This window comes from Coptis chinensis, chromosome 2, assembly GCF_015680905.1.
Source record: "Coptis chinensis isolate HL-2020 chromosome 2, ASM1568090v1, whole genome shotgun sequence".
NCBI lineage: Eukaryota > Viridiplantae > Streptophyta > Magnoliopsida > Ranunculales > Ranunculaceae > Coptis > Coptis chinensis.
Genome location: NC_141457.1, coordinates 58788065 through 58860153, shown reverse-complemented (window position 1 = coordinate 58860153; position 72089 = coordinate 58788065). Strand labels below are relative to the sequence as shown.

Below are 72089 nucleotides of genomic sequence, written 5' to 3'. Positions count from 1 at the left end.
GTCGGATTGTCGTCTCGGGAAAAAAGGTTGTGTGCATTACAAACGGTAGCTTACGGAACCACAACTGATTTTCTGGATTAGTATTTCTATATTGCTAAATCAACTATACTCTCATATGTAAAATTGTTCTGCTAACATATAGTGGAGGCATTTGGACCCGAATATTTGAGAGAACCAAACTAGGATGACATTGCAAGGTTGTTTAACATTGCTAAGCTAAGGGGATTTCTAGGAATGCTTGGTAGTCTTGATTGTATGCATTGGACTTGGGAAGCATGCCTAACAGAGTGGGTAGGACAGTACATTGGAAGACATAGAGCTGCAACCATCGTTCTTGAGGCAGTTGCTTCTTACAACATGTGGATATGGCATGCTTACTTCGGTCTACTAGGTATTAATAATGACGTTAATGTTTTGTGGCGCTCTACTCTTTTCAATAATATCATGTTTGGTTTTACCCCTTTTGCAAACTACACTCTCATGGGTAGAAACTACATCATTGGTTACTATTTGACGGATGGTATATATCCTAAATGATCTACACTAGTGAAAGCGATTATAAAACCTAGAGGTGAAAGAGACAATTTTTTACACAGATGCAAGAGTGTTACAGGAAAGATGTTGAACGAGCATTTGGAGTTCTTCAAAAAAGATTTCCCATTATTAGAGGTCGAGCTCGCCTACGAGACAAAAATATATGTTGCATGATGTTATGTCAACATGCATAATTATGCATAACATGATTGTGAAAGAAGAAAGACATACATATGTGCATACAGAAGAGTTTGGAGATTTACTACCTACTAGGAACTATAATTATGAAGAGGTTGATGTCCCACATATTGTTGTTGAACGAGACACTAGTAATGTTGAATTTATAAGAGTCTTGCAACGTTTAGCTCACATGCACAATCGAGCTTAGCATAGAGAATTAGAACAACACTTAATTAATCACTTGTGGGAATGGGGTGCAAACCAATAAATAAAGTTGTTTGTTGTCTTATTATTTCCAAGTTCCAATATTCATGTTTCAATGTGGTATGTTGTGTTGTATGTAAGTTTTAAGTTTTATATTTCAAATGTTATGTGTTCGAAGTTACATGTTATAAACTATCTTTTGAATTAATTTAAAGTATAAAAAAAAAAAAAAAAAAAAAAAAAAGAACCTCCTTTGTATTTTCAATACTTTTCCATAATATTAATCATGTCTTACCTATAATGTATCATAAACTACATTATTATAACTACAAAGTAAAAAAAACCCGACAATCTCCTTGTCTTTTCAATACTTTCCTATAATATTAATACGGATGTCACGGAGCAATGCTAACAGTCAAATCAACATGAGATCAAATAGATACACCAATGGAGGAAATTAAATATTTCTTACAAACAAAATAAATAAGGTTTAAGACTTAACAAGTCCCCCAGTTATTACAACTTGAAAGGAAAATGATTTTAAGAACTACCTAACTTATACGTTACTTGTCACTCCATATTAAGTTGTCACTCCATACTCGTCACTCGTCAACTCCATATTAGCCTACAACACACTAAAAAAAATCCAATCACATATTAACCTCGCTTTGCTCGATGTAGAGTATGACTCACAATGAATCAAAATTAAAAAAATAAATAAATAAATAAGAAGACAGTACCATATTACCATGCACCATCAAGCCACCAAGGGAGCTATTAAAGTACCATGCTACCACCACCCTCCATTTCCACTACTATCCCCCTGAAAAGTACTTCTAACACCATGAAAGCTAGAGTCACCATGAAAGTTGGAGTGGCGCCTAGATGTATGTCGAAGCTCAAACTGAGGATAGTATACACCTCCCGGTGTGGTCATATGAGTCTCAAATACTTGGGAATGAGTATGTTGATCCTCTGGACTACTATGACCAACAGTGTCGTTAAAAGCTCGAAGAACATCACCTGAAGTACTATACATCCCATTTGAGATAGGAGATATAACACTGGCCATTGAAGCATTTGCATGTAGAACATCCTCTAACATTGCCTTCATCTTAGCCTGCATATATTCAAAGATAACAATTACTTATCATAACCAACACTAACAAGTACGGTAATAAATACAAATAAAAACAATAAAACAAATTATGTTACTTACACGAGACATCTGATCAGAAATAGGAAGTTGGGGCATTGATTCTCGACCCACTGGTTCAATATGGTGATGAATGATCTGCCCATTCTGTAAAGTGATAGGGACAGTCCAGTTGCTTGTAGTGTCGAGTGCATCGACCTCATGCTCTCTATGTGGGTTAGATTCCAGTAACTTAAATAACATGTTCAGGTCTTAAGGTTTAGGACGATACCCTTGCTCAAATTATACGTCAACGTACACATGAATAATGCATATTGTATAAGTGTAATTTAATGTGTGCGAGATCTACATTTTACATACCAAAAATTGCACTTATCAAGGACCACTTGTACTAAAGTACAATAAAGATGCCCAATATGCTACCATTGTGAAAAGCCTAGTCATTGAAAGCGGAACTGTAGGGAGTATCTATTTTTAAAACAAAAAGATAAAGAATGTATGCAATCCTTTATTCTTGAAACCAATTTGTTGGCTTTTCCTTCTGACACCTGGTGTGTGGACTCAGGGGTCACTAACCACGTCTGTAACATCTTACATAGGTTTCAGGAAACAAGAAGGATGAATGAAGGAGAGGTGTACTTGACACTAGGTACAGAGTCAAAGGTTGTCGCAGTATTGGTAGGGGTTTATTGTTTAGCATTAGGTGAGAAAGTGTTGGTTTTAGAAGATTGTTACTATGTTCCAGAGATAAGGATAAATTTGGTTTCTATTTTTGTACTTAATAATTTAGGATATTCTATTTCGTTTGATTCAAAGGTTGTAATCCGACTAAATGGAAAGTTTATTGCCTCTGGTATTTTAGAAAATGGTCTATTTACTTTCTCCTATATATGCTAGAAATAAACGATACTGTTATTAGTAATTCATCAAATGTCTTACCTCAAAAGCAGATGTCATATTTTTTTTAATCCAACGTACTTATGATATTTAAGACTTGGTCATATCAATCTAAACAGGTTTGACAGGTTGGTGAAAGATGGAGTTTTAAGTTCACTCTCTTTATAACCTTTCCCAACTTGTGAGTCTTGCTTAGAAGGAAAGATGACTAAGAGATCCTTTAAAGCTAATGGGTCAAAAGCCACAGAGTTATTAGAGTTAGTACATACCGATGTATGTGGACCCATTAATGTGAAAGCAAGAGGAAATATTGAATACTTTATCACTTTTATTGATGACTATTCAAGGTATGGTTATGTGTATTTGATGCACAAAAATTCTGAATCTTTTGAACAGTTCAAAGAATTCAAAGTAGAAGCTGAAAAGCAAGTTGGCCGATAAACCAATTAAAACACTTCGATCGGATTGAGGTGGTGAATACCTCTCTGATGAGTTCAAAGAGTACTTAATGCAAAATGGGATTTTGTCTCAATCAAGTGCACCAAGAACTCCATAACATAATGGGGTTGCTGAAAGAAGGAATAGAACCTTATTGGATATGGTTCAGTCCATGATGAGTTATTCAACTCTACCTATATCTTTTTGAGGATACGCCTTAGAAACAACGATATATAATTTGAACTTGGTTCCTTCTAAGTCAGTTCCTAAAACTCCTAGGGGGTTATGGTCTGGGCGAAAGCCTACTAGTTTCCACCACAAACATGTATAAGGTTGTCCTGTATGCTCATGTACTCAAAGGAAAGACTGACAAGTTGGAATCAAGAATTGAAGTATGTAAGTTTATTGGGTATCCAAAAGGTACTCAAGGTGGTTTATTTTATAATCTAAGAGAACAAACAATGTTTGTGAGTACAAATTTTAAGTATCTCGAGGAAGATTATATTGTGAAATGAAAACCTCGTAGTGAAATGGTCATTGAAGAAATGACGACATATATTCTTGGTAATGTTCAATCTGAATTAACTCCTACTTTAGATGAACACCTTCCAAATGAAGTTTCGAGTTTACCTGAACCTACTCCAGTACTTCATCGTAGTGGGAGGGCAATTAGACCTCTAGTAAAGTTAACCCTATTAGGGGAAACTTTCTATGTTATATCAGATGATCATGATGTAGATCATATGAACTACATATGAAGAAGCAATTTCTGACATTAATTCAAGAAAATGGCTTGAAGCAATGAGATCGGAAATGGAGTCCATGTATTCCAACAATGTCTGGGAACTTGTTGATCTAATGTCAAATATTAAGCCTATTAAGAATAAATGATTATTCAAAAGGAAAATATGAGTCGATAGAAAGATAAAGACTTTTAAAGTGAGACTGGTGGCGAAAGGGTTTAATAAAAAAAAAGATATCGATTATGGGGAAACTTTTTCACCAATGGCCATGCTTAAGTCCATTAGAGTCCTTCTTTCAATTGTTGCTCATTATGATTGAGAATTGGCAGATGGATGTAAAGACCGCCTTTTTTAATAGTACTATCAAGGAGGACATTTATATGGTCTAACCTGAAGGCTTTATAGTTCCTCGACAAGAACATAAAGTATGCAAGCTAAAAAAGTCCATTTATGGACTTAAACAAGCTTCAAAGAGTTGAAATGTATGCTTTGATCAAGAAATCAAATCGTTTGGTTTTGATCAATGTGAGGAAGAACCTTGTATTTTACAAGAAGGTTGAAGGTAAGATGGCTATGTTTTTTGTCTCATATGTATATGATATACTATTCATTAGGAATGATATAGTCTATGATCGATGACCAAACACTATATATTAGTATTATGTTTATGCAAACCTTTATATAGATTATATGGGTCTTAGAATAGTTGTTAAATGGCTTTGAAGGCCAGTTGGAGATTGTTGGGATATTTGGCATTTACAAAGCCAATGAACATTTATTGTTTATACATGATGATTAAATACACAAATTTTATTATTATGCACTAGCAAGATGCACGTGCTATGCACGCGATGTCAAACAAAACTTAAGAAAGAGTGTAAACATAATTTGGGTAAGCACACTTACAATTGACATTATGCCTGAGCAGACACACTGGCAGCCGTTTAAACTGGCAGTCATTTAAAATTTGAATTGAATGGAACTCCATGCCTATTTGATTTCTAGAAATACGTAAGCAATAAACTTCTAAGTATAGCTCTAAATCACATGTACTTTGAGCCTCTCATCCTAGCAAGGGCACGTTGCAAACGACAAAGATAAAAGGTATGCATTGAAACCAATATCCAAACCTTAGGTAAATAGGTAATATGCAACCGTAGGTATTGAATTGGAAGAATGGGACATACCCTCCAAAAGCTGAGTCATTTGGTGTGTTAATCAATCATCCAAAATGGAGCTACAATGGCATAATATTTAATATGGAGTTACTCACAGTCTCTTTTTCGCTTGACTGCATACTGGACAATAAATTGAAAGCCTTTTGAGCACGCACACTCGTTGAGCGTGAACTGGTGAGGTGGTTTTGAGTAATTGCTTCTATTTGACTAAGGGCGTTGCCTCTGGTATTTCGCAACATTTGTTGACATGATGACATGTGCTGGAGAACGTAGACATAACCAAAAATTTGAATATTTAAAGAAAATCTTCCTTGTGTATCTAAAATACATGGCAACAAATTAAAGAAAATGGCGATATACATGGTAAGAGAAAAAATGACAAAGATATGTTGGCCAGAAGAGAAGGGAAGAAGCCGCATGAACTATACCACTTCAAGCTGGCAAATGCTCCCAGGAAGTAATATGGCACTTGGAGTTGTGTTCTGCAGTAGAAGCACAAATTTATATATTTGATCACCATGATCCAATATGTTAACTATTTTATTTGTCAAAGCAATGGCACCAATCCCAAATAGAAAAAGCACTAAGTGCCTTGCAACTGATATACAAATTGTAGTTTTTATTCCAAGTTTACAATCATTTGGCCATTCAGCAAGCATGCCTACAAGAATTAGGATCATTGAAGGTACGATGCACCACTCAAAATTTCTAGACTACATGTGATGAAGGATAGAGGAGCATCATATCCGAAAAATAGATCCTTCAGCGGTAACAGAGATGCTATAGTTGGGGGTTGAAGGATATGTTGTATAGTCCAAACACGTTTTATGCTTAATTCAACCCTTCTGAAAGAGCTCACCAATGTTTTACACTATACCTTTTGTACGTGTTAAAAAGACAGTGAGTAGGTGTGAAATAACGAAATGAAAGAAATACAGAAGAATATGGTCCTTAAAAAGCCCTTATTCCACAAAACACGGATACCACACACGCATTGGTACACCTTAAAATGAGCCGTTAGAGTAAACTGGTGGTTTTAGACTGCACCTGCATTGAAATAGCAAAGGTATATAAAGAGAGCAAAACCATAATTAAAGATCAAGGTCGAAATAATAACAAAAAGTTGATTGATTATATATACCAAAAAAATAGTTATGCTTACTTGCTGCTGTTTTATCACATAGAAGTTGATCATCGTGAGCTGAAGTCGAAGTGGTCCTTGTTGTACTTGTACCATCCATATGAACATTTGTATGGGAATAGATGTGAACTTGTGTTGTACTACTACCTATTCTTTGCCTTATCTGTTTGCACAGATTCGAAAAGTGAAGACTCATAGCATCCACATGCCTTTTTTGCTGCAACTTTCATTTTCGCTCAATCTTTTTTATGCAGATGCTAGTTGTTCTTTGCTTAAGATCATTGCTTCTAGATAGACAACACACGACAAAAGAACAGTATGAAAAGTACCTATTCCGTTAGTTAGGCGATGCTAGATATGTTGCGTAATCACATTAATGAATGAAAGAGCCAACAATGAACGATAAGGAATGAAATAATAGGTGGTTTTGGAACAAAAATAACAATGATACCGCTGTATACTATCAGTATGCATACCTATATAGGTGAGCTCGAAGTTTGCTCTTCAGACGATCATATATGAAATACAACCATCTGGAAAGAGTGAAATGAGGTTCTTCTACCATGGGATCTGCAAAAATAGATCATCATATGAAAGTAATACCTCAATCGACATGGATACTATGCATAAGTCAAGATGAAAAAAAAAATCACAATCATATAACCTAAGCACAAGGCCGCTAAGGAATCATTTTTAGGCACGAACGCACTAGTTTATCTAGATCTACAGGATTCCTAGTCAGATTCACACCGTGCAAACATGTTTTGTGCATATTGGCATGTCTCCAGCTCACCTCGTGTATTACATGGAACTTTGGCCATTGCCTGTACCTCCAGCCTGATCTGTGCCAAGCAACTCTGAAAATTAATTCTTATGGGGTATAGGGTAGCTTTGTTGCAGAAAAATTATCATTTTTCTTTCATTCCACATGATAGCCAAGTGATAATCATCCGAAGTTACTTTACACAGTGAGGGCTGAGACTTCTCCAAGATTATATTTAATTCGAGATATTGCCATCATTTGTTAATCAAATACCAAAAGTGCAATAAAGATATCCCGAATCTCTTTCAAGCAGTCACCTTCTATGCTGTATTCCCTCTTTTCTCCTATAGTTTTTGTATTTTTTATTCTCTTTGTGTGCCACTATCTCAGAACAAAATACTCTACCAATATAGATTCTAATAGATATGCGTCAGCCTTTACATATACGCAATCTAGGAAAGCACTGCCCTGCCTAGTAGAAGTCCTCTTGGGATAAAAGTATAAAACACAAGTAGATTGAAACATCTAGTAAATTTTAGTTTTTAACCATAGACTATCAGTGAGGCTCTATGCTTTCAATATAAAGTAAGATGCAAGTAGATCAGGTCAAATTTTGACATGATTTCCTTCACCACACGCATTTGATTGCCTAAGAAACCCTCTATCAGAACTCTGCACCCTTAATATCCACAACACTCTGCTGGGAGCAAACATCCAAGTCACACAAGGTTCAAAGACAGATGTCGACTTTCAATTTAGAAAACTCTGGAAAATAGGATAACATGGACTGAAACATAGTTTAATAACTTAGAATTAAGTAACCTTTTTCATGTAATACGGTGCATAACTGAAGTTACATAACTATGGGAAAACATCAAATGGAAGGATTAGAATAAATGATAAGATCATGTAGAAATAAATATGCTCAATCAGAGCATGTAGAAAACCAGAGCCATATGTACATATAAAATAAGTGATTTACCCATTTTGAAGAATCCATTTAACTTCCCACATGACTGGGAACATATAATTAACAGAATTCCAGATGTTACATTGAGTTTGAGTAATACTTGATAGTTTATTCCCTTTACATCTTGACTATTTAGCAGGAACTCATCATAACGTATCAATTACTGCTAAATATCTTGACTACAGTATACTTGATAATTAATCAACTGCAGAGAAAAACGAAAGATAACTTAGGACTTACCAGAATTGGGAATAATGTGGAGGAGATCTTGTTATGCACGGAACTGTATTTATGAGCATCCAACATTAGGAATGCAAACACAGCACTGAAAAGGCTAATGCATAATATCCCGAGAAAGAGAATAACATCTCCAATTACATTTACCATCCCTATCCGAATAATGTTATTTATGATCAATGTTGTTGCAAGTGCAGAAGCTTTTACACGTTATCTGCAAGTAAAATGATGAAAATTCAGTACCGTAGTTAGTGATCAAATAAGAAATAGAGGGACTTTAAAAGTAACTCTGAATTAGGTTGGGCGGATGTAAAAAAATCAACACTACAGCCCATGATGTTTCTACATACTATAAGACAGTGACCAAATGGTGGTTCCCATCCAAACTTTTGTATGAAGACTACCGATTGAATTTCTGATTTGGTATTTAATAAAAAGCTGGAGTAGTTCTTTTCCAGTTTCCATTTCTTTTCTCTCCTGACTAAAGAGATTAATCAAAACGACCAGAATATTCTCAAAATCTAAAAGTTACAACTAATAGCTAGTGGAACATTTGTAGTAAATTAGCAGGTGACCTATCAAATGGTGGATTGCTACTAAGACAGTCTATGAGCTGTGCACAAAGCATAGACAGAGAGGATATCATTTTCTATCTTGCCATCCTTACCCAGCATGGGTCAGATACTTGATCCAAAAACATTTATTATTTTTGTTACTTAATATCTATAGTTAAAGAATTGTTGCATAAGATTACCATTATATAAGCATTGTGATTTGCTGATTTTCCTGTCCAACTAACATAACCAAGACAGCACCGAGAAGAACCAGATGCCAGCTTCCCTATCCTACTTTCAGATGTAATATTAGCACCTTTCAACCTGGGGCAAATTGAGTCAAGTGGAGATCATAGGAATTTGACAAATGGTACAATCAGGGAACCAAGTGCAATAGAGCCAAGGATGTACAGCGCATGAGCTGCTTCAGTGACAAAACCACTGGAAGATACGTAATTTCCTTCTTTAAAAAAAAATCCAAAACATATCAGACTCACAGAGTACCCAAGGACTATTAAAATCAATTTAGTTCAACCAACAAAACAATTCTTCAAAGGGGCTTTTGTATTTGAGAAGACAAACAATTTTTTTTCCAAACAAATTTTGAGTGAATAGTAAAGTTTGTGACCATATGTTAGGACATTCATTAGAGACAAACATGCAAAGGTAATAAGAGATATCTCTCCCAAAATGATCTTTCGTATTACCCTAAATGACCAAATGGATGATGTAGAGCTTCGGTGGTGACCTTGAGCGAGCACCTAGGTGAATGACACTCTTTTGCGCACCTAAAAAGGTAATGGTATTTGGTGCCAACATTTAATATTCTGAAAAATATAGATTATCATATCTGCCTTCATGCATAGCTTTAATATCCACCTTTACTATATACAAAAAGGCTACTTGGCAGTGGGATCGTCACATCCGATGCATTTAGGATAGAGATAGAAAAAATGCTATATAACGAACAAATGTTGTCACAGATGAGTGGAGAGTAGGACGTCAAATCCTGGGATGAGCATGACCTAACTCGAAGAGAAAGAGAGATAGCCAGAGAGGTCATGAAGAAAACACTATCACCAGCCTAGAACACTAAGGTATTGGTTCGGGGACCTACATAAGTGTGCATAGAAAAGACATTAAAAAGCTTGACTTATCTTTCAGCCTCAAACAGGTGGGATAAGGACTTAAGGCCTTTGACGGGAAAGCTTTGGTACACCAATTCAGTAGATATAGATGTTTTCAAAAAAAATATCCCCATAAAACAAAAGACAATACTAGGATAGGCTATAACATGGGTGCAACATAATGTAACTTACAAGTTTATTGGATCTTGCTTCTCAGCATCCATGTAGGCATTGCTGTAGTAGCGTTGAAGTGTTCTGAAGAGCTCTTGGGACTGGATTGCCGGTTTCCAATGACCTATTCTCTCGGAAAATACCTGAAGGGTAGAAATAGCGAAGACTTCATACCATAACAAATATTTTCAAGGTAACAGTGCAACACGCAGAAATTAAAAAACCAAAAATGGAACTGAGTAAGGAAAGAACTCGAACATACACAAACTCTATGCTATCACATATAATATTATCAAGAGTAGGGGTATATCACCGCCACACCTGATTGCACAAAAGCAAATCCAGTGAAATATTTTGGATATGGACACAAATTTGTTTTAGGTTAAAGCTAAACCATCCATTCCCACTGGACCAGGAGACAAATAAATTTGACTAACTCAAAAGCACAAGTCTGTTAATATTTACTAACACAAGTTTGTTATTGTGTTAGTAGGTCACACGCATGTTTAGTATGGGAATGGAGAAAAAATGACCTCGCATGACTATTGTGGATCCAATCATGTGCAAAAAAGAATTTAGAAACCGGTGTAAAGCGACACCATTTGGTTCTGCTAGTATGCATACCACAAGTTGTTTTACAGGTGATGCTACAGACAATATTGTGTTCATTTGAAATGAAATATAAGGAAGTCGGGGAAGCTGGGATGATTGATAATGCTATCTACTCCTTCCATGTAGAGTGACATATGAAACCTTATTAAAATTTTGATAACGGTGCATAAAAATAGATAGAAAGACATATGAATGCCAAATTCATAGGACAGTACATTATAATACAAAATCCATGGTACTATCCTCAAAATGTAGACCTAATACAACGATTATAGAACAAAATATTAAAGTAGAACAAACATAAACATCAAATAAGCATTTAATCAAACAGTTTGTGATTACCAACATAAATTCCAAAAAAACCATATACAGAAGGATACGCAACAATTTGGTGTGTGAAAATTTATTTTTGCCTAAAGTGAACAGTAAAAGTTAAATTGCTGATTACAAAAAAAAAAAAAAAAAAAAAAAAAAAAAAAAAAAAAAAAAAACTAATGCATTTAACAAACTGAAATGGTCAGTAGTATCTCAACAGCATATGTTGAAAGGCCAAAAATTCAATAAAAAAATAGAAAAAATTTAGGCAGAAGACCATACATTTGCATTTGAAATGAGAAGTTGCAAATTGCACTTGATGAGACAGCAGTACCTTGAAATTGGAACAATCCTTGAAATGAATATTCGAAGTGTAGACTGTAAAAAAGGATAAATCAAAACATAAATTATATGATTATTTAGAACACAATTAAAGTTAACCAGAAAAAAAAAGACAATTAATATTTAAGAAAAAAAAGGTAGAACCAATGACATCTACACTGAGCTAAGTGAATGATAATTGAACCTGTTTCCTGAAAATCAGTCCTTTCCATATCAGAATCTGACAAAGGCACCACATAAAATGCCAATTTCGAGTTTGCAAAATAGTTATGGGCGAAATAATACATATTTTTCATATAAATACTGTAAAAGAAACCAATCATTCGTTAACAGATGATGGAAATACCTATAATTTTGTCTACGATTTCCAAAGGCGCATTACAAACAAAGAAAAAGATGTACTTTGCAGACACCGAGTAAATTTTCTTCCTTGCTTCCTCCTCACTGTAAAACCAAAGAAGGGCAAATAAAATTGACTCAGACTACAAATCTATCAAAGAAAAGAAATTTATTTACAGATGCACTACAACTATTACCAAGACATGTCATATCAAGTGCAAAACACACACTCTTGGAGCTAAAAACTCTTAGAAATGGGGGTCATATCCATGCGAAAAAACCTCCTTTTTTTAGAGACCCACAGGATAGCAATTGTGGATTTACTTTGAAAGAACCAACCTGCATCTTTGAGTCTTTTAGCAGGTGGCATTGTTTGATTTTATGTTTGACATACGTTAACACTTGTTTAAATATTTTGTGCAAACCCAACACCTCTCTACAATGTCACCAATTCCAAGCAAATGATTTTTAGATAATTGCACTAAATAAGGTTAAAAAGAAATGATACCTTTTGAGAACCGTTGTGAGGGTTTTGACGTAGATATTTATAGGCTCGTCCCTGGGAGTATCCTTCTTCAGCCGCATATGAACCCTCCAGAAGTTGCAACCATATCCTTCAAAATCCACCTCATCAAGATTGAACCTTATTTTGTGTATAGCGTTTGTCTCTCTCGAAAATCTTAAATCAACTCGCCGAGGTGAATAATCAGTTGCATTAACGAAATAAAAACTAAATAATCATATGGAATATTGAAAAGAGGAGAGCAACCATTCGTTGGTGAGAGAGAAGTCTAAGGACTTTTCATTTTTTTTTTAATGGCTAATAAATTAAATTGCTTAATTAAATGCCTAATTAAATGCATTGATGGTGGGTACAATTGAAATGATGGCGTGGTTTTGATTTTTTTGATTCACCAGCACATGAAATGAACAATTACTCCTAATTAAAGCACTAACCAATAGTTTCATTTAATAACAATATGGGTATCATATATTTACAAAAGCAGAAAAAGACGAAGTTATCCTTGTAAATGGTATTTTGATTTAATGATTTATTCAGGGGCATTATGCGTCAGAAAAAGACCCGGATGAATTTAAGAGGCCAAGATCATTATAGGATATACTACTAGTAAAGATATGGGTGAATTAATATCATATGATGAAACCATAAGTTCCACAGGTAATAGAATTAGAACAATCAAGCATATGAAGAGTCATATGCAGGAGATTTGATTGTATCTATTTGCCTAGAATGCTCACAGTTAGGGGTGAAATCGGATGCTCCACTTATACGACTGTAATATACATAACTGCTATATGATAGGATGATGATATCTCAATCATTTGAGTATGACTCTAAGTTTGTATATTGGTATAATCACATGACTAACACTGAGGGGATCAAAGTGAGAACACACTATAAATTCGTTGTTAAGGTTAGTGTGCAAATCTCACTCTACCAATTATTCCCTAGACTTGAGGAATTGTGAAATTCATTGTGTCTTAAATTTATTGCTTTAAGACGTTAAAAAGTAATGTCTATTCATAGACTAGACTTGACGTTTTGGGTAATGAATGTAGGATGTTTTGAATCACAAATTCTAATAAAGGATCCACCACTCTACGGAGTTATGTATTAGAAAATTATGACATAAAAAATTGAGCTCAAACCCGGCCGGTATAAGAAATAGTTTCTTAATGCTCAATTAATATTGAATGTCACATTGGGTCAATTAGACATGGGTGTGACAGTGAATAACATATTCCCAATGGTCTAATTGTGAATACAAGTGAGGTGGAGGGACTTAGATTTAAATAATGGTAGGAAATGACTTTCTTGATAGTTTCATGGGCCTTATTGTAAATATAGATTATTTGTTAATGGGCACTTTCCATATTAAAGAGATATATATTAAAAGTGTTTTAGTATATCAAGTACAAGTACTTGTACAATAAGGACTTGAGCTCTTTGAGATAAGACTTGGAATCCTAAGTGGATCCCACTACACACACTTACATATTCTTAAATTTTCTCTATATAAGAGAGTAACTTTTTGGTAAAAGAGACCATTAGTCTATCCAAGAAAAGTACAACTAAAAGTAGGAGAAAAGAAAAGTGTTTTGTGGTGTGTTGTGTGGTGAATACTACTAGAAGGCTGAAGACTTACTTTTTGGATTTAGTTTTGGAAACCTTTTCTTTACTGTCTATCTCCAATTTCAGCTTTGAAGGTATTTCTCTTTTAATTAATTTTTTTATCAATAATAGATTAGCATGTTAAAGATATAGGATTAGAGAATTCCTAACATTTTTATCCCGTCATCATAATCTCTCAAGTTCCATAGAGTGGATGAAATTGGTAGACGTCATAACGATACTAAATCAGAAAGTGTTGGTTTATTAATCATTATATAAAAAATACAAATTGAGACTGTTGATTTTAAACCAAAAGGTGTTGAACATCCAATTGAAGAACACTTAAAGTGTAATCGGATGACAAAATATCAACAATAGAGTAAAAGTTAAAGTATTCCACAAATTAGAGTGGATTCCAACACTTGTTAATTGATTGTTAGAATTTGTATTCAAAGAAGAAAAAATAGGTTTCAAAACCCCGAATACTCACGAAATAAATAAATTGCTTAAATAAAACTTACAAATCGATGGAAGGCAAACTACAAAAATAAATTTCTCAATTGAAGAATTACTTTTGTATTAACTCTAATTCTTTATATTTTGAATGAGAATCATATGGGAAAATGTTATGCATATTAGTTATATGCATGTGTCTAATACTTTATGTTGTAGATGATATAGTGTGGACACACAGAAGATCATATCATCAGTACCTTGTAAAGTATAAGTAATCGTTCACAACCTAGATGGATTTGGACAAACCATTGGTACGGTTGTAATATAATCTGGTATTAGTCTATCTTGACTATAGGATTACACTAGTACACTTTGTGTGTATTGAACAGGACCAAGTGAGGTTGTTTCTCTTTATACTGACCAATATAAGAGAACAAACGCCTTTATTATTATGGATGCTTGTCCTCTTAATCCGGATATAATAATGGGCACTTACGTGCATTGTACATTGCTTTAAATCATCAATGAGTGAGATTCATTTGTGAATCAACAAACTCGATGGATCGGGTAATGACATTGTATGTAAGGTGTGTTGTTGATTATAGAAGGAAACCGTGTCCCGCAAGAAGTCGGGTTGATGATGTCCTCTTGAGGAGCTCAAAAGGATTGTCATGTAAACCCTGCAGGTGGATTTATTCCGACATGACAATGAGGCTGAGTGGTACTACTCAAGGACATAAGAAGTTGATTAATGTAGTTGTCAGTAACTTGACTTAATCAACGGACATTCGATATCTTAATCACGGGGAGATCAACAAACATATAATATGGAGCCCATAAACGCTGACACGTAATTTGGGATTAGGGCAGTAGTGTAATAATGGCCTTTAGTGGAATAAGCTATTTGTTAACGGACTTGGGCCGTGTGTTCTGGGCAAACATGGGAAACCCAAGCCCGTCAGGAGGCCCAACCCTAATTTCTCCTCATGGTCCCTGTTGTAGTCTATAAATAGAATCCCTTCTCTCCTGGCCGAAATTACTATTCATTCTGGATTGAAAAGAAAGGCAAGGAAAGATAGATCCAAAATTGGATCTAGCTTTGTGAGAAAGAAGGGGGTTGGTAGATCGTTGCCCACACAACGTCCAATCTATTGAAAGGAATACAACAGAAGATCAAGGGATTGATTGTTGATTCGGATTCATAGCTATTGGATTTTCAGAGTTAGATTAGCTGGATCTACAGGTATGTTTTCCAATCCAAAATTGTGAGAACCATTAATTCCACTGTGCGTGGTTTTCACGGTTTGTAGAAATGTTCATTTTGAAATAACGGTTTCTACAGGGGGTTCATAATCAAATTATGTGTTTGTAGTTTGTATGATTCGTAGTTATATCACGAATTGCCTTAAAGAGTAGCGTGTAATTGTTATTTCTTGATTATATGCATCTCAATAACATTTAGACAATTTAGAGAACATCCTACGTCTTGAGTAATTCAAAGAAGCTAGGGACTGACTCACGTATAGTCAAAATACTATCCTGCTTTTTAATTAACTTTTTGTCATTACTTAAAAATTATGCTGGTGTGGCCTCCTATTACCGCTTATGAGCATTTTCGCCCACTGTGTAATAATAGATTTAGATTAGTAATAGTATTTTCAATATAAGGAATATCATCAGGAATACTGGGATTAGAATCCCGTAGTAGTTTCTACTCAAGTCCTAATAATATTGTATTAGTTTGGGTCCATCGAGTCACACTTCAATCCAAATAATTGGGCCATTAGCCCAAACCTTATACTTAACAGAACCCAACAACAAACAAATTCAAAGCCCAACCATAATTCATGACCCAAATATATGGGGTTTCACACACACTCTCACCGCACATGCAACTCGACCAAAACAAGCTTGTGATTTAATGTATCTAAAACGAATGGGTCTATCGCACCTTCATATTTGATGTCTTTAGATATATATTATAGCTATACCCTGTTAGCTCTATTTTTTGAGCATTCACAGAGTTTCCAATATTTGTAAAACTCTTTGACTAATTATGAAAAAACCAGACTCCAGTTTTTTCTAAACTCTATTACTAATTACTAAAAAAAATATGATATAAAAAAGCAGACTCCAGTTTTTTCTAAACTCTATTACTAATTACTTTGGATGCAAATTCATTGAACTAACCTCAAACAATAATTAACGGGAAATCAGAAACTAAATGCAAATGCAACCTTATCGAATAATAAACGAGAAATAAAAAAATTGGATGCAAATGCATTAAAATAATCTCAAAAAATAATTAACAGGAAATCGGAAATTGGATGCAAATGTATTGAACTAACCTCAAAAAATAAATAACGGGAAATCGAAAACTAGATACAACTGCATTGAACTAACATCAAAAAATAAATAATGGAATTGAAAATCAAAAACTGGATGCAAATGCAATAAACTAACCTTTTTTTTTACTTGGTAAGTGTAAATTGAATTAAGGAAAGAAATGAAATAAAAGAATTGTATAGGAGTGGTAGAACCCACATGCTATACGATATAGGCTCAAGATATTATAAAATAGCAACCATATGGAACCTCCCATTCATATAGCCATGGTGGTCTGCCATTTGATACAAAAGCCTCATTCTCGGCTAAGAAAGATCCAAATTTTGTCACCTCGTGTCTCAAGGGCTAGGTTAGCCTCTCTCCAACAGGCGACACTTTCAAGCTTTGCACCTTCGTCGTGCAAATTTTCCATCTGCATAGGAGTTGCCAAGGGATGCCCCTGAGTTAAAAGCTGTGACAGCTACTACCGAATCTAATTCCACCCAGAGATTGCTCTATCCTTTTGAAAGGGCAAGCTCCACACTCTCCAATATAGCCATGCACTCGGCTGTATAGTTGTCTGCAATTCCGATACCCTTGCTCAAGAGTAAGACAAAATCACCATGAACATTTCTAAAGGATCCACCTAACCCAGTTGGACCTAGGTTTCCTCTAGAAGCCCCATCTGTGTTGACCTTAATTTGATCACCAATTGGAGGAAGCATTAAACTAACCTCAAAACATAGTTGTGTTATATGTTGTGGGAATGTCTCAATAAGTATAGTTTTGCATTTAAAATAGTGTTTATCTTATCTCTTTTCGTATGATTGGGAACGCCTTGCTATTCAAGTAGCGTCAATATGAACTTCGCCTTATTAGGCAATCTCACAAAACTTTAATCAAACTTATATTATTAAACAACAAAATAAAGTTGAAGGGTTTTATCAAGGGTAAGTTTTTTTTTTTTAATGGATAGTGGGGTTTTAACGTTATAAGAAATTTGGATGAGTGATTAATATAATATTCATATATAATACTTATGTATATATAGTTGCAAATATTTTTTAGAATAATTAATATAACATCACACGTTCGTAGATAATCTTTGAAGATCCCACATAGTGGGTTATCTATAATTTAATGAAAAATTAACAGAAAATCGGGAACTGGATAATTTTTTATGATCCCACATAGTAAATCAAACATAATTTATTTTTATGCCCTGTTTGAAGTTGATATTACACACCACATTGGATAATTAAAAGAAAATCGGAAACTAGCTTCAAATACATTGAACTGAGCTCAAATAGTAACTAACAAGAAATCGGAAACTTTATGTAAATACAATAAACCAGACTCAAAAAGTAATTAACTAAAAATAAAAAAAACTTGATGTAACTGCATTAAACTAACGTCAGAGAATAACTAACGAGAAATTAGAAATTGGATGCAAATCTTTGAAAAATATTTAACGGGAAATTGGAAACGGTATGCAAATACATCAAACAAACTTCAAATAATAATTAATGGGAAATCGAAAATTGGATGCAAATACATTGAACTAATCTCAAAAAATAATTAACATAAAATCAAAAACATAATGCATCTACGTTGAACTAACCTCATAGAATAATTGGCGGAAAATCAGAAACTAGATGCAAATGCATTGAAATAACCTCAAAGAATAGTTAATGAAAAATCATAAACCAGATGTAATTGCATCGAACTAACCTCAAAACATAAATAATAAAAAACTAGATGCACATATATACATTTTTTGATGGTTGATGCATATATATTGAACTAACCTCAGAGTTATTAATGGGAAGTCATAAACTGTATGCAAATGCAATGAACTAATCTCAAAAACTAATTAACGAAACATCGAAAAATGGATGCAACTGCACTGAACTAATCTCAATGAATAATTAATAGGAAATCATAAATTTGATGTAACTACATTGAACTAACCTAAAAAAATAATTAATGGGAAATCGAAAACTTGATATTGAACTAACCTCAAAGAACAATTAACTAGAAATCGAAAATTGGATGCAACTACATTGAGCTAATCTCAAAGAATAATTAACGGAAAATCAGAAACTAGATGCAATTGCATAAAACTAAATCAGAAATTAACTAATGGTAAATCAGAAATTAGATGCAATATCTTGAGGAATATTTAACGCGAAATCAGAAACTTGATACAAATGCAATGAAATAACCTCAAATAATAGTTAACTAGAAATCAGAAATCGAATGTAACTGGTCAAAATAACTTCAAAACATAAATAACCATAAATTTAAAACTAGATCCAAATGCATTGAATATCGAACTAACCTCTAAAAATAATTAACTGGAAATCAGAAACTGGATGTAGATGTATTGAACTAATCTGAAAAAGAAATTAATGAGAAATTGGAACCTGGATGGAAATGCAATTAACTAATCTCAAAAACTAATTAACGAAATATCGAAAAATAGATACAACTACACTAAATTAACCTTAATGAATAACTAACGAGAAATCATAAACTTGATGCAACTGCACTGAATTAACCTCAAAGAATAATTAATGGAAAATCGAAAACTTGATGCAACTGCATTGAACTAACATCAAAGAATAATTAATGGGAAATCAAAAACTAGATACAATAACTACATTGAACTAACCTCAATGAATAATTAACAGAAAATCGGAAACTTGATGCAAATGCATTTAACTAACCTCGAAACATAATTGTATTATTTATAGGGAGAATATAATGTCTCAACAAGTATAGTTTTGCATTTTAAATAGTGTTTATCATAATTCTTTTATTATGATTGAAAGTGTCTTGCTATTCAAGTAGTTTCAATATCATCTTTGCCACATTGAACATTCTCATAAAACTTCAATTATTAAACCTAACAACTAAAAGAAGTCAATAGGTTTTATCAAGGTTTGGTGTTTTCTTTTTATTGAGAGTGGTGCAAGAAATTTGAATGAGTGATTAATATAATTATCATATATATCTCATAGTTCTGTATAATTGTTAATATTTTTTAAAATAATTTAATATAACGACACCCGTTCGTAGGACGGGTTCGAAAACTAGTTGTGTTTTAAATACCAACCAACTCCATCGATAAGAATCCATATATAAAAATGAGTAACACTATTGCCAGCAAAGTAAAAACATCCAGCTAATGGCAACAAAATCACCACAATTAGGGAGATTCACTAAATGAACGCTTTCTCTCCTCAAATTGTAAATACACAACCGATCGCCGTAGTCATTCGACAAGTAAATAAGTCCATCTAAGACAGTGGTACGATCTGGAGCAAAACAAAAAATGAAGGCCATATGAAATCCTAGACTCCTCCCAACTTCCTACCTGTGAAGAATAAGTACTAATTTCTAACAAACTCAATCTAAAATCTCTGAAATAAACCACAAGGAATTCCATACGCCGTTGCCAATTATTTAATTCGTCTTTCTTGTTATGAATTATGATAGTAATACAAAAGTGTAGATTTCTTAGCGTCCGTGATTAAGTGCATGCAAGCAATGCCGCCCATTGCTTAGTAAAAGGATTGCACACCAAAAAGCAAATGAGACCATCAGTTCTACGCATTTCGACACAAAGTAAAAGCCCATTGTGAGAAGCCAACACCATAATAGGGCGTTCAAGAAAACTAAGCTTAACATCAATAACCATTTCATTAAATTGTTGCAACCACTTAAAAAACATATGTTCCCATGGCGATCTTTATAGAAGAAACCAGTAATGAGAGGAGGAAGTGATTTACGATAAACGACTCCCTTTATGTATCTTTTATAAAATGATTTATCGGAAATCAAGCTTTGCCAGTGTTTTGACACGCATTTAGATCTGAAAATAGTTTTCACTGGGACTCTGTTAAGCTTAGATCTCGGCAACTAACTCGTTGCAGATAAAGGGAGGTGACTCATTCTCGTTCTTAATACCAATCTCTCCATTGGCTTTTTGTTCGTCCTCATTCTTCGCCATTCTTGTTTACTTTCTCAAGCCCTAATGTTTCTACCTACGGCCTGGGATTGTCTAAATTTTAAACCATTCATCCTTTACTGTGAAATAGAACACTACAAAAAAGCAGAAGCTTACTCAGTATTACGGTTTTTCTTTTTTCTTCTTGGGTTTGAATTGTTTTTAGGCCAAGGCAATGCGGATCCTTCAACTACTACAGTACTACTCTAAAGGTGGGAATATGAACGACGGGTCCTGAACTAGGCTATATATATAGGCTAGATGCTAGGCAGACCATATATATGTGATGTATGTCCAATTTCAGTAAATCAGAGTGCGAATTTTGTTCATGTGGAAATGATCATGTGTACTTTCTGGTGTTATTGGTTTATGATTTTGGGATGTGCCACTTAGTAATAACTAATAAGATTAATGGGCTAAAGATGGAAATAAATGCACTGCGTTTTTCTTTAAATCATTAGAGGAAAAGAAAGCTAAGAGTGGCATATGGTGCTTATAGAATGCAAATGGTGTTACTGTAACTGGTCAGGCTGAGGTAATAAAATCCTTTGTGGGTTACTATACTGAGATTCTAGGTTCTGAAGCAGGAGAGATTTGTGGAATGGAGTTCTTTAACAATTTTCAAGTTAAAGCTATCATCTCACCTGCCATGAAACTTCTTCTAGATGCTGATATTACACCTGAGGAAATTAAAGAAGCTCTTTTTGGGATGAAAGAGAATGCAACTCCTGGGCCAGATGGTTTCACTCCATTCTTTTTCAAGAGTTGCTCGGATATAGTTGGTTATGATTTTACATATGCTATCCTTAATGCCTTTAAATTTTTTAAATTTTTTAAATTTTTGAGAGGTGTCAATGCTACTTTTATATGTCTCATCCCCAAAGTTAACAATCCCTCAAAGGTTGAAGAATTTAGACCTATAGTCTTAGGTAATACCATCTATAAATGCATCTCTAAGGGTGTAGCTAACAGAATAAAGCTAGTCATTAATGACATTGTTCAAGCTAATCAATCAGCTTTTATTCCTAGTAGATTTATACAGGACAACATTTTGCTTTCTCATGAACTTCTCCGAGGTTATAATCGGAAGCATGACACTCCTAGATGTTCAATCAAACTGAATATAAAGAAAACATATGATATAGTGAGCTGGGATGCTATCTTAGTGATGATCAAGGTCTTTAACTTTCCTCCTTCTATGTTTAAATGGATAGAGATGTGCATTGCAACCCCTTCTTTCTCAGTCTCGATCAATGGTGCTACGGAAGGGTTCTTTGAAGGCAAGAGAGGTATACGGCAAGGCGATCCTCTATCACCATATCTGTTTGTTCTAGTGATGGGAATTCTCAGCTCAGTAATAATGCAGAACATCAACAACAAAGCCATATCCCTTCATTCAAAATGCAACAGAGTGAGACTGTCACATCTAGCTTTTGCAGATGATGTTCTCTTGTTTTGTAAGGTGATTATGCTTCTGTGAATACTATTAAAGAGTGCTTAAAAGCTTTCGGAGAAGCTACAGGGTTAAATATCAACAAGCACAAAACATCTTTATTAGCCGGAGGGTTAAATTATCAAGATGCTCTAGCTTTGGGTACACTCTTGGGGGTGGAACTTGTAAAACCTCTGATGAGATACCTAGGTCTCCCACTCATCTCTGCAAGATTGGGAATAAGGGAATGCCAACCTCTTGTTGAGAAGTTCACTAAGAAGATTACAAATTGGAAGTCAAAGTTGCTCTCTCATGCAGGTAGATTGCAATTGATCAACTCAGTTCTTATTTCTTTTCACACTTATTAGTCAAGAACCTTTATTCTCCCAGTAACTGTTCTTGAACAAGAGAAGAAGATATGTGCTAAATTCCTATAGACTGGTACAACCATGGAGAAAGGACATTATCAAGCATGTTGGAGTACAGTCTATCTACCCAAAGATGAGGGCGGATTAGGAGTTATGAATTTACAAAGGTGGAATTTAGGAGCATATTGTGGTTTAATCTTCAAGCTGGTGACAAGAAAGGACACCATTTGGGTTGACTAGACTTGGAAACAGCATATTAAGGAAAAGTTTTTCTGGACCATGAGTATACCAAAATACTGCTCGTGGACTTGGAGGAATGTTTTGAACTCTAGAGTGGTTGCAAAGAAGTTTATCAAGTATGCGATAGAAAACGGGGAAAACACTCTTTTATGGCGTGACATATGGTGCTCCAGATCTCCTCTGATCCAAGATGTAGAGGTTGTGGCTTCTTGGAATTTTCCCCTAAACTCTAAAGTGAGTGTTCTCATGACTGCTGGTAGCTGGAATGAGGAAGTGCAAGGGCTGCAAGCTACAACACTGAAGGATATCATAATGGTAGTGGAGATAAATTAGCGCTTGGACAATGATTTTGTAGTTTAGACACCACACCATAGTGGTCTTTTCTCTTCCAACATCGCATATGCAACTTTGTCACCTGAACGAGAGAAGAAAAGATGGTGTAGAATGGTCTGGGGACGTTGGGTGATGCCACACCATTCCTTCACCACTTGGCATCTATTTTCAAACAGTCTCCCCACACAAGACAGGTTAGTACGAAAGAGAATTATTACACAGTCTGCCTACTATCTCTGTCCCTCCATTAGAGAATTCTCTGCCCACTTATTCTTTGAGTGTCAATATTCTAAAGACTTCTTCTTAAGAGTAAAAAGACTGATGGGCATCTCGACTGACAATAGTAATGCAAATCGCGAATGGGCTTCCTTGTTGAGGTTGTGCAAAATACCAGAGGTGGGCAAGATTTATAAGGTTTTCTTTTGTGCATCGAGTAATTTCATTCGGAAGGAAAGGAATAACAGAAAGTTTTGACAAACTTCAATACCATCAGAGACCGTGTTTCACAAGATGGTACGAGACTTAAGGAATTACCTACAAGTCCTAAGGCCGGATGTCAGAGACAATGATACTGTTAGAAATCTTTTCCTCAGGCTTAACATAACCACTCAGTTCAAGCAGCAGGTGGAAATTAAAGCAAATGTTGATGGGGCTTTGAAAAACAATGGTTCAAGTCATGGGGGGTGAGTGATGAGAAACAAAGAAGGTATAGTTGTTGCAGCTTTTAGTGGCGGTGGAGGTCATAGATCAGTGATTTTCCAAGAACTAAAGGCTATTGATGTGTGTTTGGAGAGATGTGTACTTGAAGGATTTACTGAGGTAGAAGTGGAATCAGATTCCATGAGAGTTATTAATGCTATTAACAAGTTAGAGAAACCGTCATGGTACTGCAGAAATGTGCTGGCTGCTATTTGAAAGGAAAAAGGTTACTTTTAGTTGCATAACCTTTTCACATGTCTTTAGGGAAGTGAATAAGGTAGTTGATTACCTTGCTGGATTAGTCCATAATCATGAGTTGAATATTGTACACTTTGCTAATCCTTTAGATTTTGTTTTACAAAACATTGTAAATGAGGATGCAAGTGGAAAAGTTTATGTAAGGAAACATTGAAGCAATACAGGTGGGGGTCTGCCTAACCCTAGCTTATTTGGAAAAAAAACTAATAAGATTAATATATAAACTACAATCCAAGTAATTTAAACTCTCATACAATCTCAAGAATATTTTTAAATCATTATTAATTCAGCAATATCCAAGCAAATCATATGATATTGACGTTGTCAATACTTCTTTTTCCTTGATTTTTGTTTTGGGTATATACTCAATTGGGCAGAAAAAAAATTAGTTAAGATAGGTAACAAAATATATATTGATATGTAACAACTAGATAAAACTAGCCCACCTACCAACCAAAGCAAACAATAACAGTTGGTTAGGTAAATATATATAGTTCATAACTCTCTCCAAAATTTAGTGAAGTTTTTGAGCCAGAGTGTTCTAAAAAAATTAGTTAAGTTAGGTAGCATAGGGTTTAGGGTTTCAACTAGATAATACTAGCCTACTTACCAACAAAAGCAAATAATAATAGTTAGTCAGGTAAATATAGTTCGTAACTCCCTCCAAAAATTAGCAAAGTTTTTGAGCCAAAGTGTTCTAAATTAAGTATAGGAGATCAATATAAATTGTGGTTAATATATGATTCACTTCAAAATATTCCCTATAAACTCAACTTTGACAAAAAAATATGGCCTTCAACAAGAATTTTGTATATGTATGCTTAACAAGTTTGCTTATTTTCTCTTTAAAATACACTTTCACGGATGCAAGGTTTGGTCCATCTCTTGCCCCGGAAGCTGATTCACCAACCACAGCTCCACCCTTGGAAGCAGATTCCCCCACAACAACTCCAACTCCTATAGGTAGCGGTTCGCAATGAGTTTTTGACGTGACAAAGTACGGAGCTGTGGCTGATGCAAAGACCGATAGCAAATCTGTGAGTTATTATATAGTATATTACGATCGAATAAAAAAACAATCGCAATGTCGTTTGGAGTAGGACTATTTAGCACTTCAAGCCAAAAACAAGAGTAGGACTATCTACTTGGGATACTTGTGCTTCCGGCCTATTACAAAACATGAATTCACATAAACATTACCAAAGCAATGTGTGTTAAATCTCATCATTGAAATAATGGTTCAAATTAATATAGCCAGCGAGAGTGTTCGACAACAAGATGTATAGTACAATACTTCAATCACAAAAATAAAACACAAGCTTTTTAATATCCTTTTTCAAGCATTTCAAGCAGCCTGAACTGATTTATGCAAACACGCTGGGGATTCAACTTTCATTGTTCCTAGAGGGGAATTCTTAGTAGCCCCAGTATTGTTTTGTGGGCCTTGCAACAAGTCTCCAAATGTTGAAATCAGGGGAACATTGAAGGCTCATACTGATTTGAGTGCCTTTAAGGACGCAACCTGGCTTGAATTCAAGGACTTGTCTTCTCTTAATATCACTAGAGCTGGTACTGGAATGTTGGATGGTCAAGGAGAAGCATCTTATGGATGAGATGGTTGTCATAGTTCAAACTGTAAAAATTGCCTTATTGTAAGTATTGTTTCTATCTCTAATCGGTGCACCAACACCATATCCATAATATCTTACAACTCATTGGTCATTTCCATCAAATTATGAGAAAAATTAAACTTGGTAAAATGACAAACTATTGCTATTATCGGCCAAATTGGTATATAACAGGAAAGTAAATGCAAAAACAATGAAAGACACTATATATAGCAAAGAAGTGGCACTCCCCCAACTTTTACTTATATTGTTTTGCAACTATCATTTATATATACTAAATTTGAGATTAACCTAAAAAGGTTCACTTATATTATCAACTACATGTCATTTGAGGTCTCTGAAAATCGTCAAAGTTTCAGGAGGTACGATTAACAATATTGCATTGGTAAATAGTAAGGGGTTCCATATGAACATCTTCATGAGCAATGACATCCATGTGCAAGATGTGAACATCACAGCCCCAAACAAAAGCCCAAATACTGATGGGATTCGCATAAGTTAGTCTACAAAGATCAACATAACTTCTTCAACAATTGGTGTTGGCGATGATTGCATCTCCATCGGACCAAGCAGCAACAATATTTTTATCTCCAAAATAATTTGTGGACCAGGGCATGGTATCAGGTAACGTTAACATTCATTTTATTTAGAATTAATTCTTGGTATTCAATTTGATTGTGAAGCTTTTGAATAAAAAATATTTATAGTTAATTAATTGGTTCCTACCACAATTACAGTGTGGGAAGTTTGGGCAAGTACCCAAACGAGCAGGACGTTGACGGGGTTTATGTAAATAATTGTACATTAATAGGCACTGATAATGGCATTAGGGTTAAGACTTGGCCAGGGTCACCCCCCAGCAAGGCTAGTAACCTCACGTTTGAAGACATCATCATGACCAATGTCAAAAACCCTATTATCATTGATCAAGAGTATTGCCTACGCGGGGAGGGATCTAAAACTAAGGTAGTTCATTTTTTTTTTTATTTGCATACATACCATCTAATTGGCTATTTATGACAAAACAACTGAAATTATTGTCATACATAGTTACTATAATCTTCCTATTGCAGCCCTCACAAGTAAAGATAAGTGATGTACTTTTCAAGAACATCAGAGGCACCGCAACTACTAAGTCCGAAGTAACTTTGGTATGCAGTTCAAGTATGGCGTATGAAAACGTAGTACTTGCCAACATTGATCTCAAATATATTTTTCCAGATGGTCCTGCAACTTCAACTTGTGCCAACGTGAAAGGAATCTCTAAAACTGGCATGGAAAATCCACAACCTTGCTCATAAGGCCTCTCTAGCTTGTTTTCAAAGTTGCACATATTTGCAATCAATATCTAGAGTGTAATCTTTTTTCCGGCACAGAAATGGTTTAGTACCATTGTCTTAAAAGAACACCTTTGGTACAACTCGGGAAGAAAAAAGTTGTTCAATCGAAGGTTTGGTAATACGAATAGGTAGAAATGGTGGTCATGACTAATGAGAATAACCACATGTATTCATATTCAAAAAAAATATAATGAAACTTAATTTTTACTTGAATTTCCATAATTGTTTTCCTTCAACACTGCCACCTGGCCAAAACAAGCTCGTGATCAATGTAAAACAGATGGACAAAACCTCAGTCCAAATTGGACGTCTCAGTGCAGGAAATTAATCTATAGCGGCTATTAGCTGATCATATGCTTTATTTAAACACCATCCAACTCCATCGACAAGGATCCTTAGATAAAAGCGTGTCGGACTTGTCTCCGCATGAACCTTAGCTCAAGATGCGGGATAAGTTGTTTTAACTCTAAAGTATACTGCTTAAATTAATAATGAACAACTTTCATCGAAAAAGAAAAAAATGAACAACAAACATTCATAGTGGATCAAACATTTAAAAGACGCATCATGAGGCTTCATTATTCTTCATTCCATGGCTTAATGCGTTGAAATGGCAACAAATAGATACAAATACAAGTAACTACCTTCTGAAGAACAGACTGGGGCATAAAAACCTACATTGAAACCCTTCATATGTGTTATTTCTTATGTTCATTCAACATCATGGCTCTCATATGGATATTCACCAATTCCCCCCTCTTGCAATAACTACCAAAGGCTTTTGCGAGTAAAACTTTAATATAGAAATTGAGAGAATTGGTGCGTATAGAAGTTGAGAGAACGCGCTTGGGTTGAAACTATGTGAAATGCGTTACAGATGTGATTGATGGTATCTAATTTGAGTTAGTTAGTGTCTCCTATTATCTAGGTATTATATCTAAGTTAATAATATTAGTGGGTTAGTTATTATGAGACTAGTAGTAGTGGTCGGGTAATTGTAGGTAGGGAATGGATGTAAGGTAGTGGGCAGTTCCTTGTAGTGGTTGTAAGTTACATGGTTACATGAACTTGTATTTAAGGCTTGTATGTTAATAAAGAAGGTAAGCTGATTATTGTAATTGTTTGCACAACAGTGTGAATTGGAGGTGGTTCCCTCAATAGAACCAATTGGAGTTTACGGGGTTCTTAAATTAATCCCATCCTATCTATCATTTTTCATTTTTTGCATTTTAATTTCTAATACAATCTAGTTTGATTGTATCAAAATTATTTTAAGAAATTCATAATATATGTCAGATTGCTTGTAATAGGAAACAAAAATACAGATTGCTGCGTAGGGAACAATATAAGGCAAAGATAAACAGCAGCAAAATGAGGCACCAAAGTATCATATAGAAGTATAGAACCCCAATGATATTGTGAACAATCTTGAAGTGATTGTATTGAAAACACATAATATTAAGGCTTATTGAGGAGCCTTTGACCTCCTAATCCACACACAAGTGCAAACTACAATAATATTCTTCTCATCCCTCATTAAATCCATGGTTACAACTATTTATAAGACTTGCATACTAATTTGCAACTGCACACTAACACATAATGACCACAACCCACTTACAACAAGTATTACTACCCATGCTCCCACACATTTAGCATATAACAACTCCACCCCTCTTGAAAACAACCTTGTCCTAAAGGTTGAAAGAACTAATCTTCTTCCTAGATCCCATAAGCAGCGTAAAGCTCAAACGGGTGCGCCAGATTTGCCATGGTTTTCTCCAGATTTTCCTCCCTTTGTTTCATGCCTAGCTCTTGATACCACTTGATACAATCTTGAAGCGATTGTATTGAAAACACATAATATTAAGGCTTATTAAGGAGCCTTAGGCCTCCTAATCCACACACAAGTGCAAACTACAATAATATTCTTCTCATCCCTCATTCAGTCCATGGTTACAACTATTTATAAGACTTGCATACTAATTTGCAACTACCACTAAACTACCCACTAACACATAATGACCACAACCCACTTACAACAAGTATTATTACCCACTACCCCATGCTCCCACACATTTAGCACATAACATATTGTCATATATATGGGGTAGGTTCCATTTACAACATTTTAAGAGCATTCCCAATGCAAGCAACAAGTTTTCACCTCCACATAGGACTATTTCCCTCTTTGCTACATTTATGGTGAAAAAGCTACGAGGGGTTGCCCAATGTAGAGGTGACTTTAAAACTTTGGACAGAATGTTTCATTCTGTCTGAATGGTTTTCCATTGAAATGGAATGAAACATCCCGTCTGGTATTTTATAACTAGATGGAATGAAATATCTCGTCCCATCAGTCTAATTTAACAGACTCAAAGTACCCCAATGATTCCCCACCTGTCTTACCACATAAAGAGTGTAGTAGATAGTTTGGAAAACGCAAAATTACAAAAAAAAAATGGGGCAAAAAGGATTGTCGTCAACGACTCGAAATATGAATGAGGAGGATGAAATTAAGCTTGACTTTAACTTTCCAACACATTGTGAAGTTGACCAACACCCACCATTAGCATCAACATCCGTCCAACAAGTAGCAAATAGAATGGAAGCGTCTCAAGTAAGTTTTTGAATTTTTTTATTTTAATTATTATTATTTTTGTTAGTTTATATCAGTAATTAGTTTGAATTTGTTGCATTGCGTTAAAAAAATTTGAGTTGAAATTATATCGTGTTGAATAGTTTGTTGTATTGCATGTAAAATAAATTTAGGCAATACACCTATGGATAGTGCGTTACACACTTTCAAATGCCGTGTCATGGTGGCATTATTTGAGATCAAAGACTGACCCTAACTTTGTCACGGTTACTAACATTGTAGCCACCACACCATTTGGGAGCTTGTTAGATTCAAATTTGGGGCAAAATGATCAAGCATTGTTGTTTGGGATAGTTTAGCGGTGGTGGCAATCTACCCACACGTTCCATTTCCCATGGGGTGAGATTGAGATTACCCCTCTTGATTTTGCCATGCTCACAAGTATCCCTATTGGTTATATATGGAGATGTCGTTCCTTTTGATGAAAATTTGGAGGCTTTTACTACTGCAATGAGTTTCTTTGAAGGTTTTGATATTGTAGAAGATGATGAAGAAGACGAGTTTTTTAGATTATCAGCTGAGCACTTTAAGGGAGGAGGTATAAATATGAGTTGGTTTATTTCAAGATACTTAAATAGGCTAAGGAGAAGCCGAGGGACTATCACATTGGCGTTGAGTCAATCGAATAATATGTACATGCCTTCCTCCTTTACTTTGTTGTTGCGGTACTATTTGGAAACTATGATAGTTTCTTACGTATAGGGTGGATGGCCACTGTATTAGACGTAGAGAGGATGTGGGATTCTAACTGGGGCCAATCGATCTTGCCGTACCTTTACCGTTGGCTAGACCTCACAGTTGAGACTAAAGCCGTTAAAGGCAATTTGTGCGGCTTTAATTGTTTGAATCGGATTATACCGATAAGTCTCATTTATTAAGTTATTGTTTTATCTCATTTATTTATCTAGTTATTGATGTTGGCATGTTTATATTTATGTTGATATTGTATTTAATTTATTGATTTAGTATTGGTGGTAAGAATATTTTCACGTAATGCATCCTGTGTTGAAGTCGTTGTAACCAAAAGAGACTCGATCATGACCTAATTCCACGTCTTCAAGTATGGGGGCTTCATCGTAGGCAGAGGGGGTATAATGATCTATCTCATAATATTCATAACACTCGTCAACAGATTGAGTTTTTATGAGCTACACGAATTGATTGGCAATCCTGGGCCTCTTCCTTCATCTTTCAGACCCCTTATGAGGAAATTCCAGATGTTCCAAAGAACATTGAGAACCATAGATTGTCATATATGTGTCATAAAGCAAGGTCTCTTTCTCAGCGACAAGTGATACTTGTAAGGTCAATAACTGCATAGTACCTTGGGGACCGATGTTGGCGTCAAGTATATGGCGAGATTGTTATACCTTACCCACCACCCATAGATATCACAACCTCTGATATTCCTCCTGCAATTCTTGCACACTACAGAGCAAACCCAAATGATTAGCCTTACGCAGCAGCTTACATTTTTACGGGAGACTATGATTTGTATTGGAAGAGGGTTGGTCGAGGATCCTTGCTAGGTGTGTTAGTCCGGGGCCCCAACTTTGATGAGGTTACTTCCAAAGCATTGAGGCATGACATTCATTTCCCAAAAGGAGTGGAGTTGCCATAGTCACAGCCCAGGGTGTTTCATGATATTGAGATGCCGCAAAGAACTCCACAAATAATTGGTGAATCTAACCTTTGGCACTAGAGCATGATTACTTCTCAGGGGCAAGAAATGAGCATACCTATTCCACCAGCAAAGGCTGCATTAGTCACAGATTTGTCAGAACAGTTTGAGTTGTTAGCCATGGTTAGTATGATTTAAATTTATTCATGATTTATTATTTTTATTCACTTTAATATGTAACATGCATTTGTTTTAATTAGGAGGAAGTAAGGTCAAAGCTTCTTAACTACAACTCTCTGACTTATGCCATTCGTGAGTCGTTCATGGAGTCCTCTCGTCAAAGTTTTGAGTACTTACAGCTTAAGCAAGATCGAACGTTGCTGCTTCAGAGACGTGTACAAGAGTTGGAGGAAGCTGCTTCGTTAGGAAGGGCCACACCTCAGGCTGAACCAGAAAGGCAACAACGACTTAGGGGGGAGAGCTCTTCGAGCCAGGCTTGTGGTAGGGGGAGGAGGTCTCAATAGTTATTTGTAGTTAAATTATTATTGTTTGTAATAATTGTGCGCCGATACTTGTAATATGCCGTTTGGGATTGTTGTTTGTATTTTTATTATTATTATTATTATCGTAGATATTTAGAAAAATATTGGCAGGTTTTGTATATGAATATGTCAATAAAACAAAGGAGGTTATGTTAAAAAAAAATCATAAATTATAATTTATTTTTATTATGGTTATGTTCTCAAGTGTGCTTTATCAAAAAAATATGTTCTAAACTCTGTTCCTTTTTTATCCTTATTCTAAATAAAAAAAATGTCCAGTTCTCCTCATTCCTTCTTGCTTCCACAAGCAAAAGAAAATATGTATGGTTTAGACGGAGATGGGATGTTTCATTCCATCTAGTATACCGAGATGGAATGAAACATCCCGTCTGGTATACAGAGACGGAATGAAACATCCTGTCTGGAAAACAGGTCACTTCCACTGTGGCTTTTATACTTTGAAATTATTGATGGTGCCTTTTGTACATTTAAATTATTGATGGTACTATTGAGGGTATAGTACATTTGGATAGAATGTGTTGTCAATTGGAGAGTGGACCAAAATCTAGCTATTACATATTTCGTTTCTCTTCTTCCAGATCAAACAATAACCATCTTCTTCCCCCCAACCAAGTGATAATCACTATTGAAAAAATATGTCTAGATAAGATAAAATTGTATTCAACCAAAGTTTATGGGCAGCTAGTAGTAATTCATCTTCTGGTGTTGACAATGCTCAAGATGACTACATGGAAAGAGTAAGAGATGAGCATAATGAAATGGCTAGGCGAAGGAGGAGGAGGAGGAGGCAATTATTATTCACTGCTGGAGCATTAATAGGTCAAACAGTCATTGAAGATGTGGATATAAACAAGCGAGGTGGATCTGTGTTGGGCAGAGCATATACGTTTAGAGATAGTGGTGATGTACGTAAACAAGTTATACTAAGGGATTATTTCACAACACCTTGTAGGTGGTCTCCTCATAAGTTTAGGCAAAAGTACAAGATGCAAAAAGAGTTTTTCTCATATATGTTGAAATCTGTTGCAGCATTTGACAACTATTTCCAAGACAGGGTGGATAGAGTGGCTCGGTAAGCAATCTCTGGGTTGTAGAAGGGATTAGCTGTAGTTGAACAATTAGCAACTGGTTATTCATCTGATTTAACGGATCAGTATTTTCAACTTGGAGATTCTACAGCAGCTGAATCTCAGAAGCGTTTATGCAAAGCAATAATCACCGCATTTGAGGAAGATTACTTGAGAAGGCGAACTGAGGCAGACACGACTAGGATATTAGCTGAAAATAATGAAAAAGGTTTTACAGAAATATTTGGATCAATCGACTGTATGCACTAGGTGTGAAAGAATTGCCCAACTGGATGGGTTGGGCAACATGTAGGGTATAAGAAGGAACCAACTCTTGTGCTTGAAGCAGTTGCAGACAAATAATGTTGGATATGGCATTGCTTCTTCGGTTTACCAGGTTTGCATAATGATATTAACGTGCTTCATTGTTCTCAAGTTTTTGAATCATTAAAGAAAGGTGAGTCTCCTGCTGTTAATTTTAATGTGAATGGTAATACCTACGATATGGGATATTATCTTGTTGATGGTATTTACCCTAAATGGGGCACATTTGTTCAATCCATTCGTTATCTAACAAATGCTCATGAAAAGGTCTTTAGTCAGTGTTAAGAAGCTGCAAGAAAAGATATTGAAAGGACGTTTGGAGTTTTGCAGGCAAAATGGTTGTCAAAGCGTTGTCATAGGCAAGATGACATATTATTAAGGCTTCTATGTATTGTCATAGCGTTGTTGTTCTTGGGGTCATAATGAAGGCATGCATTAGAATGCATCATATGATTGTTGAGAATGAACGTGAAATTAGAGTATGGAATTGGAAAAGTATGAGGACTGAAAGCATACCTGATCGAGCTCTACTAGGAAGACGATGACTTTCATTTTGTCTATCAGATGATTCAAGCAAGAAATAAAATTAGAAATGAAGTTACACATACTAATCTTCAAAGGGACTTAGTTGAGCATGTGTGGAATTGGACTGGTATAGAAAACATTCACAATGCACCAGCACCAACACCAATTTATGATCCAAGTTGGTCAGATGCAGAGGGAGAAGGAGGGGGAAATGGAAATTAAAGTGAATGAACGTGAACTAAGAGAATTAATTTTATGTTTTAATATGAGTTGTGTTTTATATATGTAATTCCAAAGGTGAACTATGAAGTTCCAAAATGTGATGTATTTCCTATGTTTTAATATGTATGACTTGTATTTTTCCAAAAGTGAACTATGAAGTTCCAAAATGTGATGTATTTTCTATGTATTTGACTATATTACAATGTATTTTAATTTTATTGGTAATTGTATTTCTATGAAATGAAATATCTTGTTTAATTAAACATAGTGCATAGTTCATTAATTATACATACATTGAAAAGAAAATGCATAGTGCATTAATTAAAAATACATTGAAATTAAAATACATAGTGTATTAATTAAAAATACATTTAAATTAAAATACATAGTGCATTAATTAAAAGAAGATACTAGATATTACATAAATTTAGTTAGAGCTAGAACTACCTTTAGCCCTTGCCCATTCAGCACGTATTTCAACTTGTTGTTGCTCGACCTTAAAAGCGGTATCGGGATGAAGGACACTCGTATCGGTAGCTAAAATCTTAGCTTCATATTGCAACTTTTGAAGCCTATTTTTTTCTTCCCTCGCCGCCACAACTCTTTAACTATTTGCAAACTCCCTTTCCCTAAGTTCTATGAAATTTTGTATATCACTTGTGTCCTTTGCAAATTTATCATCTAAACGTCTAAAAAAACCCACCAATACACCAACTGATTTTTCTAGGTTCCTCTTGGACTTGGCCTTCTTTGATCCAAGAGGACGCTCAATTTCTTTAGAACCCGTCGTTTCAACTCCATCAACACTTGGTGAATTAGGAGTTGAATCTTCACCATCACTTTTGCGACTTTTTCCCTTTGTGGGGCGGCTTGACCTTCTCAAAAATGTTACTCCACTTTGGATTATCTCTGAGTATAATATAGCAATGATCAAGTGCAAAAGACTGTTTTTCTTGTAGTTGGTACGTTATCCTTGCCTCGGACAACTAAAAAAAACAATAATTAAACTAAGATAATCATCATAAACGAAATTTATAAATTGACAAAATTATAATTATCCGGCTTTGTATTGTAGTACCACTTGCATTTCAAGCCTCCACCCCCATTCATAATTGCAACAAACTTGTTCATCATTTTCAAAATATACTTCCATCTACCAGAAATTGAATCGGGAGACCTATCCGACCCATGCCCACGTGTTTCATTGAACTTGTTTGTTACACGATTCCAAAATCCTTTTGCATTTTGGAAAGCACCAATAACAAAGTCTTCACTAATTTTTATCCAAGCAATACATAGGGCTTGATCTTCGAGCATGCTAAAGTGAACCGATGTCTCCTTTGCTTTTGCTTGAGTTGCTTGAGATGTCATTTGAAAGATTCAACTGATTTTGAAGAAGAAGAATATGATTGTTGGAAGTGTGAGTTGAAATGAAACAAAATGAAACAAATGTTATATATATTTACCAAAGTTTAAATTTTGACCATTTTTTACCGTTCTGACTTTCTGACCGTTGTTGGATATAAACTAGCCGTTAGGACTCCGGACGGGATATTTTATTCTGTCTCGAGAAAAAGAAATATATCGAGACAGGATGTTTGATTCCATCTGGTGAGTTTTGTAATTTGGACGGAATGAAATATCTCATCCAAAGTTCATAACTCAGCAGCTATCTCCGTAGCAAGTGTTATCCTCATTGTCAGTGAGTTACAAGCTACCCTCATTGTCACCCTTACATTGGGCAAGGGTTTTTGGCTCCATAAGGGTGACAAGTCCCTATTTCCCCTCATAGTGACTTGCATTGGAAATGTTCTAAGGGCTGAATTTTTGTAGATAAGATGTTCCCACCATGGATATGACCTCCACAAAAAATCGGATCCTTTGAACATTTTTAACATATTACAAAACAGGGTTACAAAATTGATACGGAACCATATGTATATATACTTTCCTATACAATCTAACACGATATGAATTTCTTAAAACTATATAAAGATTGCATATTTAATATATACAATATGTTGGATTCAGGACCACTTGTTTGCTGACTATTATAGTCTACAAGTATGCAAACCTTACTACGCATCGGTTTTTTTTAAGTCTTGAAACCCGTCCCTTGAGATCGATAGTTAGCATGGTTTCTTTGGATTATAATTTGTAAATGGTAATTGTAATTATATAGGAGAGACTCATCTATTTATTTATTTTTAACAAAATGGGAGATAATTATGTTATTTAAGTAATATTAGGGAGGTTCTTTTAAATTATCAATAATAAAATAGGGCTTATTTTAATTTCAATGTGGGAAGTGGGGGGTAATTATTTAATTTAAGTGACATTAGAGAAGCGTTTCTAAATTATTAATAAAAAAAAGACCTTGTTCAAATTATATTAATAAAAGTGGGGCTTATTCTAAATTTAGTGAGGAAGGTGTTTTTAAATTAAGTAAATAAAGAGATTTTAAATTGCCTACTCGATATTGGGAATGATATTCCGGAAGACCCAGCTATCATATCTCTACAGATAGCCAGGTTTTTAGAACCCACTCTCCACTATCGAGTAAGGAAATTGAAATCTCCCTACTTGCTTAATTTATAAACACCTCCCTCACAAAAACTAGAAACCCCCCCCCCCCTTTATTAATAATTTAGAAGAACCCCCCTAATGTCACTTAAATTATTTAATTTTTTTCCATTTCCCTCCTTGAATTTAGAACAAGCCTTCTTTTATTTAGAATTTAGAAAAAAAACTTCCTAATGTCACTTCCTTCGGTGCCTAGCACGGTTTGCATACTTGTCTATATATGATAGCCGGGTCTTCCGGAATACCCTTCCCAACCAATATGGAGTAGGCAATTTAAAATCTCTTTATTTATTTAATTTAGAAACACCTTCCTCACTAAATATATAATAAGTCTTACTTTTATTAATATAATTTGAACAAGGTCCATTTTTTATTAATAATTTAGAAACACCTATCTAATGCCACTTAAATTAAATTATTACCCCCATTTCCCACATTGAAATTAAAACAAGTCCTATTTTATTATTGATAATTTAAAAGAACCTTCCAAATGTCACTTAAATAACATAATTATCTCCCATTTTGTTTTAAAAAAATAAATAGATGAGTCTCTCCTATATAATACAATTACTATTTACAATTAGAATCCAAATAAACCATGCTAACTATCAATCCCGAGGTCGAGGGACGGGTTTCAAGACTTAAAAAAACCGATGTAGTACGGTTTGCATACTTGTAGTGTAGATATAACAAATAACCCTCGTCATATAGGCTCATAAGCTCATTAGGTCTCCAGTCGATTTAGAACACCAATTAGCTGACAATGCGCGCTTGCTGGCTAAGCTAAGGCTGTGTTTGTTTAGTGGCAAATGGGGGTGGCAAATAAAATTTTCCCACTAGATGCACCATTTGCCAGTGTTTGGCTGCATTTAAGGGTAGTGGCAAACACTATTTACTATTTGCCGGCAAATGAAATTTTCCCACTAGAAGTGGGAAAATAGAATCCAGCTCCCCCCCTAAACTCTTTTGCCACCCCTTATTTTCCCACTAGGGCAACAATAATTTGCCACCATCTCCTCTCTCTCTTTCACAGCCGCAACTCGATCTTTCAAGCCCTAGCTCTCAAGAGGTAATATCTCGCTCTCATCTCCTCTCTCTCTCGCTCTCCTCTCATCTCTCTCTCTTCATCTGCTCTCCTCTCTCACTTGTCTCTTTATCTCTCTATCTCCCCTTCATTAATTTTTCCCACTATAAATTTTTGCAAACAAACACTGACAAATTGAAATTTTCTCACTACAAATTAGCCGGGCAAAACTCTAGTGGGAAAATGCTGGCAAATCTAATATTTTCCCACTAGAGGTTTGCCACTAAACAAACACACCCTAAGATCTATGCAAGAACAGAGTAACATCAAGCATTTCCATGCGTTCGGAAAGTGGTATTAAAAAAGTGTGTGCTGAGTCTATTTACTTCATTGATAAAACGTATTTAATCGACGTGTCTGGTACGTTGCAACATCTTGCAGTCGGAGTTTGAACATAGATTGTTTATTGATGAAGTCGGTACTTTTAGCCTGGGCTTGGTATTCAAAACAATATAGGTTGAAAAAGTAGTTGCTTACAGAGAGCTGTATTGAAAAAAGTATTCTATCTCGGACGGTTATGACACAAAAAACAATCACTATGCAGTAATACAACAATTAACTAGTAGTTGTGCATTCATGCCGAAGCTTGTTGCAGACGGTAAAAACTTCATATGCGTTGGATCAGAATTCATACATTGATGTGAATCAACGATCCCAACCAGAGGGCCGCCTCCTTTCCCTAGGTCTATCTCTGGAACTGAAAATAACAGAAATAAAGCTGTTTCAGTATTATAAAAGGCTGCATGAAAAAGTGATTTAGACCACTCAAAAGTAATGCGGAGTCAAATTGAGAAACCAAACCTTTCTCCATTCTTCTGACCTCCGTTCTCCCTTGAATTTTGAGTAGTGACGCTTGTATGAGGAAGATTGTTCGAAGTAGTTATTTGAGCACGATTTATATCTCCTCCAATTGAACCACCAGAAACAAAGCCAGTCAACACTGGTCTAGTAACAGCAACTGTGCCCTGATTTTGAAAATCAGGTGTTGCAGCTACAAAACTGCTCTTAAACCGTGCCATCATTCCAGTCTTCAATGCACTAACAGCAGCAGAACGACTTTGAACAGGCGCAGATGGTGCACCTGTCGATTCTGGGCTATAACCAATACCAAGACCAAAATCAACACCACGGACACCTCGGCCACTGTTACCGCCTCCCTTCCCCTTCCCTCTAGTTTTCTTTCCACCTGCAATGACAGCAGTCTTCTCTTTTGAAAATAATGCTCTTTAATTTTCTAGATAAGGTTCAAGTCTTTCATACAAAAGAATTATATACACCCTGACTATAATCTCAATCAGTCACTTCTACTGGTTGTGTTCTTCTCATAGATTGGCACCAATAAAAAAAAAATGATAGAAACTAAAATATTCTACCAGGGCTATCAACTATGTCAAGGCGGTTCTTTTAAAGACCTTTAGTATTTTTTATGCTAAGTGGACATACTGTCGTGTAATTTTAATGCTAAATGAACATGGTTCTTTTAGGGATGATGTCTTCAGTCTTGACTCTAAACTTCAACCCCGCCAAGTTCAGCCAGAACGAAAGTTCTAACTCAGTTAGAATCGGTTTACCAAATAAAGAACACAACTGTCCCTTTTCATCGTCAAATTCAAACCATATAGGATAGTAAACTTTGGACTCGACTAGAATTTTTGTAAAAGTGAAGAGATACACTAGAAAACCACGAAGGTGGTGAAGACCGATGTTAGGTCGAGGCTTTAGGAAGGGAGAGAAGAAGAAGAAGTGAAGAATAAGAATTAAAAGAAAGGGGTGTGGGATTTTGGTGATTGGTTGAGAGAAAGATTGGGGGATTTTGAGGAGGAAGAAAATCAAGAAGAAAGTGTTACACTCACTTTTTTTTTTACGACAGACAGGTATTAAATTTTCGGGCCCCTAATCCCAAAAGACCTCCTAACGTTGGTCAATAAATATTAATTCTCTATGTGCCGCACACAATCTTGAGTAAAGTTGACAAACTCGGTACATTATGAGAAAACTTTTAAACTTTTTTTATGTTTTGATCTATTAAATTATATTGACATACCTAAGAAATTACAGCAACACACAGAATCAGCCACTGGCTTATACTAGAACCAGGACTAGATACCAAGACCCCTATACACCAAATATCCTACTAATTAATCCCATACATAAGCAACAAACAGCAAAACACAAAAAGATAAAGGCAAAAATTAAAATATATACACACACACATATATATAGAATCACAACAAGTCACACAAATCCCGAGCCACCAACCACCACCGAAGCACCAAACCCCATTCGGGTCTTTTCCTTTCCTTACACCGCCTTGTCACACATTACATAAATGAACGTCTCACACAACATTATCCCTACAAAACATCAAGTCATAGGCCCTAATGTTTTTCATCTAAGTTACATTGACGTGTACGTGTATCTGTATCTGTGCAGTGTCTGGCATGGGGTAAATATAAAAAAATTAGGCATATTACATACAATGTGTTTCTGTGTGTCCGACACAGTATATTTTTGAAATATAGTGCCTACATGTAAAATCATTGTTCATGGAAGGACAAACAAAAACCCAGTTCCACAATAATTTTTTTAAGTTGCCCACAATCCTTTCGAATGGTTCAGCCTTGTCTTCAAAAAATCTATTATTCCTCTCTAGCCAAATGCCTCAACAAATAGCAGGACTCAGACTTTCCAAATCAGCTGGCCAACAGGGCAGACCAGCAGAGGTTAGAACATTTCCAGAACATTACCTAACGGACCCTCCATGACCAACTGACAACAGAAGTTAGAAATGAACCATCTCCAGATGCCATTAGAGAATGGACCATCAATGAAAACGTGCTGAATTGAGCACATGACACACCTAACCTTAGTAACATGGAAACTTCATATTCTCAAAGAAAACCATGTCCTACCGTATCCGTGTTGGACACACAAACACATTATGCATACAATTTCAAACTAGGGTTTCTTTTAAACCCTGCAAGAGTAAAAAATCAATCTATTAACATTCTAAACCTCCAGCCCATTAGCAAGTATCATCCCCCTCCAACTCCTCATCAACAACTTCTTCTAAACATTCTAAATCTACCATATCTTCTTCCTCCTCATCATAATATCATTGAAACTACTGATATCAATAGATACGACTCCAAAAAGAACGGGCAAAGGAAACTAGCTCTTTGCCGCAATGATGACCCCCTCCAAGGATAATAATCGACCCAAAGTTCCTCTCCAACCAGAGTCCCCACATGATCAAAGTAATGCAATTTTGACTTTTAAAACCTAAATCTCCATCCTCTGTCTCCCTCTTCCACTTGTTACTTTTGCCTTTTCCCTCTCCTTTATTTATTTATTTATTTTTACAGCACCCTGCCATTGTTATCCTAACCCAACATCAACTGCCAATGCGAAAGTTGAGATCCCAAGCACATAAAAAAGCTATACCCAATATGGTACCTCAATAACCCTTAGTATTTTATCAAATAATCCATTTTTACGTAGCATTTCTTCACAAATTTATTAAAGAAAATAAAAGTGAACCTAGTAAGTACTGGACCCAAATCTCCTTCAATGTGTATACGAGCCCTCTCCTCTCTTCCATTTATTCAATTACGTTTTTTCGCCTCATTTCATTCTTCGTCATCCCACATGGCTGAATATAGAGCACCATGCCCGTCATTATCAACCACCAGCGCGTAGTTTGAGAATATCCCTACCACAAAAAACACATACCTACTCAACCCTTATGACTTTCTCACATAGTCCATGTTTACTTTGCATTTTTATATTTTTTGTTCTAGAACATAAACATAGGCCAAGAAAGATAGAGTTGAATCACATTCGCCCTAGCCTTTCTATAATCTTTTTAAAAGAATAATGCAACCATAATTGATTCTCAGTAGTATGATGACAATTCGTTAGATAAATGTCTACAGTTCGCAGCTGTAAAAATAATTGTGTAGATAGAAGAGCATACCAGATTTTCTTGCATCACGTTTGGACCTGAATCTCCCATCCTAAAATTTTCAAGAAATGTCAGTCAGACAAAACGGGAGCATAAAATTGAAAAAAACGCAAACAGAAACAGTACAAAAAATGCACTGACACTAGATTCAAGCAAAAGTTTTGTGCAGAACATTATCTCTTTGATGAATGCACGCATCCTTTTTAACACAGATATTTACAGATATTTTACAACTCCAAATGGCAACTCTAGTGAATACGACCCACCAGACTGACTGACGGGTAGCATCCATTCAGCCAATCACGTATGCATCATCTGTGACAAATAATCCTATTGATAATTGTTTTATCATCAATTCAACACACTTCATAGGAGAAACAGATAGCAAGTTCAAATGTATGTACCAAACCAAATCAGCAGATAAAAAAATAAAAAACAGAAGATAAGACTAACCTTCATAGCGAGATCCATCAGTTCTGCAGGTACATTCTGACCAGCAGCAATCAAACTGGTAACCAATTCACCAGCAAAGCGTGCCTGCTTCTGTGTGATAAGGGTGTATGCTGTCCCATCTTTATCTCCAGCACGACCTGTTCTACCAATACGATGAACATGCATATCCATATCTCGGGCGATATCAAAGTTCACAACCGACTTAAGTGACTTGATATCAAGCCCCCGAGCAGCAACATCAGTTGCAACAAGTACATGGTATGTCCCAGATTTAAATTTCTGCAAAGTTTCCATTCTAGAAGCTTGGTCTTTATCACCATGGAGAGCAGCAACTTTAAACCCATTCTGAACCAGCTGGGATTCAATCTCATCCACAATAGCCTTTTTTGAAGCAAACACTAAAACATCTCCGTCATCAATCAACCCAGGAAGCTTCCCTAGGAGCCAAGGCATTTTCTCAGCATCAGAAGGAAGTACATGAACAATTTGAGTAATATCCTCATTGGCCATTCCCACCTCACCCACTGTAACTCTTACAGGATCAGTGAGAATTTCCCTTGCTAACTTTTCTATTTTGCGTGGCATGGTTGCAGAAAAAAGCAACGTCTGACGGTCTGGCCTTATCTGACCAACAATGGACCTTATCTGTGGTTCAAAACCCAGGTCAAACATTCGATCAGCCTCATCAAGAACTAGGTATGTGGCTCTTGACATTGTCAACGCCTTCATCTTGAGCATATCTATCAATCTCCCAGGAGTAGCAATAACTATTTCACAGCCTGCCTTCAGTTCTTTGAATTGATCGAGCTTAGACATTCCACCATAAACTGCAGAGACTCGTATCCCATGTGGTTTTGCAAATTTCTTTGTTTCCAAATGTATTTGATGAGCTAACTCTCTAGTAGGTGCACATATCACTCCTATTGGACCCTCTTCTTTCCCGATTTCAGGCTGGTCCATAATATGAACAATCATGGGAAGAACAAATGCGGCAGTCTTTCCAGAACCAGTCTTTGCAATTCCAATAATATCCATCCCGGAGAGCACAATTGGTAGTGCCTGGCACTGTATTGGTGTTGGCTTTTCATAACCTTGTTTCTTGATAGCACTCATTAGCTGGGGAGAAAAACTACAATCCTCAAAAGTCTTGATTGGCCTTGATACATCAAAACCTGAAACACGTATGGCCAGACTTCTTTGGTATTCAGCAACATCCTGCTCACTCATTCCTGAAGAAGGGAAAAAAAACACAGCACAAACACTGACTTAGACAAAGTATGAAGAAATTGAGAAAAATAAAATGGTTTGTAGAATTCAAGGATTAATATATCACATGCCATAAACTCATTACGCATAGTAAGTGCATCAGCTAATATCATTGCAGTCTAAAGGTGCTTCGTATGCTGACATAATTTTCTAGGAAGTAGACCTGAAAAAAGACTTTTTCAAAATTCGCACTTATCCATAACAAAGTGTATCATTGGACTTGATGCGTGAGAAAATAGTTTTAAACGCGTCTGTCAACCTGGCTAACTTACAAGTTTAAGTAACAACCAGCTCATACAAATCATCAAAGTTGACAATTGCTAAGCTGCCAGCTACCCAGTCAGTAAAGTTGTGGGATTAATTACCAACAACCTGGGTCAACACTGGCAATCCTATATTAATGATATATACAAATTAAAATACTGAACATGAGCCACCCCCATTTATTAGAGAAAGAGAACCGCTTTTAGAGTATTCAAGAAACTATTTAACTCTAGAAAAAAAAAATATGCTGGGCTGGGCAAAATGACAAATAAAATAATATGGTCAATCAAAAAGAATGTTGTAGAACAAGCTTTCGAAAATCAACATTAGAAAGTAGAAAATGAGGACAGAAAAAGGTATCCACTAGGAGAGTTTTATTTCTCAAAGTTGATTTGCAAAACATTGGAACATAGACCCCAACCAACCAAGAGTTCGGCCAAATTTTAGATGCGCAAGGCTGGACAGGAGAGACCTTTTGAATAACAAGCATTGTCTACCCTTAGATCCTGGGAGAGAGATAAGACTCCAAGTCCTTATGGTTCGATTGAATTTTTAAATCGATTTAAGTCTACTATCCAGGGCAAAGCTTATGAGCATGTTTACCAAAATCTTAATTGCTGTCTGGAGCATAGCTTGGATCGTACCTTCCTCACTCAATCACAAACACTTCAATGTCCAAGGAGTTGATAAATAAACAACTTGAAGGCTTTGTCTTCAAGGCATTGCTTATAAGATTATAGCCAAGGCTTTGTCTTCTCCTCTCAAGAGCAATAGGTGTTTCTTTATGCATACAGTTCCAAGATGGTGCTCTTACAGCAAATCAAGCTATCAACGACAGGAGGAGGTCCAAAGATCCAAGGGTGGTTTCGAGGAGAAAATGTTGAAGGTTTACACGACGTCTCAGTTGGACTCTTACACTGTACGTGTGATCTTTGATTTCCTTCGTTGCCATGGTTAAAGACTTAAAAGGTTTACCAGCTAGATTCTCAAGAATTCAAGGGGATTTGCATCAGGGTGACCCACTTTTTCCATTTTTCTTTATTATCATAGTGGAAGTCTTGGGAAGGATCCTTATGCGTGCTAATCACTGTGGTGATATATCGGCCCTCAAAGTCGGAATAAAATGCAAACATCTCCCATCTGATCGTTTCCAAGGGAATGAGGAGAATCAACTTTAGATAGTTTAAGGGCCTCCTTGTTTATTTTGACACGGTTTCAGTGTTGAATATCAACTTGACAAGAGGATCAGTGATGTAGGGACGGCACACCCATTCGCTGTTCTCCAAATTTTTCATTACAGTACCTAGTTTATTTAAATAGAAATTTGCTAGTAATTTCCAGTTCTAACTTTTGAGAATGGTTTCCACTGTTAATTTTAGGAATGCCTTTTAGGTTTTATAAGTTAGGGTGTACCTAGAAGTGTACAGAAGTCCCTATAATCACTTTTTAATAGGGTTTATTTTTATTTTATTTTTTTTGAAATGGTGATGGGGTTGATTAAACTTCTAAGAGTTACATACCTCCCTAAGAGTATGATCGTTAGAGGGAGAATTCTCAGTACAACAACACGAGGTTACATAGGCACACACACAGAATTAAGGACATAACCTAATAAAAATAAAAGGCGTACCTGAAACGGAAGCACTCTCCTCATAAAAATCCTTATTAAACCCATCATAATCAATCTCACTATGATCCAAAGCAGGAATAGGTTCAATCTGTTTTTTCCTCTCAATAACAATAACATTATCATCAGAATCATACTCAACAATACCAGCATCAACCGCTTTGGCCGCTTCATAAACCTCCTCATCCGAACCATACCCAGCTTGCAACACATCAGAAGCTAAAGTCAATCCAATATCTTTCTTCGCCCTTAAATAACTCTCAACTGGATCATCCTCTATATCATCTCTATATTTATCCTCTTTTATCTTTTTAACAACTGGTGGGGCCACTTTCATTTCTTCATGTATTCCTTCCATAAAAGCATCAAGTGGGTCCACTTCTTCTTCTTGGATATTTGTTTGTGGGTCCACTTGTTCTTCTTCTTCATGGTATTCTATGTTGTCTAATTCGTTGTCTTCGTAATTGTCGTGTGGGACGTAGAGACGTTGTGGGTTTTTTGTTTGTTCGAAATTGTATGTTGGTTGTCTGTTTATTCCGAATCCTTCAAACCCGAATTTTCTTTTTGACATATTTAAATTAATTAACAAATAAACAAATTAAGCCCTAGCTTTTTGTTTATGAGACTGGTGATGGAAAGTTGTGAGCGGGAGCAGACGAAGGACACTAGTTAAACCACCGAGAACGGTGCTCAAATTCTCGTTTGGACTTGGTCCATGTGTATTAGGCAATTGGAGGCCTATTTACATGGGCCTGGGATCAGTTAAGTATTTCACAATTAATCTTATTATCGCGAGTACAATCTATGTACTTATGTAGACATGTCTCATCAACGAAGACATCATCATCATCCAGGAAATTAATCTAGGGTGAGCCGATTAATAGTTTAATACTACAAGTTTTCAGAGCAGCCTCAAGTCCTCAATTAGAGCATAGACGCATATTTTTTGTTTTTCTTTTAGTTTAATATTTGTTGGTAATAAACCATTTTATTTTCTTTATTATTATTATTATTTTTTTTTTTTGTACTACTGTTATAAAAACAAACAATTTTTAGTTTATGTTTTCAATTTTTAAAAATCAAACTCATATTATAGTTTAGATAGTGAAATTTTCAAATTTGAATGTATTAGATCATAACTCAGAGCATCTTCAATGCAATTACTTGATTTGGAGTGCAAAGCGATGTCAATTTTCTGCACCATTGCACCACACTCCAAATTATTGTTTTATAATGAAATCTATCCTATAGACACAATTCACTTATAGTAAAATATTACGACTCCTCTTTTCTTGCCACCACCCCATATCTCGTCCATATACCTTACCACTATCTACTTTACATCTTTCTACAGATAAAAAAAAAAAAAAACTTAGTTCCACCCATTTCTAATCCCAATTTTAGCACAATGGTTTTTGGTGTAAATTCATCTCTTCATGAAATTGAGATGGACGAGTCAAATCAAGATCAAACACTACTTGCTCATTTCATTCAAACAAATCACACGATAATTGGGAATTTGAGGTTAATGAAAACGATGAAGAAAGGTTCCAACGGTTTCTTGGTTAGCATCGCGAAATTCGTTGTAGGCAGACTCATATAGTTTTTCAAGCTATTTTGATAGATCATTTGTGGGAATTGTGTGGGCAAAATTAATTCAACAATGGTTGATATGTGCTGCCCTATGTCACTTTCTTATTTTGGTGCAAGTTTGTTTTTTCAATTGAATGTGAGTATTGCTTTGTTCAGGCTTTCACTTTAACGGACATGTTTGAAGGCAGCTTATATATAGTGTCTTGAACAACTTGTTCCTGGACAACTTATATACGACAATGTATAAGCTGTGCACGACACTATATAAGAGAGAAAGTTTATATACGACAATGTATAAGCTTATATACGACAATGTATAAGTTGTGCACGACACTGTATAAGTCTGTCCACAACTGAAGCACACACTTGCAGAGAAAATCATATGTTTTTAACATATCAACACACCATCCTTGAATTAGAAATTATTCATAGTGATAGAAAAGTAATTAAATTTAGTTGTTTGCACATGTGGCAAGTTGGGGCAGTTTGGGAAGCTAGTATGGAATGACACTTGATAAAGCAAATCAAGCTCTATATTTGACCCCTAAAATGGAGTGTGGTGAGTTGTCAACTTGATATAGAGTATGGATTGGTGTGGAAAATTTGAGCTGCCTACTCTACACGTAGGACAATAGAGTAGCATTGAAGATGCTCTCACACCTACTATATTACCTAGGAGTAACCAAGATCATTAATTGGATATATAGGTTAGTTCATTATATTGTTTGTTTTGTGAATTGATTGAATTTTCATTTATAAATACATCAAATTGTCTATTCTCTCAACTTCTTTTTATGTTTTTTTTTTTTTTTAATCATTTTTTTCTCCCTTTTTCACTATATAGAAGGTAACTAAAATGGCAAATGACTTATGATGGAGGAGCATGCAAACATAAAATTTGACAAGCTTACAATAGCAATACCATGTTATTATATTTCTTGTCAGTTGTAGTACGTGTACCCATAGCCTCATGTGGTATTTGGTTCCAAATACGTCATGTTCAAGAGAAACTAACTAATAAAGCGAAATTACTCTTGGACGACCTTTCAGCATATATGCATTTACCCTATTTTATCTCTATAAGCAAAATTTACAATTCATGAAATAAGGATATGGTCAAGCCCTTAAGGAATTCGAGAATTTTAGTTTTATAAGAAGTACAATTTCGTATTAAAAAAAGTATGTGAAAGTGTGTAACGTGTTGTTTGGGCGTCCTATTTGTGTAAGATCAGAGATAACTATATTTTGTTTTCTAGAAAGTTGAGGGTCAACGCCAGGTAGAGCAGGGAATCGGGTCGGGTTTGACCTGAATCCGACCCGATCCGAATCCAAATAGTTCGGGTTAATTTTTATATCCGATTATTTATTCGGATCGGGTTCGGATATATTTTTTGGGTTTTTTTTTAATAATTTTTAGTGTTATCCGATTGGGTCGGTCGGGTTCGGATAGAAGATTTCGATTTGATTCGGATTTGGGTTCGGATATTGTCAAACTATTCGGGTTCGGATTTGGATATAGCCATATCCGACTCGAACTCGACCCATTCCCTGCCCTAACGCCAGGGTGTACCCTAGGCCTTCCTGGCTCCGCCACTACACGTTCATGATATCAATATGAAGATGGTGAAGGTGGCCGTAATAAAATAGTGCAACTTGAGAGAGTCTTGATCATCCTTAGTAATAATTATATGGGTAATTTCCTAAATTGGAAGTTGAATAAATGATTAGGACGAAACGGCACGTGGACCACTTTATTCATCTGCAAGATGTGTACTTTTACATACTTGGTTTTGGATTGAGTGGTTTTAACTTAGACAATGTCTATTCTACCCTTGTTTTCAATAGATATTCACTCTTCTCTCTCTCATATCTCATATGCACAAATTGAGAACAAAAAATAATAATTTTTTTCTCTCTCTCATACCTTGTTAGGGTTGTTCATAATTAACTTCATACGACATTCTGTATTGTTATTAAGACATTTTGATGGTGTTGTTGAATAATTTTCACTTATAGATATTCAAGTAATTGCTTAAAGATGTTTTGAATGACAGTGCCCATCACTCGATTTACTCCTGCAATTGGCTTAATTTATTTTCAGAAACAATTCCTTGTTGCAATCACCTTGCCATATATCTTCCTACATGACAGAAACAACGATATAATTTTCTCCTTCTTCTTCAATCACGACGTACTCTTCCTTCGTATTCTTTGACAACAACAACAAATTCTGAGCAACTCCATCACCATGATCATCCACAATTGATGTCTCTCAAGCAACCTGTGTAAAAATATAGTAGAACTCAAAAAGCATATCTATGTTGTCTAATAGCAAGAACATAATGTCCTACTAAAATGGCAACCTTTTAATCCACATTTAGATGATAAATTAGTGTTTGGGACATATTTAAATGTACCTTGTCTGCATTATCCACATCCATAGAAGAAATTGGTGAAATTTGAACATCAGAAATAGAGTTCCCATGAACAACATGCAAATACGATGTCCACAGCCGTTAGCGGAATTCATAGCAAGTGTTCCGCTTACTACACTCCTTAAGCCAGATAATAGTATTCATCATATAGCTGTGGGGATGGTTTGGCGCCGTCTGGTCTGCAAGATTGCAATGGAAGGAGTTTCCAAAGATTTGGTAGGGTACTTACAGGATTTTAGTATGGGGTTGGTGTTTTTGGTGGAGCAGAGACGATTTTGCACGTTGTACGTCAACCGTATGGTGTATTCTAACAGTGACAATACCTCTCTTTCAATGTTGCTTGTAGATTTTCATAATGTTTTTAACATGGTTGAATGGACTACCATGTTGAGAGAGGTTTGTATCCGTTGCCCAGCTAAAGGATGATCCAAGAAGAAGTACATTCTTACGGGCTGGTTCTTAATGTGGTTAAAACTGAGATATTTTGGCCGTCATTGGATCTATGTCACCCCACTCCCGGTCTCTTTCCTTCAGATTTGTCCTGTCCTCAACAGGGGGCAGGTTGTTTGGTGGTGCGGTCAGCGATGTTTATTTAATATTTGGGTGAGTTTGTTTTATGAGTTGAAATTCATTCTAAATCTTAAGATAGGAAAAAGAGTTGATAACTAAAAATAAGAACTTCTTCAACTTTTCTCATTCATTATTCTAAATCTAAAGGGTATTGAAAAACAAGTTGCTTATGAAGGGAAAAACATTGAAAACATTGAAGTTGGTTGTGGGATTAAAACATTAAATGAAAAGAGATGAAAGGAGATGACTTTGTTAACAAGTCACACTCATTTGATGTCATCAAATGAGTATAACTTGTTTTCTATAGATTTAAATGACAAGAAAAGTTTAGAAACAAGTTGATTGAAATGACAATATTGAAACAAGTATTGAATGCAAAGAAGAACTTCAAAACAAAGGAAAGCAATAAGATTGAAATAAAAGGAAATAACAAGACAAGAAAATAAATTGCAATAATATAAATCTATCTAAGAAAGCATGATAAAGTTGATCTCAATTCTTAGGTTGTCAAACCAAGAATTGGATAAATGTTTTCTCTCTCTACTTTTTGCTTTTATACTCCTATTTTTACAATGACTTATTTGTCATCTCCCTCTACAAATAAGACACCTCACATATTTGCCTTTTACTTTTCCTTTTTCCTTTATGCTTTTGCTTTTCTTCTTTCTACTTGAGCAAGCTAGGGTTTAAGCAAGGCTATTTTTGAGACAAGGTCATTCATCTCCAATCTTCTGAGTTAAGGACATAATCTTCAGTCTTCTGGATTTGAGTCATTGACCATTGACTTTGATTTTGACGTTTCAGTATTTTCTCCTATAAGCTTGAGTCTTCCTAAGAAGCGATAATAGAGCTTCTTTTGGCGCTAAAATATATTTTTTTATGATAAGTAGTATGAAATGGCATGTAACCTGCAAAAGGCAGTAAAAGCTATGAGTTGTTTGTTTATTATGCGTAAGAAATGTTGTAATACATTAATATAAAGAAATAAATATGCACATTTAGGGTCTGATCAGTCAGCATTAATTCATCCTTTGTTATGGGCCTTGCTCGCAAGCGAGTTGAAAAGGCTATGACTTTAATTGACTATTTAGTTGTATTGGAAGATCCACAGTGTGAGTTATTATTGCTCTTACGCGCTTGTGTTGGGATCTCTAAGTTGGTCTTTACGATTTGTACTAGTCCACCATCCTTTTTCAGAGAGGCAGCTAAGATTTTGATCGGCATCTCTGCAGTGTTCTCCAGGGTATTGTTGTTTCTGATGGTCTTAGCTTAAGTGATTTGCAGTGATGTTTATCGACACTCCCATTATGTCTTGGTGGGTTAGGTTTTTATTGTGCCACTGATGTCTCTACTTTTGCTTTTGTGGCCTCCCGTTGTCAGACTTTTGAGCTTCAGAACCACATTCTTAGGAGTTGTGGTCCAGTGCTTTTGGATGAGATTATTGATGTTACTAGCAGTGCATTGAGTCTCTATCCACCCAATTTTGATCTCAATTCTCTGGCTATGAATGCTACCGTCATCCCCTCAAAACCACAAAAAAATTTGGCGGAAGCCTTCTATAGTAAGATTATTGTTAGTCTTGAGAAAGAGTTTGAGTTATGTGCTCGTCAAAAAACAGTCATTGGATGCTTGCAGTGAGAACACACAAATGATTTTCTACTTGCTATTTTGATGGAGGGACTTGGACAGTGTATGTCGCCGGTGGAATATCGTTCTATTCTCCGGTACCATCTCATGATTTCTTTGTACTCTGACAGTGGTCTATACCCTGTTTGCAAAAATAGTAGACTGGATGCTTTCGGGGACCATGCAACACATTGTAGACATTTTCCAGGATTCAAGTATCGACATGATCATGTCAAAGATATTTTATGTGATGCATTTTGGAGGGCTGGGGTACAAGTGAATAATAAGGCTCTTGTCAATTTTCTCACTGATCTGAATGAGGGTAGATCGACGTTTCGGCCTGCAGATGTATTAATCTACTGTTGGTCTAAGGGGAAGCATGTGTGTGTTGATGTAACTGGAGCATCTCCGTTGGTAGGGCTTGGGAATGGAGTCTTTGAGGTAGGAGAAACAGCTAATAGAGCAATGGCAGGGAAGATTGAGAAACACGAGGATGCTTGTAGGGCTAACCAGCATTGTTTCATTCCGTTTAGCTTCAACACTTTTGGTTTCTTGGTACAATAGTTTGTTAAGCTCCTTAAGAGGTTGCAGAAAGTTATGGACAGTAACGTAATGATCGACATCTAGTTCTAACGAGTTTGCAATTAGAAGGATAGGATTTGACATTCATAAAGGACTTGCAGTGCAGCTTGTTGCACACTTGTCTTAATTATTTGTAAAACTCATTATCATTATTAACAAAAATTTCCACTTAAAAAAAAAATGACCTTCTACCTTGCGCCTGCACTACCGCCACCACTGCCGGTAAACTCAAAAACAAATCTACAAACTGCACCTGATCTTCCGACTCTACAGCACCACTTGTGCCACACTCCCACCGCTCACCACCTACTCCCACCACCTTCTTCTCCCTATTAAAAACCCAGTCACCATTTACCGCCAAAATCCAACCACCATCTCCTCCATAACCTAACCACTACCTTTTCCCCCCAAACTCGACCACCATCATTAACTGCCCAAAAAACATACCACCATCCCCCACAAAACCCACCATTTATTTTGCAACACGATTGCCATTCTTTTTGCAACACCACCACCATTTCCATATCCACCCCAACCATTCCATGTCTCCACACAACCGTTTAATATCTCTGCAACTTTTTTTTTTTTTTTTTTTTTTTTTTGGGTTTTGGGTTTTGGGTGTTTTCCGATGGGTTTTGGAATTTGCTGAACTACCAGCGGGATTTGGTTTTGGATGATTTATGTTCGATAGGTTTTGGGGTTTGGGATTTGTTTTTGTCTTGTGATTTGTTGAGTTGACATATAGGATTTAGCTATGAGGGGGAAGAAAAGCCTCACCCTCTAGGTTGCCCCTTCGGGTTTCATTGTAAACATGTTCATTGTCCTTTCCTGGGTTGTCATGGATGCACCAATGGGGTAAATCCTACATTGTAAACATTGGGTTTTCTATTTCCTACATTTTCACACATTTCGATAAACAACACTTGGATTGCCAATTGAGTATCAAAAGGGTATGTAATGAAGTTAAGGATGATCGTGAATTGAATTTGTCACTAGAGAACTTCTTAAAGTCATTAGGCAAATGGATTTGTGGTTGTTGTCTTTGCATCCACGAACTTGGTATATTGTGTCATCATCCAGATGATACAATACAACCACCCCCTAAGCCCAATACTGCGAATCTTACACTCACGACACACAGGGGTGACAATGATACCCCTAATCCACTTGTTGTTGCTTCCTTTATTGATGATACGTTACTTGATAATGCATTCTATATACCCTTTCGAACCGTGAAAAGTATACCATGTGTTTATCATTTGGCCCTTTTCCTGTGCACTGAAATCTGCCCTTTGGGATATCACGGCTGATCCAGCTGGTTCAGTTATGCCTTGGGTTCATCTCCTCCTTCGTCGCACTGCACTCTGCAAGTTTTTCTACCACAGAACCGGCAGGAACGTCGATCCGGTACTAGGAAAAACCTTCAACATAAACAAATTATCCATGCTTTGATGACATGGAATGAGCCTAGTGGGATGTTTCATCTCTTAGAGTCTATAATAGAGCCTCCTTCAATCCAATCAACTAGGAAATCCATCCCTACTTAGATTGTGCGTCGATGCTTACAGAAAGTTGTTGATGGACATTTTGTTGCAACGGTAAAAGTATTGTCATCATCAGAGGTTGCCTCCAATACTATAGAGACTACATATGCATTAGAGGAGAAACACCCGATGCGACAACCACTTGTGAGACCAATGGTTTCTTTTGTTGAGCCCCCTTTATTGGTAAAGAAAGACACCTTACTGTCATGCATTAGGTTGTTTCCAAAATGCACTTTTTGTGGTCGTGATGGTCTTCGTGCTAAGTACTTGTTGGATTCCATGAGTGGTGCTGCAGCAACTATATCGCCTAACTTGTTAAATGCATTGATTCCTGTGGTGAATCTTTGTTGTAGGGATGATGTCCATACCCATTAGCGGAATTCATAGTGAGTGCTCTGCTTACTCCCCTACTTAAACCAAATAATAACATTCGTCTTATAGTTGTGGGCATGGTTTGGCATCGTCTTGTTTTGAATATTGCAATGAAAAGATCGAGTTTCCAAAGATGTGGTAGGGTACTTGCAGGATTTCTAGTATGGGATCGGTGTACCTGGTGGAGCAGAGGCGATTTTGCATGTTGTTAATCGCATGGTATATGCTAACAATGATAGTGCATCTCTTTCTATGCTGTTAGTAGATCATTAGAATGCCTTAATATGGTTGATTGGACTACCATGTTAAGAGGGGTTCGTATCTGATGCCCAAATATTGTCCCTTAGGTTGAGTATTTGTATTGTCAACCTGTGAGGTTATACTTAGGGGATGATTACATATGGTCTACTACTGGGGTTCAGCAAGGCAATTATTTGGGTCCCCTTTTCTTTGCACTGGTGTTACACCCTCTGATTCTGCAGATCCAATCCAGTTGGCAGTTACTGCTCCAGGTTTGGTACTTAAACTATGGGACTCTGATTGGGGATAAAGAATAAGTGGCGACAACTCTGCATATGATTCATGAAGAAGAACCTTCTTATGGGTTGGTTCTTAATATGGCTAAAACTAAGATATTTTGGCTATTACTAGATCCACGTCGCTCCACTCCCGGTCTCTTTCCTTCACATTTATCTCGTCCTCTATAAGGGGTTAGGTTGCTTGGAAGGGCAGTCAGCACTAATCCATCTTTTGTCATGGACCTTGCTCGCAAGTGTGTTGAAAAGGCTTTGACTTTGATAGACCGTTTAGCTGCAGTGGATGATCCGTAGTGTGAGTTAGCGCTCTTATGAGCTTGTGTTAAGCTCTCTAAGCTGGTTTTTGCAGTTCATACTTGTCCACTATCCTTTATTAAGGAGGCAACTAAGACTTTTGACTGGCATCTTTGCAGTGTTCTTCAAGGTATTATAGTTTCTAATGGTCCTGGCTTTGGTGATTTGAAGTGGTGTATAGAGATGCTTCCATTGCGTCTTGGTGGGTTAGGTATCTATTGTGCTTCTGATGTCTCTGCATTTGCTTTTGTGGTCTCCCGTTTTCAAACTTTTAAGCTTCAGATTCACATTCTTAGGAGTTGTGGTCCAGTGCCTATGGGTGAGATCTTTGATGATGCTACCAGTGCATTGCGTCTATGTCTTCCCTATTTTGACCTTGATTTTTTGGCTGTGAATGCTACCGTCCCCTCAAAACCAGAAAAAGTTTTGGCAGAACAAAGCTTTGTACGGTAAGATTGTTGTTGGTCTTGATAGAGAGTTTGAGTTATCTACTCGTCAAAAAGCAATCATTGGATGCTTGCAGTCGGAACATGCAAAAGATTTTCTACTTGCTATTCCAATGGAGGGACTTTGACAACATATGTCACTGGTGGAGTATCGTACTATTCTCTGGTACCCCGGTACCGTCTCATGATCCCTTTGTATTCTCATGGTGGTCTTTGCCTTGTATGCAAATAGTGTAGACTAGAGGCTTTTAGGGACCATGCGCATCACATTGTAGACATTTTCCAGGTTTCAAATACCAATGCAACATGATCAAGTCAGAGACATGCTGTGTGATGCAATTTGGAGGGTTGGGATACAAGTGAAGAAGGTGGCTCCCGTCAATTTTCTCACTGATCTGAATGAGGGCAGATCAACATTGCTACCATAGAGAAGGTTATATCATCGATCCAGTGCTACCATAGAGATGGTCTCATGGGGTGTTGTTCAAAAACAATGTGTCTAGAGTGCCGACTGGCATGGGAATTCACTAGTATATATATATATAATAGGGTTGTTACACACGTCGCTCCACTCTTGGTCTCTTTCCTTTAGATTTATCCCATCCTCTGCAGGGGACTAGATTAGGTGCTTGGAGGGGCAGTCAGCACTAATCCATCTTTTGTCATGGACCTTGCTAACAAGCGTGTTCAAAAGGTTTTGACTTTGATAGCCCGTTTAGCTGCAGTGGATGATCCATAGTGTGAGTTAGTGCTCTTACGAGCTTGTGTTAGGCTTTCTAAGCTGGTTTTTGCAGTTTGTACTTGTCCACCATCCTTTTTTAGTGAGGCAACTAAGACTTTTGACTGGCATCTTTCCCATGTTCTTCAAGCTATTATAGTTTTTGATGGTCCTAGTTTTAGTGATTTCCAGTGGCATTTAGCGACGCTTCTATTACGTCTTGGTAGGTTAGATATCTATTGTGCTTCTAATGTCTCTGCATTTGCTTTTGTGGTCTCCCATTTTCAGACTTTTGAGCTTCATAACCGTATTCTTAGGAGTTGTGGTCCAGTGCTTATGGGTGAGATCCTTAATGATGCTACCATTGCATTGCAACTCTATCTTCCCGATTTTTACATTGATTCTCTGGTTGTGAATGCTACCGTCCCCTCAAAACCACAAAAAGTTTTGGCAGAAGTTTTCTACGGTAAGATTGTTGCTAGTCTTGAGAGGGAGTTTGAGTTATCTGCTCGTCAAAAAGCAGTCATTGGATGCTTGCAAACGGAACATGCAAAAGATTTTCTACTTGTCATTCCAATTGAGGGACCTGGACAGCATATGTTGCTGGTAGAGTATCGTACTATTCTCTGGTATTGTCTCATGATCTCTTTGTATTCTGATGGTGGTATTTGCCCTGTATGCAAAAAAAGAGTAGACTGGATGCTTTTGGGGACCATGTAGCACATTGGAGACATTTTCCAGGTTTCAAATACCGACATGATCATGTCAGAGACATTTTGTGTGACCTAATTTGGAGGGCTAGGATATAAGTGAAGAAGGAAGCTCCTATCAATTTTCTCACTAATCTGAATGAGGGCAGTTTGACACTTTGGCATGCGAATGTCTTGATCTACAGTTGGTCTGAGGGGAAGCATGAATGTGTTGATGTAACTGGAGCCTCTCCTTTGGTAGGGCTTGGGAATGGGGACTTTGAGGTGGGAGAAACAGCTAATAATAGAGCAGCGACAGGAAATATTGAGAAACATTAGGAAGCTTGTAGGGCTAATCAACATTGTTTTATTCCATTCAGTTTCGACACTTTTAGTTTTTTGGCACAATAATCAGTTGAGTTTCTTAAGAGACTGCAAAAAGTCATAGACAATAATGTAATGATAGCTGGTTTGAACGAGTTTGTATTTATAAGAATACGATTTGCTATTCAGAAATAACTTGCTGCATGCTTGTCTTAATTATTTGTAAAGCTCATTACTTGAAGAGGATGTATTATGATAGTGGTGGAAAGGGTTTTGTTGTTCATCTTAGACTCTTTGTTTGGAGGATGGTTTTTGATGGATAAAACACTAACTTTTGTAACTCTTCTCTCCTACTTGCCTATTTGGAATTACTTTCAATCTTAAACTTGTATTGAAATGATTTAGAAACTTGTAATGAAATGATTAGAAAACTTGTATTGAATTGATTAAGAACTTGGTTTACACTAAAGCTTGAAGAACATGAAAATGGAAAATAAGGAAATAACAATTTAATTTAAAAACATTTAATCTACTCTTAATGACCAAAGATTAGATCTAGGGTTCTACTCCTAACAAACCAATTGGTTTGGACCCTAAAACATTGGATGGTTAATTCTCTACATCTCTTTGGTTTATATAGGACACCATTTACAATTATACCCTTCCTTCTAGAAACAATCTTATGGGCTTTTGACCTAAGCCCATGCAATAAAAGTCTTGATTTTGGCTTTAGGTCCCTGAGTCATTAGCTTTCAGTCTTGAGTCCTTGAGTCTTTGACTTTGACAATTGACTTGACTTTTGACTTTGACTTTCCGGCATTGTTGCTCCTAAGCTAGAATCTTCCCAAGCAGCATAAATAGCCATCCTTTTTGTGCTAAAATGCGCGTATTAGGAATATGCGTCCTAAATGGTATGTATCCTGCAAACGGCAGCAAAAGCTATAAGTTGTCTGTTCATTAAGCATAAGAAGGGCATATTTGAAGCATTGTAAAGGTAATAAAATGCACACTTGGGGACTGATCAGACGTTTTACTTATAAAACTGTAATATGCATAACTGCTATATGATAGGATGATGATATCTCAATCATTTGAGTATGAATCTAAGTTTATATATTAGTGTAGTCACATGACTGACACTGAGGGGATCAAAGTGAGAACACACTATAATATCGCTGTTAAGGTTAGTGTGCAAATCTCACTCTACCAATTAATCCCTAGACTTGATGTTTTGTGTAATGAATGTAGGATGTCTTGAATCACGAATTCTAATAAAGGATCCACCACTCCACGGAGTTATGTGTTAGGAAATTATGACATAACTAATTGAGCTCAAACCCGGCCGGTATAAGAAATAGTTTCTTAATGCTCAATTGATGTTGAATGTCATATTGGGTCAATTAGACATGGGTGTGACAGTGGAGAACATATTCCCAATGGTCTAATTGTGAATACAAGTGAGGTGGATGGACTTAGATATAATGAACGGTAGGAAAGGACTTTCTTGAAAGTTCTAGGGGTGTTATTGTAAATATGGATTTGTTAATGGGCACTTTTCATATTAAAGAAATATATATTAAAAGTGTTTTAGTAGATCAAGTATAAGTACTTGTATGACAAGGACTTGTCCTCTTAAGATAAGACTTGGAATCCTAAGTGGATCCCACTACACACACACTTACGTATTCTCAAAGTTTCTCTATATAAAAGAATGACTTTTTGGTGAAAGGAACCATTAGTCTTTCCAGGAAAGGTACAACTAAAAGTAGGAGAAAAGCAAAAGTGTTTTGTGGTGTGTTGTGAGGTGAATACTACTAGAAGGTTGAAGTCTAAGTTTTTTGGATTCAGCTTTGGAATGTTTTTCTTTATTGTCAATCTCCAATTTCGGCTTTAAAGGTATTTTTCTTTTAATTCGTTTTTTTATCAATAATAGATTAGCATGTTAAAGATGTAGGATTAAAGTAGTCCCAACAATGGTATGGTGATCAAGCAAATGGATGTGTGATTTCTCTACTCATATTATACTTCTCTTTTGTGTCATCACTCATATACTCACTCATATGAGACTTTTAGGCTATAATCTCACAGGATATGTAAAATTAAGTAGTCTAACCTAGGTCTCAGAAAAATACTGTCAAGTACACTCATACATGCCCATGCAAGATATAAATGAAAAGATGCAATGACTATTACCTACATATTAACCTAAGTTTCTAAGAACTACGCTTAATTCTATTCCTACTTGAGATTTCTATACTAATATCATCATGGAAAAGGAAATAATACCATTATCCTAAGTGCATAGTATAAACTATTTTTATGTTTTTCTACTTTTTATACGACAAATAATATATAATATACAACTTAATATGTGTATAAACATTTACAGCGTGTTTCTATACCACCCCCAACCAAAATCATGTTTTGTCTCCAAAGTATTGAATGAAAATAAAGGATAGAGAGTACCATAGAAACGTGCTTGGAAATGGGAGCACCAATAGGGTTTTCCATTCGTGCTCCATTACCATATCATCAAAGTATGCACCTAAGGGTTGTTATATTTTTGGCCCAAAACTTATAAAAATGTGATTAAGGCATACAATTTCATACGTGCACAATATTGTGCTAAATTTAAATATACCACCCCCAAACAATTTGAGGGGGTGCGTTCATGCAATAGTTCAGTAAAATACCTAAACATGCTAAATTGCAACATAAACTATATGGTAAAGCATATGTGATTAATCATGCATTAAATTTAACGATATGTGCATAGTAGAGCAATCACATAAACAAATATTAACTACTTAACTAAAGAAAATGCAATTAACAAATAATTAAACTAAGGTACTGAAATTAAAACAAGTATGGAAATTAAATAGTTATTACAAAACAAAAATAAATCTAAATTAATTAGATCACAACAAATCTAGAAGAAATAATCTATCCCTGAGAAGAAGATGGTCCAGAACCATCAGAAGGACGACGGCGACGACGCTCACGCCTAGAGTCAGAAGAAGAAGGTGAACCTCCGGGCTGGGGCAAACATTCCAAGACCTCGACCTGAAAAGCTGCATTCACATCCCAATGTTGTTGTTGCTCATGTTCCATATTCTTTAAAGTATTAAGCATGTCAACGTGGTTGGCATCTATGGTTTGAATGTTCTGCTCTAAGGTGTGGTGATAACGTTGAATGGAACCCTAGCGCTTCTGTATCGAGTCACAGAGCGTAGTTAGGGTTCGCTGGTGATCATAAAGCGTACGCATCCCGCTATGGAGCAGTGAAAAATGTGTAAAATCACAAGAAGCACGATCCATCACATTCTCAGGAAAACATGCAGGATATTCATCCTCTTCCTCATCCTGATCTATACCATCAGCCCTCTTTTCAGGCAGTGCCCAATACCTTTGAACACAGTCACTATACGCCTTTATGTTTGAGTGAAGGTTAATATGAGTCCTAGGTGACTCAGGCACGTAACCCTAAAATAACATAATCTTAATAACTAAAACAGGTAAGGGTTCAGTGGTCAGGCTTACAGCCATAAGCTCTTCACGCAAAAAATCAATGAGGCAAAAACCATACCTCCTGTTTTGCAAAACCCAAAGGACTTGCGGGAACGACAAGCTGATGTCACTCGGCTTTGAGGTGCTACAGATGTTCTTGCCTAGCCACTGTGTGACAGCCAGCTGGTTAATCCTAAGTGACTGTTGCCTGTCACAGTGAGAACGATCGTTGTATCGACCCTCAAGCAGCGTCTCTAGCATCAACTGATGCACTCCATCAAACTTGGATCTCTGTAAGGTCAGGGTGGCCTGTTTCGCGGGTATCCCAGTAATGAATGCTAGCAAATCGTGCGTCACATCCATCTCAACTCCGTCCATATCCACAAACAGCCTCCTTGAGGGAGTTATTGTCACACCCCAAATTTCGACAAAATCGGAAAAACAATAGTTGTTCCTGACTCTTCGATTTTCGAGGTGTGATGCACTCTTAACTTCCAAAAAACTCATTATCCGTTTAACTATTCCAATAATTGGAAACCAATAAATTTTTTTTAAATAAACTGAAGTTCTCTTCATTGTAAAAATTCACAAATATGATTAAGTTACAAAAAAAAAAAACATTGTCTGAATTAAAATTTATTGCACCTCAAGAGAAAACAAAACATATCCTGTAATAAGACGCTAATGCGAACCACAAGCAACAATCAACCTTCTTCAATACTAATCCTGTCCAGACTTATCAACTGTGTTCATTTTATGAACACACCCGATAAGCAAACATGCAAATCGGGTCAGCATTATAAACAATGCTGGTATGAGTAGCCCTAAAATACAAATCATACTTATACATATATATACACAATCAATAAGGCAATTAGTTCCTCCACCGAGATGCCTTAACTTCCAACGAATAATACAACATTCTTAAGTACAATAATTAAGGCAGGTAGTTCCTCTACTGAGGCGCCTTAGCTTCCAATGCAATAATGATAAGGCATTTAGTTCCTCCACCGAGGCGCCTTAGCTTCAAACCGTACTAGATCAATTGCATCTAATAATAAAATAACAAAACTAAAACTTACCCTATACTTACACTAGTGTAGGCCTAATCACAGAGTGGGTCAAACCTACATAAATAATCAATTCAACCCACCCTTCTGCAAAACCATTGTGAATGCAACATAAATTATAATAAATCATTTATCATAGACTTAACGTACACTTTGATATATCATCACAATTATTGTTTAGAGTTTCTTCAAGTGTCTCTAGAATCACATTGTCTTTATGTCTTACCTAGTTTCCCTGACTACCACAATCGCTTCCTAACGCGCACTATTCGGCTACGATTGCCCTACACAAGGGTCAATCAACATCTCATACACCCCACACAATGGCCAATCATAACATATGAGCCCAACACATGGGCCAAATCACATGAGTTGTGGTAGCTAGGTTCTAGGATTTGCGTTACGTAATTTATTCAGGTATCATACATCTATATCTAATAATCATTCCACACTCTATCAGGTGCTAATAAATTTATTGCACTAAGCCACCATCTCTTTGGAAATATCCACAAATTTTATACCACCTCATAGTAGCATCTCATAGATATAATAATGGAGCATTTACATTTATTTCTCAAAGATATTGCATTTAATATATACCCTAACATATCATATCATTTAACAGAACAACAATTTCAACATACCACATAATGTCATAATTTCTCCAAACTTACCGCATAACATTTTTATAGCGTTTTAGGAATATCACGTCTCTTAAAATTTCAATCTCGTCACGTGTCAAAAATTGTACAATATCAACGTCAAATCTGTCTTAGATAATGACAAACCAGTTTATACAGGCTTCCATAATATTCTACCATTTGATTAGTCCATAAAATTTAATATAAAAAAAATGTAACACAATAAACACTCAACAGTCCACGGTCAACGGTCATGAGTCAAAGGGTTGACTGGTCAACAGGTTAAGCCCAACAGTCACCAGTCCCAAACCGGTGTTCATCCAAAATAGGTCCTAACCCAAACCCATGTTTAAAACAATTCAACCCATTGTTCTAACCCAATTAACCAAAACTAAACCCAAAACCAAGGCCCAAAACCAAAGCCCAAAAGTCTAAACACTTAAAGACAAAATTGGACCCATTTTAAGTCATATGGACCGGCCCAAAACAAAAGTAGAACTAGCCGAAAGAAACCACTAATAGTTTTGGCCCAAGCCCAACCGAATTAGAAACCAAACTGGTGAGACTGGGAACACTGGGGCTCGAACCCCGCCAGCATCAAAGAGTTACTGATCTCATTTAAAATAGGCTTACCAATAAAAAATAAATAAATAAATAAATAAAAAAAAAAAAAAAAAAAAAAACCACTGGATCCCGATCTCAGTCATCCCCTCTACCGCACCAGCTCGAGTTCCGGCCACCAACTTCCACTCGCCACCATTCTAAACCTAACCAAAAACACTCAGGAGGAAAAACCCAACCACTTTAATTAACACAAAAACCGATTTGCTTCCATCACTCACTCTTCCCCCAAATTGGATCGCGCAGCCATTAACGAACCTTAGGAGCTTCAACAGCACCATACAACCCACCGAAACAGTTGGGTTTTGATCACCGACAAAACCTAACACTATGCTATACTAAAAACTCGATTCCTTACATCATTCATCAATTATAGAAAAATCTCGACCTCCATTAACACCCCTTCTGAGCTTCAACAGCACCCAACGAAACATCAATTCAACATACCCAACCCTTTACAACAACAACCAAGCATCATTCAACCATAACTACAACAATAAGAGTTCAAACAATATGCAGGGACGATTTCTCTGTTCTCTGGGCTTGCGCAACCATTAAAAGCCCACAAGCTTCAACAAATAAAAATTCCAGAGTTCACAGTTCGGCAAAACAATATGCTAACATTTAAAATAATTCGACAAGATGAAAAATATCGACAGCAAGCAGAACAAAATGTATACTGAGTGGAAACAAAACTCTGGCAGCAGTAAAGCTTTTTCTTCGTACCAGTAGGTTCGGTGAAATAGATTTAAAAAATATAACCACTCATCTCTAGTATTGCGAAAAAGAGTATTTAGAAAATTATGCGAGAAAACCAATCCCAAGCTAGCTTGCATAATCCGCCCTATCTCCGTTCTTCTTTGTTTTAGCTGTTTAGTTTTTGTTTTTAAGAAAACCTTATTTTTTTTTCGGATACCTTTCTAAATAATATTACCTACCATATGTTATGCTTAACTTTTTAGAGACTTCTTATTTTACCAACTATCTCTATTCATAAATATAGAATATTATTTGCTATTAGAAGTAGTATATCTATTATATACCTTATATTAATATCTTGTTTCCTCTTTATTTGAATTTTTTTCGAATGTTAGAAATCTCTACACAAAAATTTAAAATTCAAAATATTAATTTCCTATAATAAAATTTTCAAACATACTATCTTGTTTTCCCTCCTTTCTCTTTTTATCAAAAAGTCAAGCCCACATTTACTAGCCCGTTGACTAAGAAATAAATATCAAATTTTGAAATGCTAAATATTGTTACGAAATAATAAAAAAATAATTAAGGTCTTACAGCTATACACATCTCAAAAGAATCTCGTCCTGAGATTCAAAAACAAGGTAAGCTATACGAACAAATAACGTTGCTTATTAACTTAGAACCTACACAAGAATGTACAGAGATTAAACTTAAGTAAGATAACGTTGATATTAATTATTTTTAAATAATTCCAGAATATATGTCCTCATGCCACTACAAAATCTATTATAGTTTAACTGTCTATATTAAAATAAATTATTACTACTTAAACTAATCAATAATACGGGGTAAGTTCATCCCTGCATGAAATATTAGGGAGTTTTTCATTATCATGCACAAAAGAACATTAGTGTCCTAATACACTTTAAACAAAAATCACTCATGTCATTGAAACTGCAATAAAAACTCAAACATTTGAATTAAGCGTACTCTCATATCATATGAGTCAAATCAAAAGAAAAACATCTAATTAAAAATACAAACAATAATATGAATCAATAAGGTTCACTACTCTAAACACCAATGTATCATCATCAATAACGCATTAAAACACTCTTATCCAATTTTACATCAATTTCTTCTCAAGAATATATCAAAATTTATTTTCTTTTACTAGTAAACTATTTTTTTTCTTACTAAACAAACAAATCAAGTTTATCTTATTATCATGGAGGAAAATCTAAGCAACGGACATACTACATATTTCATAAGAAAATTGAAACAACAAAATACATATAATTTGTAGTTTGTTTCATGACTACTCACTATGATAAACTATGGATCTATAAGTATAAGAAAACTTCGACACACTAACACATTTTAAATCACACAAAAATAAAATTAATTAATCGGCAAAAGTTATAGAGGACGGATGAATTACACTAATTATTATACATTTGAAATCTATTGAAATGTCACAGGATAGTAATAACCTCAAACAATAAAACTTCATATTTACTTTAGTCATGCTCTCAGAAACCTTTTATTTTATTATTTTATGGTATCTACAAATATTATTTTTTTGCATTTTCAAACAAAATATTAAGAAACTATAATTCAAGTTTATGCAATTATGATTCATCAATATGCGAGAAAGATAAATAATCAAACATATAGTACTCTCATTTAAGCAAGCAAAAATAAATTATTTAAAACTATATAAATCATAAATATTAAAACAATCGTTGAATCCTAATTCATGAATGCAACTGGATCAAATATAATACGTATTCTAAAAATAATTATTCATATCCATCTATCAAAGTTACATAGACTGAAACAAAAACAATTAAAAAGAACTACTCAACGTTCACTGTTATTATTATTATTACTAATTATTTTAAACAGTGAAAAGGTTCAAAAAAAAATTAATCTCCATATACAATGACAATTAAAATAAGACTTGCTATCGTATAACACGAATTTTAAAAAATTTGGATAATATAAACCACTTCTAATATATCACCCACAACAAGTTATATTGGCATGAACAAAGTTCATTATATTAATTAAGAACAAAGTTCATTATATAAATCCATATACATATGTTTTAAAATACTTGAAGATGCAAAAATCGATGTGAAACTAATGCAACAATATTAATTAATCATGTCATAGTTTATAGGCACGAAACACACTTATAACACAAAATAATAATAATAATAATAAAAATGTTTATTATTGAAGTAAAATCATCATTATATTAAGGCATCCTCTACATAAATTCCAATATGGTTTACGACTACTAATTAGCACAACTATTTTAATTAATCATTAATAACGCAACATTATATAAGAAAACAACATACAGATGTAGGTCTTATTGGTGAAACAATATTATCATCATATACACACGGTAATAGTTTATCTACATATAATAATATAAGAAAACGTGTATACGGAAGTATACACATCTCAAAAGGAATACACGTATATTTTATTTTATTTTTTCTATATCTAACTAATCAGATCTAACAAATTATTCTCTTATATTTTACAACATTATTCATCCATTAAAAGTGTACGAGTGGGGCGAAATAGTTCCTCCAACACATAGGCAATTAGTTCCTCACTTAGTACGTCATAAAGTCATCAATTAATGCAGCTCGTTCAATATAAATTAAAATATTTCTTTGTTTCTTGAATAATAATATAACACTCAAATAAAAAGTTCACAAACATGTTACCGCACTTAATCCATGTGAAAAAGAACACCAACAGTAAAACAACATTATACCAGCACACATCATTTTGATCAAATCCGTTAATAATTAACATATAACAAATGTAACTACTCCTCATATGATAAGGAAAATAAAAATCATTTCATATGCACTCAACAAGGTAACTAATATAAATATACACATTACACATACAAACAAATCAAGAACAAATATTGACTCGCTTCATTTCTTTATTTTTATTTTTATTTTCTTCGTAAAAATAAAACGACTAGCGCAAATAGTTTTAAAAATAATATTTCCTAAACACTACCCATAAACCACGATCTGAGGATCACTTAGACTCACCTAAGTCTAAGCTAACCAAATGCTCTGATACTAAATTGTCACACCCCAAATTTTGACAAAATCAGAAAAACAATATTTGTTCTCGACTCTTCGATTTTCGAGGTGTGATACACTCTCAACTTCTAAAAAACCCATTATCCGTTTAACTATTCCAATAATTGGAAACCAATAAAAAAAATTTAATAAACAAAAGTTCTCTTCATTACAAAAATTCACAAATATGATTAAGTTACAAATTTTCTTTTAACAACTCTTTAATTATAATTACAACTGAAAATACCAAAAAACATTGTCTGAATTAAAATCTATTGCACCTCAAGGGAAAACAAAACATATCCTGTAATGAGATGCTAACGCGAACCACAAGCAGTAATCAACCTTCTTCAACACTAATCCTGTCAAGACTTATCAACTGTGTTCATTTTATGAACACACCCGATAAGCAAACATGCAAATCGGGTCAGCATTATAAACAATGCTGGTATATATGAGTAGACCTAAAATACAAATCATATTTATACATATATAAACACAATCAATAAAGCAGTTAGTTCCTCCACTGAGGCGCCTTAACTTCCAACGAATAATATAACATTCTTAAATACAATAATTAAGGCAGGTAGTTCTTCCACTGAGGCGTCTTAGCTTCCAATTCAATAACAATAAGGCATTTAGTTCTTCCACCGAGGCGCCTTAGCTTCAAACCGTACTAGATCAACTGTATCTAATAATAAAATAACAAAACTAAAACTTACCCTATACTTACACTGGTGTAGGCCTAATCACAGAGTGGGTCAGACCTGCATAAATAATCAATTCAACTCACCCTTCTGCAAAACCATTGTAAATACAACATAAATTATAATAAATCATTTATTACAAATTTAATGTACACTTTGATATATTATCACAATTATTGTTTAGAGTTTCTTCAAGTGTCTCTAGAATCACGTCATCTCTATGTCTTACCTAGTTTCCCTGGCTACCACAATCGCTTCCCTACGCCGAACATGTACATCCACATGTTTCCCCTTACGTAATGAACCACTCCGTGCGTAGTTACCCTAAGCGGAATATTGCATACCAAGTAACCCCCACAATAACGCCATTAGGTGGGTACTGCCACTATTCGGCATAAAATATAGCGTGTCTCATTCTAATTTTGCGAAAGAGATAATCAAGCCACTATTTGGCTACGATTGCCCTACACAAGGGTCAATCAATATCTCATACACCCCACACAAGGGCCAATTATTGTACCCACTTTACTCTCTATCCTTTTTTTTTCCCTTGTTTTTCCTCTCACCTCCCTCTCCCTACTCTCCCCTTTTTTTTCTCCCCTTTCTCTTTCTTTCACTGTTCTCTTTATACCCCTATCTTTTCCCTCCTAATCATCCATCTATCCATTAATCTCTCAGTCTCTTTATCACCATGTGTAGGGTTTCCGTACATACTGATGGGTCAGATCCTCTGTCATGTGCCGCGCGGGGATGACGCTTATCTGATGCCAGGTTCATTCCAACTTTGGCTAATGGCATTCACTCGTCGACCTCCGGCCTTGAGTCTTTGACTTTGACAGTTGACTTGACTTTTGACTTTGACTTTCCGGCCACTTCGCTCCGAAGCTGGAATCTTCCCAAGCAGCGTGAATAGCCATCTTTTTTGTGCCAAAATGCACGTATTAGGAATATGCGTCCTAAATGGCCTATATCCTACAAACGGTAGCAAAAGTTATAAGTTGTCTGTTCATTAAGCATAAGAAGGGCATATTTGAAGCATTCTAAAGGTAATAAAACACACATTTGGAGACTGATCAACTACCCCCAAACAACATTTTGCTTGTCCTAAAGCAAAAAATGAGAGAAAAAACTAAGATCACAAATGTGTGATTTATTATACTAATCTCGTTTTGCAGAGTGCGATTGCATTGACCATATGCAACAAAGCCTTAAACCATTAGGAATTTCCTAGTGGACGAGCTTAAGCCTCGTGAAAGTTTTCCAGGGAAGGTACTCACAAACTTCCTCTATTTAGTACAAAGGGTCTTGTTTCCTTGTTTATTCTCAAAGGTTTATACATCTCATTAGCGAGGAATAAAGAAAAGCTCATTTGAACTCAAAATAATATATATACAGTAGTTTAATCATCTAAAGATAAACGTGCAAAACATGAGCAGTGAAATGCAAAAGCAGAGTCATTTTCGAAACTTTTAGAGAGCGTCCTTAAATTGGGTCCTCACAGGGGTGTGTTGCAATCACAACTCTCTGATAGATTCACTCAAGTTTCATTTTCTCAAGTGTAGAGGGCACTTATATTCCTCATATACTCAAATGACATCAAAGAAATCGGGGTCGATTGATCACAATATCCACTTACTATCACACTATCCTATTCCTAGTTGAGCTAGAGGTCTTTTATTAGGAATTACGGGGCCAAGGTAGTGGTTTAGAAATAAAGGGAAGGGAAAGCAAACTCTGATAAGTTGAGAAATTGGCTCTTCAGGATATTTGTAACTAGAGAAAAACCTTGTTTTGTTCTTTTATTTCGAAATTGTGATTTATTCTTTTAACCCTTTGGCTTTGTGACTCTATATGATTTTGAATTTTTAGGAGTTCTAATTAACTTTGTTTTTGTTTCTTTTGACATTGACTCCTTTTGATTTTGAACTCTTGGGAGATTTCAATTTTTAAATCTTTTCTTTCTTTTCTTTTTCTTTTGAACCTTCTAACTATTCTATTTTTGTACAAGACCTTCTCTTCTCTTTTTACATATCATCCAATTCTCAACTCGTCAGCTGGGTAAGTTTTTTTGTTGTGTGTAGTAACGGTTCAGGGATTGATGGCGAAGAAATAAAAAGGATTTTAGAATTTGGTGAAGGCTCAAGGGGGGTAACTAGAGGAAAAATTATATTTTTGGGTTTTTAACGTTTATTTAGTTATATTGATCCAAAAAGGGCCTAAATTCTCTCCTAGGATATGGTGTGGTGATCAAGCAAGTGGACGTGTTATCTCTCTATCCGGATATCCTTATGTCATCACTTAATAATCATCCAGATGAGGCTTTTGGCTAGATTCTCACAGGGTATGGAACTTAACTGTTCTAACCTTGGTATCGAAAACTCAATGCTATATACAATAAAATGTTGATGCATGTCATTCATGAAAAGGTGCAGAAACTATTGTATATATATTAGTCTGAGTTCGAATAACAAATCTTTATTCTATTGCTATAATGAGACTTCTAAACCTTTTATTCATCATAGAAAAAGGAAAAAAAGACTTTTAGTACTAAACAGAAAAATATTTTTGATCTTTTCAAAATATTTTAAGAACAAAAGAAATATAAAAAATTTATCTAATATAAGAAATGCTAATAAATAAATGCCTAGTTTTTGTAAAATGTTACTATACCACCCCCAAACATAAATATGTTTTGTCCTCAAAGTATGAAGAAAAGGAAAAAGATTACCATAGGAACATGAGCAAAAATGGCAGTAACCTGTACTATGTTCTTCGTGATGAGAATAAACCACCCCCAAACAAGTTAGGAGCATGGTTTGATAGAACAAGATGTACATGGTTTATCGTACTAGGGATTTACGTAATTATTCTACTATGAAATACTTAACATGGATGCCGAATTATACTTAGAAGTTAAGAAATAAAAAAGATGGGAAATACATGTATGTACACAACTATCTATATGAAATGTGTGTGTCTGTGTGTGTGTATTTGTTTTTTTGAATCCTATTTTTCTCAAAAAGTATCTCTAACAATATACAGGGTTTTTATAAGAAGATAAAATCATACGTTTATCCAATATCATTTTGGTTACTCTGGGGCGTAATATTTTAATTTTGTTATATCCTCAAGTTTTTGAAAACTATGTAGAGATGTTTTAAAGATAACTCATACAAAAGCTGTGATTTCTAATACTAAGTTTAGAAACAAACCACAACAGGTGATCTTAGGCAACTTTTGTGTCGGTTCTTTATTGAACCCAATCCAGTCAGACGTATTGTGGCTTCAATTATGTGTGTTGGGGGATTTACTGTATAAGACTTAAGATGTCTCGTATGAATATCATGGTGATATGGGAGACCCTTAGCAACACATAATTGATTCTCAAACCGCCCTTAGAAGAATGGAGATTGTATACTTCTGAGGGTTGGTCTATGTGGAATCCATTGCCCATTTTGTTTTTAGAAAATCACATAACTATTTAAGTATTGACAAACTCTATTATAATCACAGGAAAAATAAGAACTTTTATGAAAAGGTGAGAGAAGGGTCTTTCTTTTTTGCTTTTTAGGTTTTTGTTCCTAAATTACTATGACAAAGAAATATAAACTATAAAACTACTAAGAAAAATCACTATGACAAAAGTGATCCTCCCAATAGAAGGTGCTTGAAATTAAGTGATTCTAATTGAGAACCTGTGTGGGGTTTGGCTTTCCCTAGATTGTGCACTTTCTTGTTTTGCAAGAAAGTGAATCTAGTGAAGAGGACTAGCTCTATTGATAGATAATATAGTCTCGCCTCTCCTAATCTCTAGTTAGCCCTATTTTGTAGCTATTCCAACTAGATAGAAAGACGAAGCTCGAAACAACTAGAAATCACCTATAGAAGGAAAAAAAAATTCGAAATCAAGGGCTCTAGCTGCCAATTATCCCACGGTATGGCATGCCTATGAAAGACGAGACATGCTAAACAACCATAAGAGACAACCGTAAGACACTTTCACTCAATCCCCATCGCCCTCTACTTTGTTTCACATCTCTTCTTTATATAGGAAAGACTACAGCGTCAAAGGTGAAGATGGAATGAAAGAACTTATGTAAGACATAAAACTGGGAAATAACAGAAAGCAGGAAATGGAAAGTAAATGAGAAGAAAAGAAAGCTATTCTAAAAAGAAGTGTAAAATAAAGAAAAAGAAAATTGTATACTTGTTCCATAGGGCTACACTACTCAAACCACGAGTAAAAGTGCTAATAAGGAATATGCAAGTATACGTGGACTCAAGGCTCCGACACTTACAACCACACACTCCAAGTGGAGTGGTCCGGTTACCTTTGGGATGCACTCTCCTGGAATACATCGAGAAAACATAATATGAATCTTTTATAGTCAGATATTCAAGACTATATGTGGGGTCATTTTAAGTCAGATTCCCCAAGACTATGCATATGAAATGGATGATATGCTGTTAACTATATACTACTAGTCTAAACAGTTGGGGATCTTTATAGAAAAATATATGAAAGCATTTATCCCCAAACAGAATAATGTGATGCATATGGAGTGTAAGATGCAGAATGATAAGAGAAAGCTTATGTAATACATCATGGAATTTATGTAATAACTTGTCATTGAATTGTCCA

General features: G+C 35.6%; 2 protein-coding genes and 1 pseudogene across 5 annotated transcripts; 1 reads left to right on the top strand and 2 right to left on the bottom strand.

The window, feature by feature from the left end:
• Nucleotides 1-5602: 5602 nt before the first annotated feature.
• Nucleotides 5603-8636, bottom strand: LOC147516853 (uncharacterized). 4 transcript variants are annotated; one of them, XM_086589329.1, is made up of 5 exons: nucleotides 8445-8636; nucleotides 7265-7313; nucleotides 6948-7041; nucleotides 6493-6758; nucleotides 5603-6377 (listed from the first exon to the last, which is right to left on the bottom strand). In XM_086589329.1, exons 1-4 carry the CDS (start codon nucleotides 8589-8591, stop codon nucleotides 6698-6700), a joined length of 351 nt encoding a protein of 116 aa, XP_086445455.1. In that variant the 5' UTR covers nucleotides 8592-8636; the 3' UTR covers nucleotides 5603-6377; nucleotides 6493-6697. The 4 variants fall into 4 exon arrangements, 1 of the variants encoding a protein (XP_086445455.1); XR_015211211.1 differs by lacking the exon at nucleotides 7265-7313; XR_015211209.1 differs by having other exon boundaries at nucleotides 6801-8636.
• A 17568-nt stretch (nucleotides 8637-26204) lies between these two features.
• On the top strand, nucleotides 26205-27087 carry LOC147516852 (exopolygalacturonase-like; annotated as a pseudogene).
• An 11071-nt stretch (nucleotides 27088-38158) lies between these two features.
• On the bottom strand, nucleotides 38159-46134 carry LOC147516851 (P-loop containing nucleoside triphosphate hydrolases superfamily protein). Its single transcript, XM_086589328.1, has 5 exons — nucleotides 45352-46134; nucleotides 42192-43420; nucleotides 41751-41790; nucleotides 38576-38960; nucleotides 38159-38471 (listed from the first exon to the last, which is right to left on the bottom strand). The coding sequence occupies exons 1-5, from the start codon at nucleotides 45917-45919 to the stop codon at nucleotides 38420-38422; spliced, it is 2274 nt and encodes a 757-aa protein (XP_086445454.1). The 5' UTR covers nucleotides 45920-46134; the 3' UTR covers nucleotides 38159-38419.
• Nucleotides 46135-72089: the final 25955 nt, after the last annotated feature.

Excerpts from the sequence above, each read along its gene's own strand:
- LOC147516853 (XM_086589329.1), bottom strand. The coding sequence starts at position 8,591 with ATGGTAAATGTAATTGGAGATGTTATTCTCTTTCTCGGGATATTATGC. Across the intron at positions 7,314-8,444 it reads CCACATTATTCCCAATTCTG|ATCAGGCTGGAGGTACAGGC; the intron begins GTAAGTCCTAAG and ends TGCTTGGCACAG. Across the intron at positions 6,759-6,947 it reads CTTCGAGCTCACCTATATAG|AAGCAATGATCTTAAGCAAA; the intron begins GTATGCATACTG and ends TTGTCTATCTAG.
- LOC147516851 (XM_086589328.1), bottom strand. The coding sequence starts at position 45,919 with ATGTCAAAAAGAAAATTCGGGTTTGAAGGATTCGGAATAAACAGACAA. Across the intron at positions 43,421-45,351 it reads GGAGAGTGCTTCCGTTTCAG|GAATGAGTGAGCAGGATGTT; the intron begins GTACGCCTTTTA and ends TCCCTTCTTCAG. Across the intron at positions 38,472-38,575 it reads GGTCAGAAGAATGGAGAAAG|TTCCAGAGATAGACCTAGGG; the intron begins GTTTGGTTTCTC and ends TGTTATTTTCAG.